General features: G+C 45.6%; 4 protein-coding genes across 5 annotated transcripts; all 4 read left to right on the top strand.

Moving 5' to 3' along the window:
- The first annotated feature begins 276 nt into the window (after nucleotides 1–276).
- Nucleotides 277–5,360, top strand: LOC115409292 (uncharacterized). Of its 2 annotated transcripts, XM_030120401.1 has the most exons (7): nucleotides 280–402; nucleotides 1,642–1,674; nucleotides 2,503–2,570; nucleotides 3,810–3,865; nucleotides 3,964–4,340; nucleotides 4,438–4,567; nucleotides 4,748–5,360. In XM_030120401.1, exons 5-7 carry the CDS (start codon nucleotides 3,993–3,995, stop codon nucleotides 4,771–4,773), a joined length of 504 nt encoding a protein of 167 aa, XP_029976261.1. In that variant the 5' UTR covers nucleotides 280–402; nucleotides 1,642–1,674; nucleotides 2,503–2,570; nucleotides 3,810–3,865; nucleotides 3,964–3,992; the 3' UTR covers nucleotides 4,774–5,360. The 2 variants fall into 2 exon arrangements, with proteins under 2 accessions (XP_029976260.1, XP_029976261.1); XM_030120400.1 differs by lacking the exon at nucleotides 2,503–2,570 and having other exon boundaries at nucleotides 277–402.
- A 1,522-nt stretch (nucleotides 5,361–6,882) lies between these two features.
- Nucleotides 6,883–8,873, top strand: LOC115409546 (uncharacterized). The gene is made up of 5 exons (XM_030120779.1): nucleotides 6,883–6,906; nucleotides 7,083–7,102; nucleotides 7,188–7,302; nucleotides 7,391–7,564; nucleotides 7,736–8,873. The coding sequence occupies exons 1-5, from the start codon at nucleotides 6,904–6,906 to the stop codon at nucleotides 8,402–8,404; spliced, it is 981 nt and encodes a 326-aa protein (XP_029976639.1). The 5' UTR covers nucleotides 6,883–6,903; the 3' UTR covers nucleotides 8,405–8,873.
- Nucleotides 8,874–13,132: 4,259 nt separating this feature from the next.
- LOC115409963 (uncharacterized) lies at nucleotides 13,133–14,783 on the top strand. The gene is made up of 5 exons (XM_030121329.1): nucleotides 13,133–13,160; nucleotides 13,264–13,280; nucleotides 13,353–13,464; nucleotides 13,548–13,718; nucleotides 13,868–14,783. Exons 1-5 carry the CDS (start codon nucleotides 13,158–13,160, stop codon nucleotides 14,495–14,497), a joined length of 933 nt encoding a protein of 310 aa, XP_029977189.1. The 5' UTR covers nucleotides 13,133–13,157; the 3' UTR covers nucleotides 14,498–14,783.
- Nucleotides 14,784–27,249: 12,466 nt separating this feature from the next.
- On the top strand, nucleotides 27,250–32,850 carry LOC115409523 (uncharacterized). The gene is made up of 4 exons (XM_030120746.1): nucleotides 27,250–27,270; nucleotides 27,343–27,454; nucleotides 27,538–27,708; nucleotides 29,465–32,850. Exons 2-4 carry the CDS (start codon nucleotides 27,407–27,409, stop codon nucleotides 30,083–30,085), a joined length of 840 nt encoding a protein of 279 aa, XP_029976606.1. The 5' UTR covers nucleotides 27,250–27,270; nucleotides 27,343–27,406; the 3' UTR covers nucleotides 30,086–32,850.
- Nucleotides 32,851–60,948: the final 28,098 nt, after the last annotated feature.

The following is a 60,948-nucleotide window of genomic DNA, read 5'->3' as shown; positions in this document are numbered from 1 at the left end:
TCTGAAAATAAATAAATTAATAAATTAAATAATTAATACATAAATAAATAAACATGCATTTGCTGATAATTGGTAACTTGTGAGAGTATGAGGAAATAATCTATGCAACTGTTCAATAATCGTCAGAGCTATTTCTTTCTGAAAGGGTTTTCCTGCACAACACTGTTTCTTATTTCATGTGTCCTCTTGTCGATGCCTATTTTGTTCCTGTAAAGCGCTGTTGGACCTACGTGTCCCGACTCGCTGTTCGTAAAGCTGCACTGGAAATATACTGAATGCGTCAGAGGGAGTGGCGCAGCCGGACGGGTCTGGGCGCAGCAGGAAAAAAAAACTCACTATTCGACTGCGGAAGTTCGACTTTGTTCGCAAAGAAGATCTCCGAGGCCGTCGTCCTTGTTTGTGGTAAAGTAATTTTTATTCAACTCTTAATAATGTCAGTAATCGTCAATGTTTGACCCGCTTTGGGTTTGTATATTTTAGATTAGGTTTACTTTTTACCTTGAAGGTTTATTCCACCGTTAATTATGGAAAATAGAAAATGAAAGAGAGCTTCTGAGCCTTTTAAAGGTTTTTATGAACATCTTTGAAAAAAAAATAAACCAAAAAACCTGACTTTTATCGGTATTCAACGTGTTTGTGCGCACGAGGCAGATAAGGACGACGCCTGTGTGACGCAGCGCAAACTGGGTTTTGTTTTTCCACTAAATACTTTCTGTTGCGCAACAGAAACAGTCATCTGATGTATTTGTCTTGTATGTCTCTATAAACACCAGATCCATGACAGAAAATCGTTTATCGTATAAAATTATTTTATACAATATCTGTAATCTATATCTACATCTGTAATGACTGTTTTTCTTGTTAAACTCAGTTTTGAACAGTAAAATACATTTTTTATTCGTCTCTAAAAGCACAGCGATTTGAAAGCGGGAGTTCTCAGTAAAATGCAGTATGATCTATAAAGAGGACAAAGAATAAGCTTTGAATTATTAGACCATGGTGTCGAACAAGTTTAAAAAGTAATACAGTTTTAAGAGGGAAATACTGAATTACTAAGACTGCATAAGGGCTACTGTGGAGTTGTCTGTTACACCACTAGATTTCTGTACAAACATTTGATAAAAATTGTATTATAAACACTTTATTGATTCAAAGGAAAACTTAATAAGAGCACTGCTCAACACAAAAGTGACAACTGACTAAATAGAATGGCATAGAAATAATGCAGTATATACGTGTTAAACCGTGACAGTGAATAAGTACAATATTTACCCATTAAGTGGGTGACGGTTAAAAAAAAAGAAATTACAACAGAGGAGTTGAAGAGCTGCGTACATACCACCTTCAGAAATGAACTGTAGAATTTAAATAAAATGATTTTTTTTCATGTAGTTTTGCTTTTATTGGCAAAAAAAACCCGATTTGTATTGAAGTAAAAGTGTGACACACACTCCAGAAGTAAACTGAGACTGTTTTAATCATTTAGCCCAGTACTTTTTGTCAGTGGTGTATTATATGCGCATTCTCTCAAGTGGAAAATATTATGATTCCATTGTTTCTTTTTAGCATTGGTACTATCTTACTGTAGTTAAGTAGTTATTATATTTTACACCTTTAAATTATAAATATATTGTTTTCCAGGTGCCAGTGAGCAAGAATGGGGAGTGATTCACAGTAAGAACTATTTTTTTTGTTTCAAAGAGATTCAAATGAGTAATGACATGTTGAAAGATTAAAAAACCCTGTTAGTTCTTGTTCTTCCTTAGTTGATATGAGTCATACATATAGTTTGTGGTTTTGAGGTCAGTTAAATATGCAGCAGAATTTGAGAATATCTGGTGGTTTATCTGCTCCCCCAACACACACCTGAAGTGCAAAGGGGACCTGCGCAGAGGAGGTCTATGAAGTGTGGACTGAGGAGGCCAATGGGGAGGCTGCAGGACTGGAGCATGTGACTCTTTTGAGAACGACATCGATGGGCTCACGCACTGCATCATGGACTACATAAACTTCTGTGTGGACAGCACTGTGCCAACCCAGAGGGTAGGGTGTTTCTCCAACAACCACCCATGGGTCACCCCTGAGCGTAAAGTCTTCCTGTACCAAAAGCAAAGGGCTTTCACCTCAGGGGACAGAAAGGAGCAGAGGAGAGTTCAGCAAGAGCTCCAGTGGAGGATCAGGAGGGCTAAGAAGGACTATGCGAGGAAGCTGGAGGAGAAGATGGCCCAGAACAATGCCCGAGATGTGTGGAGAGGACTTAAGAACATCTCTGGATTTGGGCCGAGTGCCAGAGGGCCAGCTGACGGAGACCAGCACTGGACGGATGAATTAAACGGTTATTTCAACTTATTCCATTCTCGCCCCACCCACCCCCTCGCCGCCCTCCCTGCTCCCTCCTCTTCACATGTCTCCAGTTGCTCAAAAATACTTTACCTGGCAAGTGTTACCCCAATACTCAATGCCGCTTGAGGACCGGTTCACTTTTGGATTGTGTTTTTTCAGCCACAGACAGCCCGAGATGAGAGGACCGCTGAATGGTGACTTAAAAGTTCTCCTGCTCATTATGAAAGGTAGGTTCTAAAGGTTCAGTCCTGTGGATCACCTGCCATAGGAGCTGTCTATTAAGGGATCTCTCTAGCTTGATGAATTCCAGGAGGCAAGTGATTGGAACACCACATGATCAGTTTGGTAAAATTAACCTGTCACACGACGGTCTAAACCGAACAATCCAACGCTTGGTGAATTCTACTTCACAATGACAGGAAGAGCCAACATCGAAGGATCAAAAAGCGATGCCATGACTGGACACTTGGTCGCAACAAGCCAGTTACCCCTGTGGTAACTTTTCTGACACCTCATGCTTGAAACACAAGTAGTCAGAAGGATCATGGGGCCCTGCATTCACGATCTGTATTCATACTGGAAATCAAGTCCACAGGCAGCACCTGTTAGAGAGACACAGAGGAAGAGGACATCATAACGGGCTGCTTAAACTCACATCCATTGTGGACAACAGCTCTCACCCACTGCACCGGACGGTAGAGGAGTTTAGCTCAGTGCAGGAAAAAGCGCTATCGCAGGTCCTTCATCCTCACCGGTGTCTGACTGTACGACTCCACTGTGTAGAATATGTACAATAACCCTGGACATTATAATATCCTGCAATCATGGTCACTTTATAACCCCCATAAGCAAACATAAACACTTCATTATACCTCTCATTCTGCTGCACAAAAAAACATATTTGTACATTTTTGTATTACAGTTCCTATTATATTTTTTAAGATTTGTGTTGTATGTAACGTTGGATCTTTTCATATTTTTATTATCATTCTTGTTATGATTTGCACTATTACTTATTCTTACTCTGTATTTGCACCTTTCATCACTTTTTAATAAAGTATATTCTATTCTAAAGCAAGATAAGGAAAGTGGGAGTCCTGTGTTCTTTACCCGGAGATTCTCCTGACATCTGAGGGACCAGCTGGTGAGCTGGTGCCCCGACTGCCATCAGTATAGGCAGAGATGGTCGAGGAGACACTGCTCCCGCTCCTGTGGGGTGATTGAAGTGTGTCCCAGCTGCATGGAATCCTCCACGGGTGGTGGATTTGAGACAGCTGCGTCGGCAGTGAGATCTTTGGTCAGGAGGAACAGAGGGAGGTTATGTAAAGTATGGATGTAGCATTGTAACAGAATTGAGTCAGTTCCACCAATTATTGAGTCAGTTCCACCACATCTTCAAGGTGCCACTGAAAGTATGACCACACGTTGCTTTCGTTTATTCTTACAAGATTTTGTCTTTTTTTCAGGTTAGCAGGACACCTGGGGAGTTGGTCTAAGTTTCACCAGTGCAATGGAAAAACAGGTCTACTACGCACACACCCTTGACTCAAATTTAACAATACCCAATAATAATTGTATTTTGACACTTTATATTTAATGTTCCATGTCCATGTGTTACAGGAAAAGAGTACCAGAATTGGGTATCAAACATGGTTTCCCAATGTAATCGCCTTAGCTTGCCCTTAATGAGTCCAGCCGGTGCCACACTGACAATCGGGGGTGTGGAGGACACCATTTACAGAGACAAACCAGGTGAGGTGAATGGATGGGGGAAGTTCTACCTCGAGGACGAGGTGAACATGCAAGTCATCGGTGTCGTGGAGGGCACCTATTGCCCGTACGACCTGGTTCTGATGACATGTGAGGACAAGAAGATCTACGCTTACGATGGAGAGGAGCTGCACCTGGTGGCACCTGGTCTGAAACAGCTGCGTGACGAGGGAATTGAGTATCCAGCATCCAAGAGCTACTACAACGGAGAGGCCTTCAAAAATATGGTGAGCAGTTACTTCCTTACTGAGAACAAGTTTTGTCCCGTTGAATTACTGTCAGTGTGTATTCAAGTTTGTTTTTGATGTTGTGTGTTGTGTGTAGACAGAGGAGGACTGGGACAAAGTGAGAAAAGGTCCTGTGGGAAGGAGGTTGGACGAGGAGCATCGGAAAGTTGTGACAGCAAATAAATCCCGATTCATACAGAGTCTCAAGAACAGCAGAATGAAGAGACGTAAGCATCTTTATCTGTTGTGCAGCGTTCAAGCTGAGGGCATTGTTCTTGGCATGTGTTATGTATTAAAATCAGTAACGGATGCTCTGTGAAGGCAAGATTGAAATACTGATTCAATCTAATTTAAAGAAGAAAGAACCATAGGAGCTGACTATTTGCCTTCTTTTTTTTTTGTTGCAGGCATGAGGCTTATTGAGGCTTCATGAAGATGGGAATTGTTTAATCATCATCTGGGATGTTACTTGTGATTTTATGCACACAGTGTTTTGTTGTGGGTACTGAACTGAACAGTCCAACATCTGTGGCTGAGCGACAGACACCCGCTGCGTCCACCGTACAGCATCATCTGCAGGAAAAGGATCAGCTTCAGTGAGAGGAGGCTCATTGTCCTGCTCCGCTGACAGACTTGAAATCTTGCTGAGCTTTTATGTGTTGTTTTTTTTTTTTTTCAAAATGTCTCATCACAGGATTGCAAGCAGCCCATGATAGCATAAAGTCTCTTATTAAGTCATTAAGTCTTTTTATTCTAAATTTTCCCCTTGTAGGACTACTAAAGGCCCAAATAATTAATCAATTCATCAATTAAATAATTCATTCATTCATTCATTCATTATGTCATGTCAGTCAAAATGAACTCTACTTGTGACTGCTGAATAGCCATTCTCTATAAGATTAACAGTCGTCATTTCAAGTCCTGTCCAGCAGAGTCCTGCAGAACGTGGATCTGCCACTCGAGAAGATGCTCTTCACACTGCGCTACAACAGATGACATTCGCTGTGAAGTGGATGAAAATATGTCTGAATGTGCATGAAAGATTTGCAATACTGTTCATGTTGAATATTCAATTGCAATATTTATTGCAATATAACGGGCGACAGGAGCTCAGATGGTAGAGCAGGTCGTCTTATAACCTGAAGGTTGGCGGTTCGATCCCCGCTCCCGCAGGCGTAAAACTGTCGTTGTGTCCTTGGGCAAGACACTTCACCCACCTTGCCTAGTATGAAAGTTATGAGAGTGAATGGTTGGTGGTGGTCGGAGGGGCCGATGGCGCAGATTGGCAGCCTCGCTTCTGTCAGTCTGCCCCAGGGCAGCTGTGGCTACAGTGGTAGCTTACCACCACTGAGTATGGTGTGAATGAATAATGCAATGTGAAGTGTCTTTGAGTGTCCTGAAAAGCGCTATATAAAACCAATGCATTATTTATAAATAAGGGTGTGTTTTGTCTTTTGCACAACACACCCGTGAAATAAAACTGTGAAATATACACATTCAGTGTCTTGTGCTCAGTTAAATACAATAATGTGTAACCTTGCTGTCGTCTTCAAATGACTGTGTGAATAGTGTATATGTATAAACACTTCCAGGGTAAACTGTCATCACGAAAACACGACAAGGCCTTTTGAGGATCTTGCTCATAAACAATGGCGTCAGGCCCTTTTCACCTTGAAGACACTTTCATTGACATGAATACTTGCCTATGAGGAATGAACTATCCATTTTGAGCAAGTGACATGGTTTTGCAGGTTGTCACTAGGGTTTGTACTTTGTACAGTTATTTTTAGACATGCATTAACCTTTGTGCAAATGTAAAATGTGATTTGAGAACTGCACTAAAGTGACTGACAAAAACTGAAAACTCTAATATTGATATTACCTACATTTGGCAAATGCCTTTGGTTTTTGTAGATATTGCTGACACAGTCTAGGGGGCTTCTTATCCCACTGAAATTCTGAAATCAAGCTTTCTACACTTTGGAAGAAAGAATGGGGAAGAAGAAAGGTAAGTGTGCATTGGAACAGGGGAGTATATTCATTTAAATACAGTGGATTCGTGCCACCGGCTGCTTTAGTAAAGACAAAAGCTTCTCGAATCTGGCATATTAAAGTGACAAAATTAGCTGTAGGCAAGTTTGGAAACTCGTCTTCAACACCATCCATACCAGAAAGTGTTCTGTAATAAAGCTTGGCGAAGTTGTTTAAACTTTTAGACCTTCAAGTTCTTGAAGTCCTCTGACAGAAAAAACACCAACATCTCTTTCTGCTACGATAATGTCTCAATGTTTCACGGCTGTTATCAACTAACACATTGGAATCCCTAAAAAAGACAACAGTTACTACGAGTAACTTGTATGAGTCTGGTATGTTGTTCTAGCAGCAACACTTTTATTTCCCGTAAGTCACACCCTGGGTTTAAAGGTTCCATTTTGAGACTTCATGCCCTCACAAGAGTTAGTTGCATGACGTAACCGAAAAATGAGGAAGTGCCGTTGACAAAAGGGAGGGACTCTGACATCTCAGTTTGTCAGAGTAAAGTTTCATTTATGTGGAAGCTACGATGGTGAGTCCGTTCTTTTCAGTGGTTGATTACTGTATAAACTATTCTCTCTCTGTACACACACACACACACACACACACACACACACACACACATATATACGTATATACAGAGAGAGAGGGAGATACATGTCTGTTTGTATTAATACTTATTCTTTTCTTATTTCTCTGTTACATCAGGCTGCTAAACCCGACAGACGGTGAGTTAGCCGATGTCCTATCATACAAAAGTTTACTATCACGTTTTGTTAAGAAGTCCAATCTTACTCTTGTTTGCTGTTTTAGTGATGAATGTCTGGAAGACAGAGAGATTTTCAGAAAGAACGCTGCTAAACTAATTGAAGAAATGGTATTTCTGAGTGAAGACACTGAAGAGGATACCACACCATTAGTGGATGAGGTCAGTCTGATGTTAACCACATGAAACAATACTGGAAATGAGTCTTTAATATATGATGCTCATGCAACTTCACAATTTGTATGTTCAGGTTCTTCACAGCATCTTCTTTTTGGGACGAGTCTACGACCCACAGTTTAGTCCTGAGGGTATTGAGATTGATCAAGAGATGCGAGAATTTTTGGAGGACTCCTATCCTGAAGCTTTTCGACTTTATTCATCTCGACTACCCCATCGAGCCCCGTTTTCGTGTGTGCTGGACATGGTGAGACTATAAAAAGAAGAGACAAAGTTTCACCTTGTGGACATTTGCCTACCTGCTTAGTTATTACTGTTAATACTGTGATCAAACAACTGTTTCCTGAAATTAAATATGATGACAGTATGAAAGGAAGGAATATCAGCAGTTTGATGTTGTCTTGTTGGTTGTTTTCAGATTGTGCACATTGCTGGACAAGAGAATGAGGAAGAAGTAAAAAACCAGCTGCAACAGTTTGTTCAGCAGCTAGAGGGGGATCAACCAAAACATTTGTTGTCCACCACCATGTGCATCTCTCAGATCAACAGTCCGGATTCAGGCCGCCACTACGGAGTCTCCATGTCCACCTTCGGACGGGTTGCTGGGAAAATCATGGTTGCTGCCTCCTGCTTACAGACCTGGCATCAGCTCGTAGCTGGGGCAGTGCTGTCCTATGATCAACGCTTCAAAAAGAAAATGCCTCTAAGGTCAAATTTTAATGGAACCATCAGACTTCCCCAGAATATCAGGTGTGAAGCGTACAACATTCGTGATCAAACACTAAAACACCCCTGCTCATCGTGCGGAGATTTGTTTGGTTTGAACAACACTGAAGAGAAGAGATGGCGCTATGGAAACTGTGCTGAAGTTGAGAGTGTGAGTAAACTGCTCAAGACTGAGGCACAAGTTACAGAGCAGGTGGAGTTCCAAGCAGAGTGGACTGCTGAAAGTAGAAAACAAGTTGAAGACGAAGTTCGTAAAGAACTTGAGGGTTGGTTGAGAATGAAAGGCTTTAGGTGGGATGGTCAGTTTTATGTCCCACAAAGTATTCAGCCCCTTGAAGAAAATGATTTTGAATTCAATTGATATCTCAATGAGTTGTTATTTCTGTTGCCCAGTTTCTTCTGTGACGACCCTCCACTTTTTACGCATTACCACCCTGTGTCTGTCTTCGTGTTCAGTCTTACACAGGGTTTAATTGGTGAGGCTACATCAATTAAAAAATTAATCATCCGGTTTTCATATATTCAAATTCAATCTCCTTTAAGTTTAATTATTTATTGCCCTGGGCACCTGTCTGTTTATTTTGTGTGTGTGTTTTTTTATGGGTATATATTTAATAAGTTGTATATTTTGACTTCTTGATTTGATGGTTTATCAACATGACTATCATAAGTTTGTCATAATATTGTTGGGTTGGTTTTAGGGTTTTTTGTGTCTGTTCCCTTTTTTTTCTCTGTGTTTTCTAAATTGGCATTGCATTGCATACTGAGTACTAATGTTTGTAGCCAGTATGTGCCACACAATTTCAAAATAAAGTGGGGAAAAAAATTAATCATCCTCCTGGGTTTTATTCATGTATGGACAAAGTTGTTGATAAGCATCATATTGGTGAACTAAATAGATGAAATGAGTCAAGAGTGTGAAACCTTGGAAAGATGAAAAAGCTCTTTGGCAAAGAAGCAACTTCACCTCTAAAATTCAATGAACTGTTTTTTTCTCTGAACCTATAGTTTGTCTTTATTTTAAATTAAGATTATTTTGTTCATTATCCACACATGCAAGTAAATATTTGAAAGCCGACAATATATTATTCTTGTGAATGGTGTGTCTGAAATGTCCAGTTTCCACTTTATTTACCAAGCTCAGATGCACATCACTGTAGTGAAGATGTCAATGTTAAAATGTATATATGTTTGTATATTTGGAGAAAAATGGTGATATGGCATTAAACCATTGAAAACATTTGGTTGTGACACACTGTCTGTACAATAGGTATCACTGTAGGTCAGGCTTTGAACCTCTGGTCTGTTTGATGGAAAGTCATGAGATTTTAACCTGAAAAAGGCTTTTTATATTTACTCATTTACTTATTTTAGTACCACTGTGGCATCAAAGTGAATATCCACATTTCAATATGTGTTTGTCAGAGTTTAAATAGATTATGGACAGCTATTCATTAATAAGACTTTTCGATGGAGTCCCACTGCTAACAGAAACATATTTGAGTTGAATATACATTTTTGGGCGAATAAAAGGCATAAAGAATGGTCCTCATTTTCATCTTCCAAAGTTCACCTGGAGCTGCAGCACTTCCTCCCTGGTCAGGACAGGAAGACCCATCAGTGGCTCCACCTCGTCAGGAAGCTGAGACCTGCAGGACTGACAGCTCAGCTCAGTCCTCTGCAGGTTCTCCAGCTGAGCTGTGGACAGCGTCCTCTGCTCCTGCATCAAAGCTGCTGGGGAAAAGAAAGCCCTGCAGAGGGCGCTGGAGGTCTGCAAACAGGATGATGGGGAGCAGTCAGCGTCTCACTTTCACAGAGACGTCGGCACTGTTTGAATATTCACTCAGCATTTTGCTGAAAAGTAAGAATTAACTAAATATGCGTTTTAAGAGTGTCTGAGACGACGGTATTTCATGTTTTCATGGGAATTATGAATGGAGAAAGACTCCATCAGTCTGAGCCCAACTACTGTATGAGACGTTTAAAGGCCACCATAAACGTTCGCAAATTCTGTCGGCTTACTTTGTTGTCTTTCTTCCCCCACGCTACGTGTAGGGGAGGCGCTCTTTTCCCCTTTGTTTTGGTTTTTTTTTTTTGCCCCTCACATATTACTTTTCAGTTTCCCAGGGGGTCCTGATTTTAATGAGAATCTTTTCTGGAGCTTTGTAAATGCTTCGATAGGTGAAGGAGTCGATAAATTACTACGTTAATGTGTACGTGAATGCAGCTCAGAGGAGGCGTGGCCAAAGCTTCTACAAAACCCGCTGTTGACGCCGCTAACGTCCAGTGAAGACAGACATCACAGAGGTATATACTAACCGCTCGATTTATTTCATAATATACCTATTTCTATTCTCCTGCCGGTTTGAGGAACAGCTCGGGAAAATGTCACCATGACGGCGTAGTTCCGATTTGTTTCAAACGCTTGTTTTGGTTTCGTTTTCAGAAATCCTATTAAATATACCGTCTTTGTTTCGTACAATACTTTAACTGAGGTTCAGGATAAATGTACGGGTGTAAACACATAAACCTGCATGTTGTGCTATTCCTTCAATGTTAATTTGAAAGTGTTTTGACACTGGATTGACAGATACTTACCGTAAAAGTCAGTTTAATTCCTCTACGGAAAGACACAATTTTAGAACATAACTCAGTACATGGAAGTGTCATCAAAATGTTAAAGATATTTTTCTTTCTCATAGCTGGCACAGAGCCAGGATGGCAGCGACCGTATTTGTGAGGTAACGATTTTCTTTTCTTTCTTTCTTTTTTTTTTGTTGGAGGCAAAATAATTGAAACACTTTGAAAAAAAATGTTCCCCACAGTGTGTTTGGTGGAGAGCAACATCATGTTGTTATTGATGAATAATTACAGCACAGTTTTCATTGTGAGCTTGTGAAAATGTGGTTTTTGCTGCCTCTGCTAATTTGATCTCGTCTTTTCAGAGTTGCTCGGGATTTGGAGCCCTGCAGCAGAGCCATAGGTAAAGCCCACATATATGTTCTTCCTGTTGACCTTTCTGAGAATGATATTCATCTGTTTTCTCATTGGCTTTCAGGTCAGGAGTATTTGGATTGGGTTTACCGTTTTGTAACAAGGTACAGATCTGAGAAGTTACCCTTGAACAAACCAGCCGGCGCCGTCCTGAAGATCTGTGGGCTGGAGGACACCGAGTACAAGGAGAAGCTAGACGAGGTCACCGGCTGGGGAAAGTTCTACCTTCGGGACATTGTGGACATGCGGGTTGTGGGTGTGGTGGAGGGAACCTCCTGCCCTGTCGGTGACTTGGTCCTGTTGACGTGTGAGGACAAAAAGCTGTATGCATATGATGGAGAGGAGCTGCATGTGGTGGCTCCAAATCTCCCCAAGGCCATAAATGACAAGAAAATTGACTATCCTGCATCAGAGAGCTATTACAACGGCGAGGCTTTCAAAGATATGGTGAGGAATGACAATCTGACTGCAAATAAGCTGAACTTCTGATACTGCTAATCACATGAGCTTATTGTTTTTTTCTTTTGTTGTGTCCAGACTGAGAGGGATTGGAAGGGTGTGAAGATGGGACCTGTAGGACAGCGCTTGGAGGAAGAGTACAAACGAATGGTGCAACAAAAGAAGCATTCATTCATGCAGAGCCTGAAGTCACCAGCACACTCATAAGGGGTGTGTGAGTGAATATTGAGAGAAAAGTGGTTCTGCTGTAGGGCTGCACGATACTGGAAAAAAAATGACATTGCAGTTTTTTTCTAACCCTGCGGTATAAAAAAATTCTCAACAGCTGAAGTTAATAGCACTTTGAGTTATGCTGCACTCCTGACATCTCTTTGACAGTTAACCGTTTCATTACTCATTTTTCAGTGTTGTTACCAGCAATTCGCTCCATGTGCAGGGGTGTGGTCAACTTCAATAAAGTGATAAAGAACAAGTTTGATTGGTGGATCGCTGTGCAGTGTGTTTGTCAGGAACATTGAGTTCATTTGAGAGAAGAGAATTATGAGATGAGGAGAACTGGGTATCTGGCTCTTTTTATGTACGACTTGTACGTAATCCTTCTTTTTGCTGACAAAATAAAAAATTCATGAATAACATTTACTTTGTTGTTTGGAATTTATCCTCCACAGCTTGGCACACACACACAATGCATGATCTTGCACTGTGTTACAAACCCTGAGGAAAACCTATGCATACACAGGGAAACTGTGCAAACTCTGGGGTCATCAGATCATTAGAGTGACCCAGCCTCATTATTCATGAGCTGAGAGATCAGGATGGCTCTTTACAACAGAACCGAGATGTATTTCAGACATTGATTGATTGATTGATTTTATTCGTTTCATTCTTTTTAAAAGAAATGAAAAGGAACAGAAAGAAGTGAGACTTATAATGTCTGCCCCTATCAACATACAATAAATGACAATTTGTCAAGATTTGTTAACATATAAAAAAAAAACACATTTACAAAATCATATTACAACCATTTCACTAAATCAGAATACAAATACGACCATTTCACAAAATCAAAATACAAAAAAACCATCATGAAATATTTACAAAATGAAACAATCATTCTAATTTTGACCATTCATAGACATAAACCAGGGGTGTTTGACATAAGGTCCTTGGTTCAAAAGCAGCCTGCAAGAGCCATGAAAGATTTCAAGTTAGCATTCACCTCAAGTGAAAGTGTAGAAAAACCATCAACTTTATGTCCCAATTTTTTCACCGGTCTGGCCCACTCAAGATGAAGTTGGGCTCCGTGTGGCTCCACAGCTAAAATGTGTTTGACACCTCTGACATAAACTTTTTACATTAAAAAATGAGTGTCCTGATGTAAAAAACCAAAAAACAAAAAAAAACCCACTTATCTTTTAACCCTTCATCATAATATGACATTCTTCTGTGGCTTCATGCACACTGAGACTTTATTCTAAAACTATACTTGTCATTGTGATCTGAAATCACGCCTCTTTGCTCCTGGATCACAGTTCATCCTCTGCAGTGCTCACTGACTGAGCATTTCCTGTAAATCACATGAGAGGAGCTGGGTGGGCGTGGTCTGAACAATAAGGCTGAGGCTCACAGAGTGCTTTCTGTTTCATTCTCACAGTGCAGCCATGGTGAGTATCACAGCTCCTTATCCTGTGTAGATAGACATTTTAAACTATTGTGAGGGAAACCTTTTAACTTTCATGCCTTTTTTTGTTTTTCTGACTTAAACAGGCTGACAGGGGCAACAGGTAAGTCAGTAAGAGTCTCTGAAGTGCAGGATGTTGAATCTGCAGTGTCACTGACTGCTCTTCTTTTTTCAGGAGGGACGAGTTTCTGAAACAGCAACAGGCTTACAAAATAAATGCCTTCAACCTCATTTGTAAGATGCTGGAGTGGTGTAGGACAAGGGAAACAAAACTCTTGATGGATGAGGTAGTTGAAGCAGGTTCCAACAGTTTGGTGGTTGTTGTTCATGAATCCATAATACTTTGTGTATTTGTGTTTTGACTCCACAGATGCTTCACAGCATCTTCTTTCTGGCGAAAATCTGCGTTGTCCCCTTTTCTCCAGAAGAAATTATCCCAGATAAAGAGATGCTGCAGAAGTTGTTGGCATCATATCCTGAGCCTGTGAAGCATCTGTCCAAGCTCCCCAGGAGGACTCCATTCTCCTGTGTGCTGGATATGGTAAGACTTCTGCATATCTGCTGCAGTGCGCTGCACGAGAAACAACAGTCTGAAACAGTCGGAACACCCTGGGTTCAAAAAGGTGCAGGCAAAGCTGTTGTAGGTAAATTATAGTTTAGATGAATGTTGAAATCTTGATATTGTTTCAGGTCATTTTGATGGGAAACCGTGAAAATGAAGCCGCGGTGAAGACGAGTCTGCAAGAGATTGCCAGGAGTCTGGATGCAATGTTTCCTGTCTCAACAACTATCTGCATCTCTCAGAATACCAAGAATTCGATGAGACACTATGGAGTGTCCATGTCCACCACTGACCAGAATCAGCGGGCGATCATGATCACTGCCTCCTGCTGCGGCCCCTGGGATGATTATGTATCTGGTGCGGTCATGACCTTCCTGTCAAACAAGAAAAAAAAAAAGGACACCCCGGAATTTAATGGGGCCATTAAACTACCGGCGTACGTCAGATGCCAGGCTTTCGACCTCCGCACCGGTAGCATAAAGCCTGCCTGCCGATCATGTGGGGAAATGTTTGGCCTGCCCACAAATGAAACGCACGGCTGGCATCATGGTAACTGTGCCGAAGCTGAGAGTTTGAGCAACCTGCTTAAACATGACAAAGAGGTGAAAGGAGATGTGAGGATCCCATCTCCCAAAGGCACAGAGGAGATCAGGAAGAGGGTCCAAACAGATGTTTGTCAGAAGCTCAAGGAGATTCTGGCAAATAACCCTTATCGCATGACTTGGAGGGGTGATTTCTACACTGCATCAGCTATGTAACTGTGAAGAGAGACAGAGAGAGATGACTTGGCTCTTATTAAAATATAAATTTTACCTATCTGCTTTGATCTAACCCTTCGTCATGATGTTCACTACTCTGCCTCCTCACAGTCTTTGGGCTCAGCTGCAGTAATGATGACGATGCTTTTATTGCAGCAATAGCAACAAACTCAGAGTGTTTCTTCTAATGTTGCCTGCAGGACCTGTAAGACACAATGTCATCAACTGTACTGTATAAAACTATACTGTTAACCTTACTGTCTAATGTGTGAATAAATGTCATGCAATTAAAGGAGTCAAGTTGTGTTTTTTTTTTTTTTTATCTGTGCACCCATGAAGTTAGTGATTAAAATAAAGATCAGGGATACCACATGAAATTAGAGATGAGGTCTTGAATGATATGTGAGTAAACTAAACATATTTCAACAGCGGTATCTAAGTGTGTGAATACACATTAAAAGATGGAAAATTCAGAATTCATGTATTTCAACTCAATTTTATTTGTCTCACAGGGAAAAAGCCAACATGAACACACACAGGCTGGAAAAAAAAACCCTTTTAACAGGGAGTGACCTTTGCCAAACAGCCATTTTTGTGAAACAGAGTGGTCATTGACTGAAACCACATGAGCAAACCTTCCTATTCTGCTTTCACTTTCAGTCTTAGTACACTGCAACACTTGCCCCCTCTTGTCCTCTACCAGCCTGTGACTGTCTGGACTGCATCAATTAAAACACATGTTTTTCTTTTATTTTGCAGAGCTGACTTAGGTATTTGATACTTTGAAATCTCACCTAAAACCTTTAGACAAACCAGCGTGGCCATGCTCAAAGTGGTTGAATGCCTGACTGTCTAGTAAAATTTCACCTTTACATTTTAGAGCATTAGAAATCAATTAAAAATCTCTATACTTGTTTCATTGTTTGAATTAATTCCCACACACCACATTCAGCTCTCTACATATTTGTTTTGTCATCTGTCAGTCATGAGTGTCTGAAAGGTCCAGTAGCTCCCTCCAGTGGCAGAAAAAGAGAAGCATGTGTTACAGAAAAGTTTTTTTTTATATATATATATTGGCACAAGATTACCACTAGACGTCAGCAAAAACAAACTCTATTTGAATTTGCCTTGAGATTCATATCAATGTCAACTTTGTCTCCATCCATCTTCTTGACCTCTTATCCAGTACAGGGTTGTCGGGTGAAATCCAGAACAACCACACACTCACATTCACACCAAGGGTCACCTCAGGGTCACCCTTGAACCGCACATGCATGTTTGGGACTGTGGAAAGACATTAACTTCCCACAGTTTTCGACCAAAACTTTTTATGGTAAAAAATTGAGTGTCCCGATGAAAAAAAAAAAATTATCTGTAAACCCTTCATCATAATATGACATTCTGCTGCAGCTTCATGCTCACTGAGACTTTATTCTGAAACTCTACTCACTGGTTGAGGTTATTGGTTGTTGGTTAACGGCACAGAGTGACATACAAGCCTCCGTCCCTGCCACCGGCAAAGGTGGCAAAGAGGGAGGAGAGAAGGTTAAACACAGCAGACTGCAAACTTGACCAGTCAAATGAACGCCTCTTCTTGACTTTAAATGCACTGCGGCTGAATAGTTCACCTTGCCAGCACCAGGGGCGAAGAAAGCAGCAGTAGCTGCAGGCAGCCAAACTTCCACAAGGAGAAAACGGTAGTAACCGATATTAAACCCCACAAAATAAAGATGAGCAGTGTGGACAGATCACAACATGAATAAATTGAGTTCTGGCCACGGAATCAGCTGCGCCTCTACTGAAGTGATGCATCCCCGCCTAATCGCCTGAATCCACTTTTGTCTGACCTCTCCGTTCTTTGGAAACGAGTAAAAATTAAGATAAGGCTGCTTCAGCCCATTAGAAAAGCAACCAGGTACTCGACAGCATCGTTTGTTTTTAGCTTGTGGCAGGGCTACCGGAAGCAAAGTTACCCACGGATGGCGTATTTCCGGCTAAAAAACCAGGAAGTGTGAAAAAGGTCTATACAGGTCTTTATTCGAGGATTTACGGAAAAGATAGACTAACTCGCCCGCCTGGAATGCGCGGGGGTACAAACGAGCGCTCCCGCCGGTGCAAACTCCAACACTCCGTCAGTTAATCAGTCAGGAAAAAAGACACTCATTCAAACTACTGAATGACTACACGTGGACAACTTAGCAGCAGCAGGAATGAACAAACATCACTGTAGTAAAGATGTCAAAGTTAAAATGTATATATGTATATATTTGGAGAAAAATGGTGATATGGCATTAAAGAACTAAAAACATTTGGTTGTGACACACTGTACAATAGGTATCACTGTCGGCCAGGCTTTCAACCTCTGATCTGTTTGAAGGAAAGTCGTGTGATCTAAACCTCAGTAAGGATTTTTCTTAGGGCTGTCAAAAATAACGCGTTAATTGCGTTAATTAATATATGTAATTAATGTAATTAATTTTTGTTAATGCAGTTTAACGCATGCGCATCATGACAAGCCTCACCTCTACCAGCGGGTGGCGGTAGTGCACCCGCATGGAATGCAAGCTGCCTGCAAGCTGCCAGCAACCGAAGAAGAAGAAGACTCACCTCAGCCTAGGCTCGTCCGTGCTTCACATGTACGCGTTTCCGCGTCCGCTTTGGAGTGTCCGCGCACCACCGCACCGCAGCCAGTGCAGTGCATACTACAATCTGGCTGCTGCGCGGACGTCCGCGGATCGGTATGGAAAGTCGATCGGGCCACGCGGACCCCAGCGGACAGGAATTCATGACGATTTTTACGTCACGCGGACCAACGCGCACCCACGCGGACATGTGAAGCACGGACGGGCAGCAGACAGGAGGCAGAGGAGGCCTGGCGTCAATTCATCAAAACAGAAGAAGACAGCAATATGGAGGGAATAAGCTGGCTGGCCCCATGGATTCTACTTGTTTGATTGAAAAAATGTTGAAGCAGTTTTCTGTTTTCCACACTAAAAGGAACACTGGCTAAGAATGTCCTGTTAAATTGTGAAAGAAAAAAGTGTGGTATCTATTAGTTTTACTTTTCTTGTGGTACTACATTTGTTACAGACCTAAAAATGTAACTCCTACCAAAAGCCAACTTTAGAGGGACTGGGAGGGAGCACTACACACACAGACAATATGTTATGCTGTGCATGTTTTAGTTCTACTTCGTAAGTGCTTAGCCCGCCGACGGGCTTCGCTAGTGGCACACCTCCAATCTCTGTCCAATCCACTGAGACTATACAAAGCTCGACGCACCAATCCCCCGCACGCGATGGCGCAGCGCCACGCCCCACACCGAGGGTACATAACCTCGGATGGCACTAAGCAAACCCTTCTTCTTTCTCAGCATCTCCATGAGACTTAGAAGCCTCTTTCTACGGATCAAGATTCGACTTGAATGGATTCGCCGGCCCGGGACCAGTCGCCATCGGGCGTCGGGCCGTTCTCCTGCCGCTCCTGCGGCATTCCGCTCATCGTGCAGGACTGTCACGAGCTCTGCTTCCTCTGCCTTGGCTGGCAGCATCACCGCCAGCGGACCTCCTGCCCGGCCTGCCTCGCGCTGCCGCTCGAAGAGAGCCAGCGGCGAGCAGCCTTCATGGGCGCAACCTCCCCGGGCAACCTGACGTTCGCCCTAGCCAATAACATGACCTTCCTCCTGGGCTCTGTGGACAAGATCTGCCACGAGAAGTCCCAGCTTTCCCCCGAAGACATCGTGGAAGTCCAAAATACGGCCGAAGTCCTGATGCGCATGTGCAGAGCCATCGCCGTCAGTGGAGGCCGTGTCATGGCCAACGCACAGCTCGCCATGAGGCACCTGTGGCTTGGTCTGTCTTCTTTATCTGAGCGGGACCAGCGGGGCGTCCTGGGACTCCCCTTGTCCACCTCTTCTCTTTTTGGGCCCGATATACAGGTGATCATCGAGCGCCTGGAGGCAGCAGCACGAGGCTCGCAGCAGCTCGCCCCGCACCTCCAGCCCCGCCGTGAGCCGCCGCCGCAGCGCCGCCGCTCCGCCGCCGCTCCGGCGCCGCTCCGCGGACCAGCGGCGTCCCGCTCCTTGGAGCACCTCAGCACCTGGACAGACCGGACCGTCTTTCCGCCGATCCTCCCGGGGCGCCGATCAGCCCAGACGGTCCCGTGCTCCCTAGACACGGAGCGCCCCGTCCGCTCGACCCGCACCTGCCAGCAAACATGCAAATAAAGGCCGTCAGGCCCGTTACATCTTCCAAAGAGCAGCAGTCCCTCCTCTCCCCCGTGTTAGCATGATCGAAAAGTGCAAAACCCGGCTGGGCCCTTCTCCCTCCCTCCTCCCGCTCCGCGAGAAGGCGGCTGAGGATGGTGAGCGGAATGCGCACGGAACCGCCTCTTCACCGGCGCTTTCTTCGCGCTCTGGCCGCAATGCGGCTGCGGACGCGGGGCATAGCAGCGTGCTGGAGCCGCTAGCTTTCCCACTGTGTGCGTCACGCAAGCGGTGCGCTGCTGATGTCTTTTCAGCGCCCCGCAAACGCTTCAGGCTGCACTCTCCACCGGCTTCGGCTCGAGTGAGCATTTCGAAGCGTCAGAGCGACGGCTCCGGCCCGGCTCGGATCCCCGCCGTGGGGTATCCCGGCCCCGGCCGCACCCATAGCGCTCTCAGCAGCGTTTGTCCGCCGACCTCTGCTCGTGTTAGCATGACGAGGCGTCAGAGCGGCGGTGCCGTTACGCCCCAGGCTGCCGACGTGCAGCGCCCCAGCCCCAGCGCCACTCATGCCGCTCCCAGCAGAGTTTCTCCGCCGAGCGGCGGACTCACGCCGGCCCGGGTGTCCGCCGTAAAGCGCCCCGATCCCGGCCTTATTGGTGTTGCTCCCGGCAGCGCTCCCTCGGCTTCCCCGTGTGTTGTCACAGCGGAGCCTCGGAGCAGCGGAGCTCTGCCGTCCCGGGCTCCCGCTATTGAGCGTCCCGGCTCCGGCCTCAGCATCACGGCCAGCGATCCGGAAGGCTCCGACATCAGCACCGAGGACAGCGACCCGGAAAACTCCGGGATCGCGCTGCCTCTGCTCGGGTTGTCCCCAGCAAAGCGCCGGTCCGCGGCCGCCTGGCGGCCGCCCGCTCTCATTCAGGGAACGCCTGCTCGACAGCCCTTTCGCCGGGGGCCCCCCGTCTCCCGAGGCCGGGAGGACGGGTGGGCCATCCCCACTGGCCGTGGTACAGCCACTCACGCTCCGGTTTCACACGTGGCGTGTTATGTTGGGACCGCTTTCTCCCTGGCTGTCCAGGACGCTGAGAAACGGTTATGCCCTGCAGTTCGCCTGTCGTCCGCCTCTCTTCAACGGCATCCTTCGTACGCGGCTTGCATGCCCTGCGGGGACGGCCGCTCTCGAGGCAGAAGTAGCCTCACTCCTCCGCCGGGGTGCAGTCACGGAGCTGACCGCGACAGAGGCGCACTCGGGTTTTTATTCCCCCTACTTCTTGGTCCCCAAGAAAAGCGGGGGTGTAAGACCCATTCTGGACCTGAGGGTCCTCAACACTCACATAGCCACCAGGAGGTTCCGCATGCTGACGGTCAAACACCTCCTGGAGAGCATTCGACCTGGGGACTGGATGACTTCGATCGACCTGACGGACGCCTACTTCCACATCCCCATTCTCAGAAGGCACAGAGCCTTCCTCCGCTTTGCCGTGGGGACCAGGTATTTTCAATACAACCGGCTCCCCTTCGGCTACTCTCTCGCCCCTCGCACCTTTACCAAGTGTGTCGAAGCAGCGTTGGAGCCCCTCCGTCGTCATGGTCTGAGGATCCTCACTTACATCGACGACTGGCTCATACTGGCGTCCTCTCATCAGGAGGCTGTGCTGCACACGACCCAGGTCCTGCACCACATCGAGCTCCTGGGGTTCATGGTGAACCGACACAAGAGCGCACTCACCCCAGCTCAGAGCATGGCTTATCTGGGGTTGGAGCTGGACTCGCTCTCTCTGACTGCCCGCCTCTCCGAGGAGAGACGGACCTCCCTTCTCTCGACCCTGAGGTCTGCAGTGACCACACCCCTGGTCGGGGTTCGTTTGATCAGGACCGTCCTGGGTTTAATGGCCGCAGCCCACCCAGTGGTCCGGCTGGGCCTTCTACACATGCGCAGGCTGCAACGGTGGTTTGCACGCCTCCGCTGTGTGGGAAAGTGGGACGGATGCAAACGGTTCCCGATCCCGCCCCAAGCACGCCAGGATCTCCTTTATTGGATGGATCCTGCTCTCCTAATGCAAGGAGTTCCCCTGGGCTGCGTGTCGCATCACGTCGAAGTGTTCACCGATGCGTCTCTCGCACCTAGACCACCACGCGGTGGGCGGTGCTTGGGATTTGACTCCCACTCACATCAATGTGCTGGAAATGACGGCGGTGCAGAGGGTCCTGCTCCATTTCCAAGCCAGGCTGAAGGACAGCCATGTGCTCATCAGGACGGACAACACTACGGTGGTCGCGTACCTGAACAGGCAGGGGGGGACCCGGTCTCCCCCTCTTCATCGCATAGCGGCGGAGATCCTCCGGTGGGCGGACCGGCACCTCGCGTCTCTCAGGGCGCGTCACGTGCCCGGAGTCCTCAACGTCGGTGCAGACAGAATGTCCCGGGGAGGCCCACTCCACGACGAGTGGGGCCTGTCCCCATGGGTCGCAGCCCGACTCTGGCGCAGGTTCGGATGCCCAGTGGCAGACCTTTTCGCCAGTGCAGAGAACGCACAGTGCCCACTCTGGTTCTCGCTCAGGTTGTCAGACGCCCCCCCTCTAGGGGTAGACGCCTTCGCACACAGGAGCTGGCCGTCGGGCATCCTGTACGCGTTCCCTCCAGTCCACCTCTTGACCCCGCTGCTGCGCAGGGTGAGGTTGCACAATCTTCACGTGATCGTGGTGGCTCCGGACACCCCGAGTGCGCGGTGGTTCCCGGACCTGGTTCAGTTGGCAGTCGGGGACCCGTGGCCGATTCCCGACGGGCCCGACGCACTGCAGCAGGCAGGAGGCGCCCTTCGGTCCCGCCCCTTCCTGGGCGGGAGGCTCCTGGCTTGGAGGCTGAGCGGGTGAGGCTGGTGGAACTAGACCTCCCCCCAGCGGTGGTGTCCACCATCCAGAGTGCCAGGGCCCCCTCTACTGTCAAGGCCTACAGGTCTCGGTGGAAGCTCTTCACATCATGGTGCTCGGAGAGGGGCTTGGACCCGGTCTCCTGCACCGTTGGTGGAGTTTTGGAGTTCCTCCAGGCCCTGCTGGACAGCGGTCGCGCTGCATCCACCCTGGCGGTGTTTGCATCGGCCATCACAGCGGGCCACGGCGGTTTCGGCCGCTTTTCTGCACGCAGCCACCCGCTTGTGAAGCGGTTTCTGCGCGGGGCGTGTCGGTTGCGACCGCCCCCCAGGCATGTGGTCTCTCCATGGGACCTCTATGTGGTGTTGGAGGGCCTTAAGGGACCTCCTTTCGAGCCTTTGGAGCAGGCGGAGGACCGCTTTCTCTCCTTTAAGGCCGCCATCTTGTTGGCGCTAGCATCCGCCAAGAGAGTTGGGGATCTCTGCGCATTGTCAGTCCACCCATCCTGCATGGTGTTCAGCCAGGATGGGGGACTCGTGCACCTCTGGCCTAACCCGGCCTTTCATCCCAAGGTGATCACTTCGGACTTCCGGTCGCGAGTGATCCGGGTCAGGACGTTTGACTCAATGGTCGTCTGGGGACGACCCACGCCTGCGGTCACTGTGCCCGGTCAGGGCTCTGCGTCTTTATGTCCAGCCCACAGCTGGCTTTCGCACCACGGACCAGCTGTTTGTGAGGTTTGGAGCCCGGGGGCGTGGTTCCCCGCTGACCTCTCAGCGTCTCGCCCACTGGGTGGGGGGCGCTATTGCAGCTGCCTACGAGGCACAGAATCTCTCGCCACCAGCAGTGATTCGTGCTCATTCCACACGACGTGTGGCTGCCTCTGCGGCCCTGTGCAGAGGGGTCACGGTGAGTGACATCTGCCAGGCTGCCTCCTGGGCCTCTGCGTCCACCTTCGTGCGTTCGTATCTGTTGGATATGTGCACTGACTCTGTGGCCATGTCGGTTTTCGGCGAGAACAGGAGTTCAGTCGTCTAACCGTTTCGGTCCTTCTGGCCTGGCTGCTGCATCCCGGGTGGGCTCGCGGACCAGGGGTTCCCCACCTGCCACTCGGCTCTGCCGCGGTCTGCGGATGTTGTTTACGGTGTTGCAGGGGCAGGAGTTCTGCCGCTTGCTGTTTTTGGGTTCGCTGCCGCTCCCCGTGCGTGGAACGCGGGCCAGGGGTCCCCCCCTTCACCGCCTGCCGCTGTGGTTTCCCGGCCGGCGTGTGTGTGTGTCGCTGTGGCGATGCTTTGTACGTCGTGGGCCGCGCTACATCGCTAGGTGCCCGCCTCGTCCTTCGGGAGTTCTACGGCCGTTCTGGACGTACGGTTTGTTTACTTCCGTCTTACGCACCAATCCCGTCAGCAGGCCAGCTGGGAGTACATTCATCGACCTACGGCCTTCGCCTTGGTGAGTACCACTAGCGAAGCCCGTAGGCGGGCTAAGCACTTACGAAGTAGAATTAGTAGTTACTGGATGTAACTCCAGTTCTACGAGTAAGTGCGTGCCCGCCTACCTGCTGGCCCAGCTGTCTGCTTCCCTTGTTTTTCTACGTCAGAAGAAGGGTTTGCTTAGCGCCATCCGAGGTTATGTACCCTCGGTGTGGGGCGTGGCGCTGCGCCATCGCGTGCGGGGGATTGGTGCGTCGAGCTTTGTATAGTCTCAGTGGATTGGACAGAGATTGGAGGTGTGCCACTAGCGAAGCCCGTAGGCGGGCACGCACTTACTCGTAGAACTGGAGTTACATCCAGTAACTACTAATTTTTTGAATATTTATTTTATTTGGAGCCTTAAATATAAAACACATCACGTATTAAATATATATATAATCATGTCCTGTCGTTTTTTTGTTAATGCAATACAGGAAAAAAGGGCATATTTCAGACATAGTTGGAAATTGCGATTATTTGTGATTAATCATGATTAATTAATTTGTAAACTGTGATTAATCTGATTAAAATTTTTAATCATTTGACAGCCCTACTTTTTATATTTACTAATTTACTTATTTCAGTACCACTGTGGCTTAAAAGTGAATATCCACATTTCAAGATTTGTTTTGGCAGGGTTTAAGCAGATTATGGACAGCATTTTACGAATAAGACTTTTTGTTTTTCCAGATGGAGTTGAGTTTGATATACATGTTTTGGGCTATTAACAGGGCATAAAGAAGTCCTCATTTTCATCTTCCAAAGTTCACCTGGGGCTGCAGCACTTCCTCCCTGGTCAGGACAGGAAGACCCATCAGTGGCTCCACCTCGTCAGGAAGCTGAGACCTGCTGGACTGACAGCTCAGCTCAGTCCTCTGCAGGTTCTCCAGCTGAGCTGTGGACAGTGTGCTCTGCTCCTGCATCAAGGCTGCTGAGGAAAAGAAAGCCCTGCAGAGGGCGCTGTAGGTCTGCAAACAGGATGATGGGGCGCAGTCAGCGTCTCACTTTCACAGAGACGTCGGCACTGTTTGAATATTCACTCAGCATTTTGCTTAAATGTAAGAGTTAACTGAATATGCTTTTTAGTAGTGTCTGAGACGACACTGTTTCACGTTTTCATGGGAATTATTAATGGGGAAAGACTCCATCAGTCTTAGCTGAAGTACTATGTGAGGCGTTTAAAGTCTACCATCAACGTTTGCAATTTCTGTAGACTACGTGAAGGGGAGGCGCTCATTTTTCAATTATTTTGTTTTTTGCCCCTCACATATTACTTTTCAGTTTCCCAGAGTGTCCTGATTTTAAAGAGAATCTTTTCTGGAGCTTTTTAAGTGCTTCGCAAACAGATATGTGAAGGGGTTGATAAATTACTACGTTAATGTGTACGTGAATGCAGCACAGAGGAGGCGTGGCCAAAGCTTCAATAAAACCCGCTGTTGACGCCGCTAATGTCCGGTGAAGACAGACATCACAGAGGTAAACATTACCAGCTGAATTTATTTCATAATATAACTATTTCTAATCTCCTGCCGGTTTGAGGAACAGCTCGGGTAAATGTCACCATGATAGCGCAGTTCCGATTTGTTTCAAACGCTTGTTTTGGTTTCGTTTTCAGAAATCCCATTAAATATACAGTCTTTGTTTCGTACAATACTTTAACTGAGGTTCAGGATGAATCTGCTTTAGTCAACACATGAACCTGCATGTTGTGCTATTCCGACAATGTTAATTTGAAAGTGTTTTGACGCTCGATGGACAGATACTTACCGTAAAAGTCAGTTTAATTCCTCTACTGAAAGACACATTTTAAGAACATAACTCAGTACATGAAGTGTTGTCAAGATGTTTAAGATATTTTTATTTCTCATAGCTGGCACAGAGCCAGGATGGCAGCGACCGTATTTGTGAGGTAACGATTTTCTTTTCTTTTCTTTTTTTTTTTTTTTTCGTTTTTTGTTGGAGGCAAAATAATTGAAACACTGTTTGAAAAAAGTTCCCCACAGTGTGTTTGGTGATGAGCAACATCATGTTGTTATTGATGAATAATTACAGCACAGTTTTCATTGTGAGCTTGTGAAAATGTGGTTTTTGCTGCTTCTGCTAATTTAATCTCGTCTTTTCAGAGTTGCTCGGGATTTGGAGCCCTGCAGCAGAGCCATAGGTAAAGCCCACATATATGTTCTTCCTGTTGACCTTTCTGAGAATGATATTCATCTGTTTTCACATTGGGTTGCAGGTCAGGAGTATTTGGATTGGGTTTACCGTTTTGTAACAAGGTACAGATCTGAGAAGTTACCCTTGAACAAACCAGCCGGCGCCGTCCTGAAGATCTGTGGGCTGGAGGACACCGAGTACAAGGAGAAGCTAGACGAGGTCACCGGCTGGGGAAAGTTCTACCTTCGGGACATTGTGGACATGCGGGTTGTGGGTGTGGTGGAGGGAACCTCCTGCCCTGTCGGTGACTTGGTCCTGTTGACGTGTGAGGACAAAAAGCTGTATGGATACGATGGAGAGGAGCTGCATGTGGTGGCTCCAAATCTCCCCAAGGCCATAAATGACAAGAAAATCGACTATCCTGCATCCGAGAGCTATTACAACGGCGAGGCTTTCAAAGATATGGTGAGAAATCAGTCTGACTGGGAATAAGCTGAACTTCTAATACTGCTAATCACATATGCTTACTGTTTTTGTTTTTTTTTTTCAATTGTTGTGTCCAGACTGAGAGGGACTGGAAGGGTGTGAAGATGGGACCTGTAGGACAACGCTTGGAGGAAGAGTACAAACGAATGGTGCAACAAAAGAAGCATTCATTCATGCAGAGCCTGAAGTCACCAGCACACTCATAAGGGGTGTGTGAGTGAATATTGAGAGAAAAGTGGTTCTGCTGTAGGGCTGCACGATACTGGAAAAAAAATGACTTTGCAGTTTTTTTTCTAACCCTGCAGCATAAAAAAATTCTCAACAAATGAAGTTAATAGCACTTTGAGTTATGCTGCACTCCTGACATCTCTTTGACAGTTAACCTTTTCATTACTCATTTTTCAGTGTTGTTACCAGCAACTCACTCCATGTGCAGGGGTGTGGTCGACTTCAATAAAGTGATAAAGAACGAGTTTGATTAGTGGATCGCTGTGCAGTGTGTTTGTCAGGAACGTTGAGTTCATTTCAGTGAAGAGTCGAAATTATGAGATGAGGAAAGCTGGCTATCTGGCTCTTTTCATGTACGTAATCCTTCTTTTTGCTGACAAAATAAAGTATTCCTGAATAAAATTTACTTTGTTTGGAATTTATCCTCCACAGTTTGACGCACAAACACAATGCATGATGCAAACTTTGGGATCTTCAGGTCATTAGAGTGACCCAGCCTCATTATTCATGAGCTGAGAGATCAGGATGGCTCGTAACAACAAAACCGAGATGGATTTCAGCCATAAACCAGAGGTGTCTGACATAAAGGCTGTGGTTTAAAATCAGCCGACAAGAGCCATGAAAGATTTCAAGTTGGCATTCAACTCAAAGTAATGTCGTTTTAAAAACGTGCATTTTGCAGCAGCATGAGGTTTTTTTTTTTTGAATATTTAAAAGTGGCTTTATGTTGATATCGTCAGTTTTGTAAGCAATTGCTTAGTTTTGAGCATTTTCACCAAGTGTTCTCTGCACTAAAGCAAAGAAAAACAGTCAAATTTACATCACAATTTTTTTCACCGGTCTGGCCCACTCAAGATGAAATTGGGCAGCGTGTGGCTCCACAGCTAAAATGTGTTCGACACCTCTGACATAAACCTTCTACATTAAAACATGAGTGTCCTGATTTATATATATATACGTATAAACACTTATCTTTTAATCCTTCATCATAATATGACATTCTTCTGCGGCTTCATGCTCATGAGTAGACTTTATTCTAAAACTTCACTAATTGTCATTGTGAGCTGAAATCACGCCTCTTTGCCCCTGGATCACAGTTCATCCTCTGCAGTGCTCACTGACTGAGCATTTCCAGTAAATCACATGAGAGGAGCTGGGTGGGCGTCGTCTGAACAATAAGGCTGAGGCTCATAGAGTGCTTTCTGTTTCATTCTCACAGTGCAGCCATGGTGAGTATCACAGCTCCTTATCCTGTGTAGTACAGCACATTTTAAACTATTGTGAGGGAAACCTTTTAACTTTCATGTCTTTTTTTTGTTTTCTTGACTTAAACAGGCTGACAGGGGCAACAGAGACAACAGGTAAGTCAGTGAGAGTCTCTGAAGTGCAGGATGTTGAATCTGCAGTGTCACTTACTGCTCTTCTTTTTTCAGCGAGGAAGAGAAGCTGAAACAGCAACATCCTTTCAGAATAAATGCCTTCAACCTCATTTGTAAGATGCTGGAGTGGTGTAGGACAAGGGAAACAAAACTCTTGATGGATGAGGTAGTTGAAGCAGGTTCCAGCAGTTTGGTGGTTGTTGTTTATAAATCCATAATACTTTGTGTGTTTGTGTTTTGACTCCACAGATGTTTCACAGCATCTTCTTTCTGGCGAAAATCAACATACCCCCCTTTTCTCCAGAAGAAATTATCCCAGATAAAGAGATGCTGCAGGCCTTGTTGGAATCATATCCCAAGCCTGTGAAGCATCTGTCCCAGCTCCCCAGGAGGAGTCCATTCTCCTGTGTGCTGGATATGGTAAGACTTCTGCATATCTGCTACAGTGTGCCGCACTAGAACCAACAGTCCGAACCACTTAATCATTTTGCTGTCTCTGTATGGGACAAGTTGGAGTCAGTTGTTCACACCTTTAATCACTCACTTTCTTTATCACAATTTTTGGTAGCTATATTTTTGTGGAATTATGTGTGTTTCAGTGACAGACAGTGAAGCAAATCCAAATGTTTACATACAGATGAGGGTCGGATCCCCAGCACCTGATTGAAAATAAAAATGATGAAATCTTTTCTGGAAAAATGTTTTACGATCCAACAAGAATTAAGTTGAGTGATGGGAAAGCAATTGTTACACTTGAGTTCAGAGGTATGCTCTCAAAAAAATGAATGCTGATTCTGTCAGATTAAAATAACACAACAAGATATGTTTTAAGATCAGACTGAGATTATGATAAAGTTTTGTGTTTAACAAAGAGCAGTCAAAGCTGAGTCCGTTTGGAAGAAATTAATGTGAGTCAATGTAATGTCATTTTTAGGAATCAAAATGTACGTTTGTGTGTGTGTGTGTGTGTGTGTGTCTATACGTAGTCATTTCTCTCACAGGAAAAACCCAGCATGAGCAGACACAGGGTGGAAAGAAAAAAATAACGTCGAACAGGAAGAAGTCTTTGCTGAACAGTCATTCTGTGTGAAACAGAGAGGGCGTAAACCACATAACTTTGGTAGACTAGGCACAAAGCATTTAGCAACGTGGGTGAACGCCACAGAGTGGCATCCACGCCTCCATCCCCCCCACCGGTGAAGGTGGCAAACAGGAAGGAGAGAAGGTTAAACACAGCAGACTAATCTTGACCAATCAAATGAATGCCTCTCCTCGACTGTAAATGCACTGCGGGCGAATATTTCACCTCACCAGCAACATGGGCGAAGAAAGCAGCAGCAGCTGCAGGCAGCCAAACTTCCACAAGGAGGAAACTGTAGTAACCGATATTTAAACCCCACAAAATAAAGATGAGCAGTGTGTACAGATCACAACATTAATAAATTGAGTTCTGGCAACGAAATCAGCAGCACCTCTGCTTAAGTGATGCATTTTCATTGTTTGCTTGTGAAATGAACGTGTTTTACCCATTTAAATCATGATCATCTTGGCTTGTAACTCCTAATGACACAAAACCAAAGAGGAGAATAGGATCGATTAACTTTTTATTTGCAACACAACCAGCGTCTTTGTCCAGTCTCAAATGAGAGCAGGAGGAGGGGGGTTTGGCGACCCTGTGGACCGAGGAGGTGGGAGGGACGGGCCCACGTGACAGAGCCAGGACTGGCTCGTTTTTGACATCCACTGGGGGGGCTTCGAGATGCTCTGGAGGCAGCTGGAAACTCTGAATGCCCAGCTCGAGGGCATAGAGACACGACCCCATCTCTCCTCTACTGATAACAAAAAAATACCAATTTGGCTTGGCATAATGTCACTCCTGTCAAAATCACCCCTGCATGGCCTGCACTGCCCTTTGCCTTCCTGCGCTCTGCTGCTAATATAGAACCCTGAGTCCACTGCAACATTTTCACCCCCTCTCGACCTCCATCAAACACTCATGTTTTCCTTTTGCAGTGCTCAGATAAAGTTCTGTATACTTTTAAATCCCAGCTAAAACCTTTAAACATCCATGGTCATTCTCAAGTGGTCGAATTTAAATTAGAAATCTTTTGATTAGTGCAGTGAAAGAGATGGACAGCAGCAGTTTGATCTTGTTTGTCTTGTTGGTTGTTTTCAGGTTGTGCTCGTCACTGGACAACAGAATGAGGACCAAATAAAGAACCAGCTGCAACAGTTTGTTCAGCAGCTCGGCGGTGATACATCAAAAGCTTTCTTGTCCACCACCATGTGCGTCTCTCAGATCAAGGGTAAAGATTCAGTCCGGCACTACGGAGTCTCCATGTCCACCTCTGGTCCGGTTGCTGGGAGAATCATGGTTGCTACCTCCTGCTTACAGACCTGGCATAAGGACGTAGCTGGGGCAGTGCTGTCCTATGATCAACGCTCCAAGGAAATGCCTCTAAGGTCATATTTTAATGGAACCATCAGACTTCCCCAGAATATCAGGTGTGAAGCGTACAACATTCGTGATAAAAAACCAAAACCCCCGTGCAAATCGTGTGGAAATTTGTTTGGTTTTACCAACTCTGAAGGAAAGCAATGGCCCTATGGAAACTGTGCTGAAGTTGAGAGTTTGAGTAAACTGCTCACAACTGAGGCAGTGCAGGTGCAGTTCCAAAAAGATAATCCAGGAGATAGAGAGAAGGCTGTAGAAGAAGTTCGTACAGAACTTAAGAATTTGTTGAGCATGATACACCATAAGTGGGACGGTAAGTTTTATGTCCCACAAAGTATTTAGCCCATTGGAGAAAACTATATCAAAACCAACGGATATCCCATTGCCTTGCTACTTCTGGGGCTCAGTTTCTTCTCCCAAGTCTTCAGGGTGGTGAGCTGTATTGATATCCTCTCTTTAAACCTCTGTGAGTTTCGCTGTGTGGGGAGTTACTATTGATCTGATGGGTGATGTATCAGCAGAGGTTATTGAATTTAAATATGTACACAAGCTTATAAAGTACACTTCTGAAAGAAAATGAAACACTGGAACTCAATTGAAATTAAAAAAAAAGTTTAAAGAACTTATCAAGTCCACTCTTTAGGAGTCAAAGTAAATTATATTCGTACATCGCAATTCTACTTCAGCATTATATCAACAAGATATCTGCTTATCGGCAATCAACACAGACAGGACACCGTTTGTCCATTCCCATATACCATAGTTATAATTTTAATTCATTCCATTTTTACCAGTTTCTGATCTACATTATAAGAAAATATAGAAACTTAGGTCTTGGCATATAGGGTTTGCTGTTCAGTGTATTTGTGTAGCAATTGTGTTTTTATTTTCTTTTTAAAACATCTGGACTGTTTGATTCTTGTATGTTCCTATCCTTTCTCGTGTTGAATTCATGAGTTGAAGAGGTCCCTGGAATGAGGTGACAGAGTCGTCGATTTAGTTTATCTTACATTATACAAGCATTTTGGGAACTGTTGCACTCAGTGAGCTTCAGAATCTTAAATCTATGAGAAAGGGGATCAGAGGGAGCATTCAAACCTGCCCATGATATCACACGTATGACTGTCTTCTGTAAAGTTTGTAATTTCTCCAAATAACTGCAATACGTGTTGCACCATATGATGTTACAGTAATTTAAATGTGGCTCAAATAATGGTCGATATAGACGAAGAAGCGACTAACTGAGTGCATTTCCTCCGATACCATCATGTTGCAATTTTCAAATTAGAATTTCAAGGTCTGTTGTATGAAAAGCTTTTGAAAAGTCAAGGAACACTCCCATTCCAGACTCACCTTTATTTATAGTATCATTAATTTTTTCAATGAGGTCAAGAATTGGTGGTGCTCTTCTTTCTAAAATCGTCTTGCAAGAGGATGAGTATATTAAGTTTATCCAAATAATCACTTAGTTTATTGTACACAGTTCTCTCAAGTACCTTTGAAAAGGTTGGTAGGATCGATATACTGTAGGTCGATAATTCTGTAGGTCTTTTTTATCACCAAATTTAAATACTGGTATAAATTTAGAAATCGTCATCAATGTAGGAGAGGTTTATACAACAAGCAGGCAGCTCAACAATTTCATTAATAATACATTCGATAATTTTACTATATATTGCAGTGTGAGAGCTTTCTATTTTCATGATGATCTTGATGATTTCTAATTTATTTGTAGGTTTTAGAAAGATCTTATATTTAAATAAGATAAGATAAGATATTTAAATAAGATAAGATAAGATATTTAAATAATCAGCCATTCAATACGACATGGCTCCCCCAGGTGGATTCACATTTTGGAGAGAGTGTCACCTATGGAGTTGAAGTAATTTTTGGAAAGATTTGCAAGATGACGATCATTGAGGACAGTTTTGTTGACTTTTAGTGTCAGGAAGGACAGATGTTATTTTGACCCCAGTCAAGCACATTGTTCATCACTGTCCAGCATTGCGTCTGATCACCATGAGAAGCCTTAATAAGTTCAGTATAACGATTTCGCTTACTTTCTTGTATTACATTTGTCAGTTTGCTCTGCTATTTAGTGTGTCTTTATTTTTGTCAGTTGGACTGTTGGCATAATGTTTGTATAGGTTGTTTTTCTTATTGATTGATTTCAAGATATCTTTCTTAGGCCATTTATTTTGCTCCCCACCATGTCTTTTGATTGTCTTTTCTGATATAATGCTTATGCCATCAGCTATTCTTTGATAAAAAAACATTATATACTTCATCTGGTGTTTTACATCTGTACACACTATGTTTTGTACTCAGGCTTTCCAGATAATTTGTTTAGGTTTTTGCTTGTCAGTACTTTCATTTTCTGTTTGGATAGTAGTTTATTGAGTTTTTCCTTTCCTGTAATAAGATTTACAAAAAGTTCAGTTGAATTGATCCAAAACATCAGCTACTATGACACCAGAATAAAAGAGAGTATTTCCAATATTTGTTATGATTTTATCAATTAAGGTTTTAGTATTTTTGGTTTCTCAAGTGCACACATTTACTGTGGGGGAAAAAAGGATGAAGAATAGAGGGAACTTAGAAAGTTATCTTTTATGCTTTTGTCATTGGCGGAATTAATGTTAAAGTCACCAAGAGTAAACATTTTTTTGTTTGTATTATGTATGCAGTTTAGTCATATTTCTAATTTGGTCAAAAAATTGTTCAAATGGGAATCTGGGGGTCAGTAAATTACTCCTACAAGACAAGGCCAGTAAATTACTCCTACAAATACATACATTATTCCTACAAGTATAGTTTTGTTGTGATATCATTTGTTCTTGATCTCTCTCTGTTATTGTGCTGTAATTTTTTTTTAATCTAAAGAGTTCATTGCTTTTTCTTTTTCATAAATAGTTTGAGTGACAGTTATTACATTCAGTCTTACTCGGGGTTTAGTTAATGAAGTTAGATTCATTCAAAAATTAATCAGCCTCCATTGTTTTGTTCATGGATGGACAAAGTTGTTTATAAGTACCATATCGGTGATGAAATGAGTCAGAGTGTGAAACCATGAAAAGATGAAAAAGCTGCTTGACAAAGAAGGAATTTTTCCTCTAAAATTCAATAAACTGTTTTTTCTCTGAACTGGAAGTTTGCCTTTATTTCAAATTAAGATTATTTTGTTCATTTTCCACACAAGCAAGTAGATATTTGAAAGCCAGCAGTATATCGTTATTGTGAATGATGTTTCTGAAATGTCCAGTTTCCACTTTATTTTCCAAACTCAGATGATCATCCCCTCACATATTACCGTATTGGCCCGAATATAAGACGACTCCGATTATAACACGACCCCTATTTTTCAAAGATCATTTTGTGAAAAAAAAAAAAATGCTGAAGACAATAAGGTCACTCATAAAACAACTTATTATACAATTATTATAAACTCAAAAACTCACAACTGAGATAACATTTCACGAGATATAAAATGAAAAAATATTACTACAGTATTGAATAAAAAATATATTCTCTTTCTCAAAATAAGCAACAAATAAGAACCTCAAGGGGTCAAAACTGCATAAATGATGTAGATAACTTTGCAGTGCCTTTAGCTGAATCAGGCTCTGGTGGTGGGCATTCCGTCTTTCCGTTTTTCAGAGTATTCACTCCTCTCTGAAGCGTCGCTCTTCGGACCACGGAAAGCTTTTCTCATCGTGTTAGCATTCTGTAGGCGTTTTTTCTGTGCTTTCCAACATCAGACGAGGCTCTGCTCCACCAGATCTCCTGGCGGCTTGGCAGTTGTTCGATGACTCTGCTGCGTTGATCACCATCAGTTTAAAGTTGGTATCATAACTTCTCCTCTGTTGTTTGCTCAGTTGTCCAGCGTTCAGCCCCTTTGTCCCAGATGATCCGCCATTTTTCATGAGATCATTTGATCTCATTTCATCGCTCCACTCGCTCTCTGCTCAGTGATACTTTGGCGCCATCTAGCGGCGCGGATGCGTATTGACCATCTACCGTAAGTCCGCGATTATAACACGACCCCACTTTTTAGGATGCAATTTCTGGAAAAAAACATCGTCTTATATTCGGGCCAATACGGTACTTTTCAGTTTCCCAGGGGGTCCAATTTCAAAGGACAATCTTTTCTGGAGCTTTGTAAATGCTTCGCAAACAGATATGTAGAGGAGTTGATAAATTACTACCTTAATGTGTCCGTGAATGCAGCACAGAGAAGGCGTTAAAGGGATACTTCAACATTTTGGCAAATTGACCCATTTAGCGCAATTCCTCAGTCATTCTGAACAGCATACTTACTGTGCGGATTATAACGTGTCCACCAAAGTGTTTTGGGGTTGTTGGATTGTGCATTTGATGAGTTTGATGAGGGGAACCAAAAATACCATTCACTTCCATTGTGTCCGTCCCGAAAACCTTCCCCTACTCACCTCTGAATAAACAATAGCTCGCCCTCACAAAAAAGGAAGTATGCTGTTCGAAATGACTAAGGAATTGCGCTAAATGGGCCAATTTGCCAAAATGTTGAAGTATCCCTTTAGCTTGATGCCGATACGTCCAATGAAGACATCACAGAGGTAAACACTACCAGCTCAATTTATTATCTCCGCCAGGAGGTTATGTAATCATGTCGGTTTGTTGGTTTATTGGTTGGTTGGTTGGTTTGTTAGCAAGATCCCGGAAAAAGTAATTGACGGATTGCAATGAAACTTTGTGGAAAGGTGGGTCGTGGGCTAACTTAGAATTCATTAAATTTTGGTGATGATCCGGATTACTGTCTGGATCCAGGAATTTTTTAAAGCATTCTTCATCATTGAGAGATAGGAAGTCTTTCACATGGTTGGGCAGGCCCGCGGACAGGGGGCGACAAATGCCTGGTTCACACAGGATGCACCGCTTCCGACGCAGAAGTGGGAAGCGCCGCGCACCGACTGTCAGATCGGCGCCCCTGTTAACCTATCTGACGGGTCTAGGAGGCGCGGGGCACTGCCGTGTGCGTAGTGGCTCGCGCCGTGGACCGCGGCCGCTCCGCTCCTCTCGCAAGCTGCGCGCCGTGCACCGCCAGTTGTAAAGCTGGACAGAGCAGATCGCACCACACAGGAAGTCGGGAAAGGAAAATACGACAGAATCCGGTCAATTTTCAAATTAAAATGAAGTAAAATAACAAATTATGTTGCTTTTCGGTTTTCCTTTTCAGATAAACACACACACACACACACATTTGTACTTATATCGTTGCGAGGACACTCATTGACATAATGCATTTCCTAGCCCCTTACCCTAACCCTAACCTATGCCCTAAACCTAACCTAAACCCATTTGTAACCCTAAATCAAAAACCAAGTGTTAACCCTCAAAAAGGCCAAAAAAGGCCTTTTGAAAAGTGAGGACTGGCAAAAATGCCCTCACTCTGTTGGTGAAATACGAATTTTGGGTGCACACACACACACGCACACACACACACACACACACACACACACACACACACACACACACACACACGGAGAGAGGGCGACAGGGTGACAGAGAGAGGCGCCGCACCCTGCAGCGCTCCGATCACAATGTTGTGTGATTATATATGGTGTTCTTATGGTTGTTGGTGACTGATTTGAGCCGGGGTCGGAGGTCTGCGCTCTCTGAGTGCCAATTTCTAGTTTTAAATTAAGATTATTCTGTTCATTTTCCACACATGCAAGTAAATATTTGAAAGCCAAAAATATATTGTTCTTGTAAATGGTGTGTCTGAAATTTCCAATTTCCACTTTATTTATCAAACTCAGATGAACATCACTGTAGTAAAGATGTCAAAGTTAATATGTGTGCATATGTTTGTATTTCTGGAGAAAAATGGTGATATGGCATTAAACAACTGAAAACATTTGGTTGCGGCTTTCAGTTTCAAGCCTTGTAGCCGCCGAGAGTGTGAGGTCGGGTCCTTGGGCCGTAGATTTGAGACGCGCAAATTGTTTGACTGGTGTAAAAAATATGCTCTGATCCAAAGATAAGTTTGGTGCATTTATTGCGGAGCAAACAGACAGAGCTATCAGGGCGCAGCAATGGGATGATAATGACATGAAACCAGAAGTTGAACTGGAACAAAGGATGTGGAAAAATTAGTAGTTACTGGATGTAACTCCAGTTCTACGAGTAAGTGCGTGCCCGCCTACGGGCTTCGCTAGTGGCACACCTCCAATCTCTGTCCAATCCACTGAGACTATACAAAACTCGACGCACCAATCCCCCGCACGCGATGGCGCAGCGCCACGCCCCACACCGAGGGTACATAACCTCGGATGGCGCTAAGCAAACCCTTCTTCTGACGTAGCAAAAACAAGGGAAGCAGACAGCTGGGCCAGCAGGTAGGCGGGCACGCACTTACTCGTAGAACTGGAGTTACATCCAGTAACTACTAATTCTACTTCGTAAGTGCTTAGCCCGCCTACGGGCTTCGCTAGTGGTACTCACCAAGGCGAAGGCCGTAGGTCGATGAATGTACTCCCAGCTGGCCTGCTGACGGGATTGGTGCGTAAGACGGAAGTAAACAAACCGTACGTCCAGAACGGCCGTAGAACTCCCGAAGGACGAGGCGGGCACCTAGCGACGTAGCGCGGCCCACGACGTACAAAGCATCGCCACAGCGACACACACACACGCCGGCCGGGAAACCACAGCGGCAGGCGGTGAAGGGGGGGACCCCTGGCCCGCGTTCCACGCACGGGGAGCGGCAGCGAACCCAAAAACAGCAAGCGGCAGAACTCCTGCCCCTGCAACACCGTAAACAACATCCGCAGACCGCGGCAGAGCCGAGCGGCAGGCGGGGAACCCCTGGTCCGCGAGCCCACCCGGGACGCGGCAGGCAGGCCAGAAGGACCGAAACGGTTAGACGACTGAACTCCTGTTCTCGCCGAAAACCGACATGGCCACAGAGTCAGTGCACATATCCAACAGACACGAACGCACGAAGGTGGACGCAGAGGCCCAGGAGGCAGCCTGGCAGATGTCACTCACCGTGACCCCTCTGCACAGGGCCGCAGAGGCAGCCACACGTCGTGTGGAATGAGCACGAATCACTGCTGGTGGCGAGAGATTCTGTGCCTCGTAGGCAGCTGCAATAGCGCCCCCCACCCAGTGGGCGAGACGCTGAGAGGTCAGCGGGGAACCACGCCCCCGGGCTCCAAACCTCACAAACAGCTGGTCCGTGGTGCGAAAGCCAGCTGTGCGCTGGACATAAAGACGCAGAGCCCTGACCGGGCACAGTGACCGCAGGCGTGGGTCGTCCCCAGACGAACCAGGCATGGAGTCAAACGTCCTGATCCGGATCACTCGCGACCGGAAGTCCGAAGTGATCACCTTGGGATGAAAGGCCGGGTTAGGCCAGAGGTGCACGAGTCCCCCATCCTGGCTGAACACCATGCAGGATGGGTGGACTGACAATGCGCAGAGATCCCCAACTCTCTTGGCGGATGCTAGCGCCAACAAGATGGTGGCCTTAAAGGAGAGAAAGCGGTCCTCCGCCTGCTCCAAAGGCTCGAAAGGAGGTCCCTTAAGGCCCTCCAACACCACATGGAGGTCCCATGGAGAGACCACATGCCTGGGGGGCGGTCGCAACCGACATGCCCCGCGCAGAAACCGCTTCACAAGCGGGTGGCTGCGTGCAGAAAAGCGGCCGAAACCGCCGTGGCCCGCTGTGATGGCCGATGCAAACACCGCCAGGGTGGATGCAGCGCGACCGCTGTCCAGCAGGGCCTGGAGGAACTCCAAAACTCCACCAACGGTGCAGGAGACCGGGTCCAAGCCCCTCTCCGAGCACCATGATGTGAAGAGCTTCCACCGAGACCTGTAGGCCTTGACAGTAGAGGGGGCCCTGGCACTCTGGATGGTGGACACCACCGCTGGGGGGAGGTCTAGTTCCACCAGCCTCTCCCGCTCAGCCTCCAAGCCAGGAGCCTCCCGCCCAGGAAGGGGCGGGACCGAAGGGCGCCTCCTGCCTGCTGCAGTGCGTCGGGCCCGTCGGGAATCGGCCACGGGTCCCCGACTGCCAACTGAACCAGGTCCGGGAACCACCGCGCACTCGGGGTGTCCGGAGCCACCACGATCACGTGAAGATTGTGCAACCTCACCCTGCGCAGCAGCGGGGTCAAGAGGTGGACTGGAGGGAACGCGTACAGGATGCCCGACGGCCAGCTCCTGTGTGCGAAGGCGTCTACCCCTAGAGGGGGGGCGTCTGACAACCTGAGCGAGAACCAGAGTGGGCACTGTGCGTTCTCTGCACTGGCGAAAAGGTCTGCCACTGGGCATCCGAACCTGCGCCAGAGTCGGGCTGCGACCCACGGGGACAGGCCCCACTCGTCGTGGAGTGGGCCTCCCCGGGACATTCTGTCTGCACCGACGTTGAGAACTCCGGGCACGTGACGCGCCCTGAGAGACGCGAGGTGCCGGTCCGCCCACCGGAGGATCTCCGCCGCTATGCGATGAAGAGGGGGAGACCGGGTCCCCCCCTGCCTGTTCAGGTACGCGACCACCGTAGTGTTGTCCGTCCTGATGAGCACATGGCTGTCCTTCAGCCTGGCTTGGAAATGGAGCAGGACCCTCTGCACCGCCGTCATTTCCAGCACATTGATGTGAGTGGGAGTCAAATCCCAAGCACCGCCCACCGCGTGGTGGTCTAGGGTGCCTCCTCATCCCGCGAGAGACGCATCGGTGAACACTTCGACGTGATGCGACACGCAGCCCAGGGGAACTCCTTGCATTAGGAGAGCAGGATCCATCCAATAAAGGAGATCCTGGCGTGCTTGGGGCGGGATCGGGAACCATTTGCATCCGTCCCACTTTCCCACGCAGCGGAGGCGTGCAAACCACCGTTGCAGCCTGCGCATGTGTAGAAGGCCCAGCCGGACCACTGGGTGGGCCGCGGCCATTAAACCCAGGACGGTCCTGACCAAACGAACCCCGACCAGGGGTGTGGTCACTGCAGACCTCAGGGTCAAGAGAAGGGAGGTCCGTCTCTCCTCGGAGAGGCGGGCAGTCATAGAGAGCAAGTCCAGCTCCAACCCCAGATAAGCCATGCTCTGAGCTGGGGTGAGTGCGCTCTTGTGTCGGTTCACCATGAACCCCAGGAGCTCGATGTGGTGCAGGACCTGGGTCGTGTGCAGCACAGCCTCCTGATGAGAGGACGCCAGTACGAGCCAGTCGTCGATGTAAGTGAGGATCCTCAGACCATGACGACGGAGGGGCTCCAACGCTGCTTCGACACACTTGGTAAAGGTGCGAGGGGCGAGAGAGTAGCCGAAGGGGAGCCGGTTGTATTGAAAATACCTGGTCCCCACGGCAAAGCGGAGGAAGGCTCTGTGCCTTCTGAGAATGGGGATGTGGAAGTAGGCGTCCGTCAGGTCGATCGAAGTCATCCAGTCCCCAGGTCGAATGCTCTCCAGGAGGTGTTTGACCGTCAGCATGCGGAACCTCCTGGTGGCTATGTGAGTGTTGAGGACCCTCAGGTCCAGAATGGGTCTTACACCCCCGCTTTTCTTGGGGACCAAGAAGTAGGGGGAATAAAAACCCGAGTGCGCCTCTGTCGCGGTCAGCTCCGTGACTGCACCCCGGCGGAGGAGTGAGGCTACTTCTGCCTCGAGAGCGGCCGTCCCCGCAGGGCATGCGAGCCGCGTACGAAGGATGCCGTTGAAGAGAGGCGGACGACAGGCGAACTGCAGAGCATAACCGTTTCTCAGCGTCCTGGACAGCCAGGGAGAAAGCGGTCCCAACATAACACGCCACGTGTGAAACCGGAGCGTGAGTGGCTGTACCACGGCCAGCGGGGACGGCCCACCCGTCCTCCCGGCCTCGGGAGACGGGGGGCCCCCGGCGAAAGGGCTGTGGAGCAGGCGTCCCCTGAATGAGAGCGGGCGGCCGCCAGGCGGCCGCGGACCGGCGCTTTGCTGGGGACGACCCGAGCAGAGGCAGCGCGATCCCGGAGTTTTCCGGGTCGCTGTCCTCGGTGCTGATGTCGGAGCCTTCCGGATCGCTGGCCGTGATGCTGAAGCCGGAGCCGGGACGCTCAATAGCGGGAGCCCGGGACGGCAGAGCTCCGCTGCTCCGAGGCTCCGCTGTGACAACACACGGGGAAGCCGAGGGAGCGCTGCCGGGAGCAACACCAATAAGGCCGGGATTGGGGCGCTTTACGGCGGACACCCGGGCCGGCGTGAGTCCGCCGCTCGGCGGAGAAACTCCGCTGGGAGCGGCATGAGTGGCGCCGGGGCTGGGGCGCTGCACGTTGGCAGCCCGGGGCTCCACGGCACCGCCGCTCTGACGCCTCGTCATGCTAACACGAGCGGAGGTCGGCGGACAAACGCTGCTGAGAGCGCTATGGGTGCGGCCGGGGCCGGGATACCCCACGGCGGGGATCCGGGCCGGGCCGGAGCCGTCGCTCTGACGCTTCGAAATGCTCACTCTAGCCGAAGCCGGTGGAGAGTGCAGCCTGAAGCGTTTGCGGGGCGCTGAAAAGACATCAGCAGCGCACCGCTTGCGTGACGCACACAGCGGGAAAGCTAGCGGCTCCAGCGCGCTGCTATGCCCCGCGTCCGCAGCCGCATTGCGGCCAGAGCGCGAAGAAAGCGCCGATGAAGAGGCGGTTCCGTGCGCATTCCGCTCACCATCCTCAGCCGCCTTATCGCGGAGCGGGAGGAGGGAGGGAGAAGGGCCCAGCCGGGTTTTGCACTTTTCGATCATGCTAACACGGGGGAGAGGAGGGACTGCTGCTCTTTGGAAGATGTAACGGGCCTGACGGCCTTTATTTGCATGTTTGCTGGCAGGTGCGGGTCGAGCGGACGGGGCGCTCCGTGTCTCGGGAGCGCGGGACCGTCTGGGCTGATCGGCGCCCCGGGAGGATCGGCGGAAAGACGGTCCGGTCTGTCCAGGTGCCGAGGTGCTCCAAGGAGCGGGGCGCCGCTGGTCCGCGGAGCGGCGGCGCTGCAGCGGCGGCTCACGGCGGGGCTGGAGGTGCGGGGCGAGCTGCTGCGAGCCTCGTGCTGCTGCCTCCAGGCGCTCGATGATCACCTGTATATCGGGCCCAAAAAGAGAAGAGGTGGACAGGGGGAGTCCCAGGACGCCCCGCTGGTCCCGCTCAGATAAAGAAGACAGACCAAGCCACAGGTGCCTCATGGCGAGCTGTGCGTTGGCCATGACGCGGCCTCCACTGACGGCGATGGCTCTGCACATGCGCATCAGGACTTCGGCCGTATTTTGGACTTCCACGATGTCTTCGGGGGAAAGCTGGGACTTCTCGTGGCAGATCTTGTCCACAGAGCCCAGGAGGAAGGTCATGTTATTGGCTAGGGCGAACGTCAGGTTGCCGCTAGCGTAGCCACGATCCAGGAAGCTCGCCATGCGCCTGTCCCTTTCCGACGGCAGCACGGGCTTTCCGCCGGGCCAGGCGGAGGATCGGGGGAGGAGGCACAGCCGAACGGAGTCCTCAATGGCAGGCACTCCGGAGACCGGTGGCCAGCCCTCCACACAAGAATACTCCCGGTAGCCCTTCACCGTACCCTTGGCGGTAAGTGGCGTACCCCAGTCCCGCTGCACGTGAGCTTGAAATGACGGCACGGCGGGACATAGGACCGCAGTCCGGGACCGAGCCCGTGACTGGGTTGCCAGCCCGAGTGCAAAATCACGCTGCACCGGCTCCGGAGGCTGCGGCGGCAGCGCGAGGCCGGTGCGCTCGGCGGCTGAAGTGAAGAGCCCCGCGAGGTGCTCCACAGGCTCACGGGGGAGACGGGACGCGGTGGAGGTGGAGTCGAACCGAGTCGAACTCCGTGACACAGACACGCTGCTGCTGCTGCTGCTGCTGACGCTGCCGCGGATCTCGGCCCAGTCGTAGGCGGCGGGGGCAGCGGTCTCCTCGGCGTCGTCCTCACCGGCAGGAGCCGCGGAGGTTGCGCCCATAAAGGCTGCTCGCCGCTGGCTCTCTTCGAGCGGCAGCGCGAGGCAGGCCGGGCAGGAGGTCTGCTGGCGGTGATGCTGCCAGCCAAGGCAGAGGAAGCAGAGCTCGTGACAGTCCTGCACGATGAGCGGAATGCCGCAGGAGCGGCAGGAGAACGGCCCGACGCCCGATGGCGACTGGTCCCGGGCCGGCGAATCCATTTAAGTCGAATCTTGATCCGTAGAAAGAGGCTTCTAAGTCTCATGGAGATGCTGAGAAAGAAGAAGGGTTGCTTAGCGCCATCCGAGGTTATGTACCCTCGGTGTGGGGCGTGGCGCTGCGCCATCGCGTGCGGGGGATTGGTGCGTCGAGTTTTGTATAGTCTCAGTGGATTGGACAGAGATTGGAGGTGTGCCACTAGCGAAGCCCGTAGGCGGGCTAAGCACTTACGAAGTAGAACTGAGTGCGGTCAACAAAAAATACGGCTACGGGGCTTCCGGTGGCGTCATGTTGTAGAAGGTAGCAGGAGAAGTAGCTCAGAATAAAACCACTTAAAACTAGCTCTCAACTAAAGCAAAAACGACCGAAAATACGGAAATCTGAAAAATAAGTTGACGAACAAAGTATATGGATAATATGGTCAAGATAGGAAAGCCTGGAAAGGAAGACGGTGCGAAAGAAAGTTGTACCGAGTCAGCGGCAGGAGCGACCCCGGAGATGGAGCGGCTGGAGCCGGCTCGCAGTGATCATGACTCCGTCATATTGACGGAGCTGCGCAAATTAAGACAGGAACACACCGAAGCAGCAAGTGACAACAAGAGAGGAATGGAGAGACTCGAAACGACCATTAAAGAACTTATGGAAAGAACGGCATCCCTGGAGCAAAGAACGGGGCACATGGAGGAAAGAGTTAGAAATACGGAGGAAAGGGCGACGTGGCTGGAGCGCTCGGCCGCCTTCCTACTCCAGCAAACGGCCAAACTGTCAGTGAAGTGCGATGACATGGAGTCCAGAATGAGACGCAACCATATCAGGATCCACGGCGTCCCTGAGGGTGCAGAGAAAAACGATACCATCGACTTCATAACGGGACTTAAGTCCAAAATCCAAATCGCAGATGACATGGAAATACGCATCGAGAGAGCGCACCGGTCCCTGGTCGCTAAACCCAGGGACAGCGGGGCCCCGCCAAGGGCGATCATCGTGCAGTTTTTGGATTATGGAGTTAAGGAGCATGTGATACGCAAGCCTGGAAACAGAAGATTACATATGAGGGGACAAACCATCTACTTCAACCAAGATTACACGACGGAGGTTCAAAAGAAGAGGAAACAGGTGAGGGATGTCATCAAAAAGCTGAAGGAGAAAAATGTGAAGGCACAATCCCCGTATCCAGCCCAGCTTAAATTGTTTTTGGACTCTGGGGCAAAGACATTTGCCACACCGACGGAAGCGGCACCTGTCTTAAAGGACATGGGGATTATTGTGGAGGAAGGCAGGACGGAGAAGCTGCAGAGAATGATGACGCAGAGCGGCTGGACCACGGCGACAGGTCAGAGGAGGAGGAGGAGGAGATGGCCCCACATCACGGAAGAAGACGTGCAGGCAAGCATGGATTAAAATCAACACTTACCACTTCTATTGAAATCGTAAGTGCATAAAACAAATAGAAAAATAAACAATTGAAAGGAAGGTGTAATATGAAAATTATAGTTACAAATACGGAGTCGTCATATTTACCCTCACTGTAAGACTCAGCGAATATGAGAGAAGCTAGATTAAACACTACTTGTTAAAGTGACAGAAATAGTGGTTTTATGAAGAGAGAATTTAAAACTTTAGAGTTTTTAACAACCTTAGGTTGTGGTTGCACATAGTGCTTTTTTTTCCCCAGAGAGGAAACGCCACCACTCTCTGAAGATGGGACTCTTGGAAGACATTTGTTCATGTTCCTGTTTTATAGTTCTGGTTCTGATGAAGATGTACCTTTTCTGCTTTCTTGACTATGTGAATTTTTGCTTGTTTTCTTTCTTGTGTTTGAGGTGTGGAAGTCACTGGTGGTATTGGGAAATAATATGAATAAGTTTAATCTAGTCTCTTACAATGTGCATGGTCTGAATCATCCTATTAAGAGGAAGAAGATACCGAGTCAACTGAAAAAATTGCAATGTTCCATAGCTTTACTACAAGAGACACATCTAACTGACACTGAACATATGAAACTAAAAAGGGAATGGGCGAACCAAGTTTTTTATGCTTCATACGGCAAAAGGAGAGGGGTTGCTATTTTAGTTGGTAAGGGTTCATTAATTAAGGTTGAAAAAGAGATCAAAGATGACACTGGACGATATGTAATGATTGTGGGATCTATAGGAGAAATGACTGTTTCAGTGCTAAACGTATATGCCCCAAATGAGGAGAAAGAAACTTTCTTTAAACAGATAGCTAAAGTAATAACCAGTGAAGCCAAGGGGATGTTGATGATGGGGGGTGATTTTAATACAATACAAAATGGCAGATTAGATCAATTTCCTCCAGATCATGGACCGAGCACAAAAAAATCTACAGTACTGAATAACATGACTAAAGAGCTTGGTCTCATTGATCCATGGAGGGATAATAATCCAAAGAGGAGAGATTATACATTTTATTCAAATCCGCATGGAAGCTAATCAAGAATAGATTTTTTTTTTTAGATCTCACAACAACATCTACACAAAGTATTGAAATGTGGAATTGAAAGTATAAGTGATCATGCACCTGTTACCCTAACCATAGATCTGAGCAATGAACACTCTTTCAGATATTGGAGGATGAATGTTTCTATTCTGGCAAATGAAATCTAGTAAAAGAAATAAAGCAAAATGTAAAAGAATACTTCCAATAAATGATAATGGTGAGGTAACACCATCGATATTATGGGAAGCAGGGAAAGCAGTGATATGAGGGAAAATAATAGAAATTTCATTCCGACTGAAGAAAGCTAGACTACAAAAACAAACAGAATTGGAAAACAAGATTAAAGAGTTGGAGACAGAACATAAAAAAAACATCAGATGAATCTATACTTAGGGATCTAAAAACACTCAGAGGCAAACTAGATGGACACTTAACATTTAAAAGGAACCCCGACTATAATGATAAATTTGCTCTATGTGGTTCAGCTTGCTGTCAGTAACATATCTATGAATAATTTAAAAAATATATATATATTCAGTTAACTATATTTTAACAAAGTTTATTTCGCATGGAGGCCGCCATTGTTGTGCACGTTGCAAAGCATTCTGGGTAGTGACGTCACAAAGTTGTTTCACCTCTCAGCAGTGTTTTTAGGAGTGATCTGTTCACAGCTTTATAAGCATGAGTGTTCAACCCTTTCAATTCGAACCAACACGAAACCAAATACAGAGCGAGGACGAAAATGAAAGTAACAGAGGAGATGACGATAAAAATGGTAGCTATCAAGAGGAAGAGAGAGTCGGTCACAGCCGCTGGTGCCTTTGTGGATGCTGCCTCTCAGTGGCGACCGAGAGAGAGCGTCTGCTGCAAAGAGCTCAATTTTCTTTCTGTCGCTGTTCATGGTACTTATTTACTTTACATCGTCACGATTAACATAATTAACACAAAAATGACAAACGGAGATGGTTGCTCTCTCTACTTTACCATAGATCTCCCCTGTATCACAGCGCATCCAAACTTTCAGGCTGTCTGCATAAACCCGGACGTCTTGTGGGCCCCGGCCAGCAGGGCCGGGGTGGTATGGAAAGCCAAAGGAGTCACAATTCGCCACTAATCCAACGCGTCTGATCCTTAAGACGCCGTAAAAAACGCCCGTTTTTAAATAAAACGCCGTAAAAAACGCGCGTTTAGACAAATGAAACGCGCGTATTTTACGCCGCTCTTACCGAAGGCTGTAGAACACCGTAAAAAACGCCCGTTTTTAAATAGAACGCCGTAAAAAACGCCCGTTTTAAACAAGCAAAACGCGCGTTTTTTACGGCGTTTTATAAGATGTTAATGAGCTCTGCCCTCTGAAAAACACAGCCAATAAGTTTAATCTTTCTGAAGCCAATCAGCAGAGAGCACAGCGAGGCCACAGCAATGGATCCAAGAGACTTGTCCGCTCTTCTGCTAGAGGAAATGACTGAAATTCAGAGGATTAAAATGTCGATCTGCACGAATTAAAACATCTGTTTTGAGATGTTTTCGTTACACTGATGATATGATATGATATGATATCGTTACACTTTCTCCCATGTCCACCAGTACTTAATCAGCATCACCGTCTCTACTGTAATCAGAGGATTAAAATATCGATCTGCACGGATTAAGTATAATCACCGTGGCCGAATACACTATGCTGAAAACATGTAGGTGGTATATAAAATAAACAAACAAAACCTTGATCATCGCATTTTCAAAATGTATCAAGTCCAAATATATTTGCTTTTTATTTATTTGCGTTTTGTTGTTGTGTTATGTCATAACTACGCGAACAATCTCTTGCTAAAACACTTAATTTGAGATGCTAATCGTTACACTTTCTCTCATGTCCACCAATAGTCAGTATCACCGTCTCTAATGTAATAATTGCAGGTTTAGCGCATACAGTCTATGGTTTAGCGGCCACATCTGATCTGCCAACAGGTCGTGCTCATAAGGTGATGTTACGCATTTTAACCACAGGGTGGCAGTAGTGGTTTAAACAACTGTTTTAGCTCGGTTCAGCGTTATGTGGATTTTTCCAGCTGTGCCGACATGGTTTTCTTGTTTTTCAGTGCAGGATTATGGGGCAGGCTATCAACAGTTCAGTCAATTCTGGATTTTCCTTTACAACTGTGATTTTGTTGGTGCAATGACATCACCAGAATCATTAATGCAGCACACAGAAGATAAACAAAAAAAAAAAAAGACAACAGTGAAAAACAGAACTTTAGACACAAGAATTTGTTTTTATTGTCAATAAAAACACTTTTTTCCCTCTTCCGCTGAAAATAAATACACCACAGCTACAATGCAAATCAAGCACTATAAACAATAACAGAGATACAGTAAAGTAAAACAACCTATTTACAGTGGCGGTAGTGGCCATCGCAGGGTGAGGTGTTTCTATGCTGTGTTTCTGCTCCTCTATGGAGGACCAAAAATGACATGAGTATAATTAAATACATAATTAAATGTTTAAATAATTAAATTCTTGAGGAAATGAAAAACCAATGGCATTTTGGTAATTAAAAAAGGCCATTTTGGCATTTTCCCATTTTTATATATGTACATTCATTTCCACATTTATTCCTTTATTATCTCGAGTATATGTAAATAAATAAATGGAAAAGTGCAGAAATAGCCTTTTTTATTGCCAGAATGCCCTTAGTCTTTCATTTACTCGTGTATTTAGTTATTTATTTATGCATTTATTTATTTACACTTATGTCACTTTTGGTCCTCCACACTCAGCGTAAATGCAGAGAAATAATTTTGCACTACTAGCTGTACATGTGACAAATAAAGTACCTTTAATATATATATACATATATATGGTAGACGGTGGGTTGAATGAGTGTATGTTTGTTTGTCTGTCTGTCCATAAACTGTCAGGCTATATTCTAAACAGTCACCGAGTCTATGAATGACACGACAGCACGGAGTGTTTCGATTCCCAGATCTGCTCTCCGCCCTGCCAGTGGATCCCATCTGGTGCGGAGTTCCTGAAGGTGTGCATCAGTCAAAATGAACTGGTTTGGAGGAACGGTGACTCTCTCTGGCCAGTCCAACCTTCTGGCACCAGTTCCTTGTCCTTGAGCAGGTACCTCTTGTCGTTCTCCAAACACACTCTGCATGGCAGTAGTGGTCTGGCCCTGCCGTTCCAGGCAACCTTGAACGAAGATCTGCAGAGGAGTAGCGTGGTGCTCTGTCCTCAACCCATGGTTGTTCCACTGATCCACGAAGCTTGCGAGGTCCCTGTTCAGTCTTGGGAGGTACACATAGTGGAGAGCAAACATGTGTCCTTCATTGTCTATGTCAATTATACCCTCGCTCTCCAGGAAGCTGAAGAGGTCATGGTACACGTAGCTGAGTCCTCTCCACAGGTCACCCCACAGCCGCTCTATCCTCTGATTATGGGTGCTCCTTCCACGGAGAGCACTGCCTCTGTGAAAGCCTCTGAAGATGTTCATCATTAAGCAGACAGCGTTATTTTCTCCCCCGTGGTCAGTTCGGACCCTTGATGGCACGCCGTATTTGGACACGGCACCTAGGAAGCTGTCCATCACAGTGGCGCTCCTGTTGTTGTCGGAGGCCTTGAGGAAGACGATCAGGCGGCTAAAACCATCTATACCTCCATGGATGACAATCCTCCACCTGGAACACAAATAATGAGAAAGCATAAGAGAGGTTCTATATCACATTAACTGACGTTAATGTTAAGCACATGCATAAAAATCAATTGTGTCTTGACAACATATTCCAATGTCTGGCGGGCCACCTATTATATCTATCTACCTTATTAATTTGTGGTTCCCGTCCAGGTGCCACAAGGAGTTTGGTCCGGCCACCCTGTATGCTCTCCTGTGCAGTGTCTGGGACATCGACCTTGCAGCAGCAGCCCCGGGGTCTATTCGCAGCATGCTTTCCCTTACTCTGCGGCGCTGCACGTAGATTTGCTGGGCCCGCAGTTGTGCCCTCACAGACTCTGGGCCAATCTGCTGATTTCCAGCCACTGTCTCCCTGATGACACCATCGAGTTCCTCATCTGAGATGGCGGCATATGTTCCCGCCCTTTTCAAATCGAACTTTCTGAAAGATTAACACATAGATTAGATGTACTGTATTTAGCTTTACTTCACACACTGCATTGTTGCCTCCAAAACACCACCCAGAAGAATTCTTGGCAGCATACCACCAACAACACTGAAAAACTGCTTCATACCTGAGACGTCGTCGCACTGTGGACACAGAGACTTTCAAGATCTGTGCCATCTGTGATGCTGTAAAGCCACAGCTCCTCAGAAATTTCAGCTGTTCTCTTGACATCTCATATTGAGGGGGACCGCGGCCACCCGTCAAAATAAGTGGAGCCTGATAGCCTGAATCACCTGCAGCAAAATCAAAAGTAAAAAAATTGTATTAGATTATAAGGTTTATGCCATTGCATGTAGTTAGTTAAAATCTTTCCATCATCTTTGTTTTACTCCAAAAAGCAACATGTAGTTGGGCTGAAATTTCAGATGACTGGGTTGTAGTGGGCTCCACCAAATTGTGATCAGTTGATGTATTACTGATTCCTTCCACTTCAACTCCCATCAATGATTCAGAAGGACTTTTCAAAATTGCTTCTCTCAAATAACAGCTAATAAAGAATAAACAACAACAAACAATAACTTTGAGAGGCTATCCTTGCAAGATGAATAATACTTGGTAGTTGCTACATGCTGTCCCCACCTTGTTGTGAAGATGTGGAGGTCAAAGATCTCTGTGCTTCAGCAATGTATTCACGGAGATTCTGAATGAGTTCATCTGCTGTAGAAGCATCAATCAGCCTGTCTCGTGCCCAATCAAGGTTCCTCTCCATGGTTTCCAGCCTGCAGGTAAACAGTTGTGTGAAATTTGTAGCTGAAGCTAACTAGTCAAAGTGATATGGGAGGGCTTGTACAACGTCCATGCAACCTCTGTGAAAAATAATAACATCATTAACAAAATAAGGCTAGTGGGCCTCATTGCATTTGACACCAACACCAAAAGTCTTGTTGTTTTAATATGAATAATTAATGTCATTCTTGTTACCCAAAATTGAGTTTTTCCAAAGTTTTTCATGGTTTCGGGGTGTCGACAAGTGCAATCACACAATCACACAGCCAGCACAGTCTTCTTGACTAATAAGTTATAAACCCAGAGTTCACTGTGCACATATACATACGTGAATAAATATACTGTAGGTTTTAACAACACCATTTGTGACCAGAGGGAACGTGTTGTTTTCCTCGATCATCTCTTCATGCTGTTACTACTTTATACCACCCAAAGTTTGAGTTGGACACGATCCAAGATGGCTGCCACAAACAACAGGGCAAAGATATGTTATTTACTACAAGGCAGAAGTTAGTACCGTTAGGGAAAGTAAAGTATATTAACCTCCGCTGATGCTACATTTAACGACAACATAAAATAAAATAACATAAACGGCTCTTGTTAAGACTCGGATGTTCCTTCGTTCTTCCGCCTACACTACAGAAATTATCAATGACGTAAGGCACACAAATCGCACTTCTGTTTATCGTCAGCTAGCAATGTTAGCCGAGACCCTTACCTCCTAATTGCTGACTGAGCCACAGCGGGATCAGCATCACCATTTTCCAGCAACCTTGCGCAGTCGTTTAGAGTCCTTTTGCACCGGGATATGAACATCCTAGCAGCCATTGTGTTACTTCCGGGACCTTTTTCACTTTTCCTCGTTTTATAGCCGGAAATCACGGAGGAACTCTACTTCCTGTACCAATGCTACAAGCTAAAAACATCGTTTGCATGTTTTTAATCAGGTGAAAGTTCAATAAATACTACTTTGTTGGCACGTCGCCTAATACTTTTGAAGTCGAAGGACGCAGCTCCGCCCACTGTGTCACATTGGATCAAAGATGTGTTATTCATCTTAAATTGGAGAAAATTTGATTTGTTTTGAGGGGTTTTGAAAGAGAATTTTAAAAAGTATGGAAGCCTTTCTTAACTTTTTTTTGATCAATCATCAACACAAATCCAGGATGAAGTTATTTTTCTTAATTTTTTATTATTATTATTTTTACTGAGTTGCTTGCTTAATTTTGGTCTGATATACTCTGGCTGACTCAATTTTAAAGGTCGTGAATTTGTATTGGTCTGATATATAATTCTGTTTGACAGTGAATGGGATGTTGATTGTTCGGGTTTGTTTTTAATTTTAAATATTTTTGTATTGTATTTTTGTGCGAAAAATTAATAAATACGAACACGAAAATTCAATAAATCAAAGGAGTGTGAAAAGACATCATTTTGGAGTGTAAGTTGCCTGCAAAAGGAGTTCAACATCTAACAGGAGTTATGGGTTTGTCTGGAGCAAGTATGGAGAAATGACCAAGTCTAGAGTCTGACACCTTGATATATAACCAATCAGGACATTTCCAGCAGTGACAGCAAAGGCAGGAAGCTGCAGTGGTTGTTTCATATTGAGGAACATGACCGGTCCAAAGTTTAGACACACTGTTTCTTTCAATGTTTTTTTTTTCTTTTCTTTATTTTCATGACTGTTTGCATGATAGATGTTCAGTGAAAGTATCAAAACTCTTAAATAATACATATGGGGTGTATATTTTGTTTTTTCTGAAAGTTTTCACCATTTGCTTTGCTGACAGCACTGCAAACAACCGGCCTTTTCTTAGTTTCAGCTTGGTTCAAAGAGACAGTGTGACCTGGTCAGGATTTGAGGACCTGCTCATCTAGGTTGGGTTCATGGTTGGTTTTGGTCTTTGGTCACATGGGGTCTCTGACTTATTAATTTCTAAGCAAAAATACTGGTAGTCTGGGTTAACATGACTGTATATTGTAAAACCTCTGTGGCATCTATCAGTAAAATTGGACTGCTGGCTGTCCCCTCCCCTCCCTCATATTGACTGTACCTGGTGCCTCAGCAGAACTCAGAACCTCATCAAGGACAGATCCCATCAAGTTCTCAGCTTGTTGATCAGTTACCTTCTGAGAGGTTTTAGAGAAATATAAAAGTGAGGACAAACAGACTGTAAACCTGCTTCTTTCCAAGAGCCATCACCATCCTAAACTCTCACATGAAGCAACTGCCCAACAATATAATGCAGCTGTGTCTCTGCTGCTGTTCAGTAAGTTATATCCATTCAACACCTGCAATACTCTTTAAAATTCTTTCACATATTAACAAAATATTCAACCTTTGTGATATTTATATTGTATATTTGTTATATTTGTTGTGCCTGCACTGGAAAAGAGACACTCTCCAACTGTATAGCAACAATAAGACCATTCTGACTGTCATGGTTCCAGTTTCAGAGTTCATGTCATATGTGGAAATGAATTATGATGCTTCTCTGTCAGAAGTACCATTTGAAATGTGTATTGAAGCAAGCTGTTGTCGTGTTTTTTTTATATTTACATGGTAAAAACATGAAGATAATAATATGACAATAATCTGCTTAACTCCATTGTGTTACTCCACTGATCATAGATGAAGAGGCTGCAGTCCAGTGAGGGCTGGATTAATTAGAAATAAACACAGGAGATGTTTTAATTTTTCAGCATATCAACATATCTATTGATTATTTAAGACATTAAATCCCCTGAAGCTGGGAAGAGTCCCACAGCTGTGGAAGACGTCCTGCTTGGTACCTGTACCCAAAACATCTCACCCCAAGGACTTCAACAGCTACAAGCCAGAGGCACTGATGTCCCATCTGATGAAGACTCTGGAGAGGCTGGTCCTTCATCTGATGAAGACTCTGGAGAGGCTGGTCCTTCATCTGATGAAGACTCTGGAGAGGCTGGTCCTTCATCTGATGAAGACTCTGGAGAGGCTGGTCCTTCATCTGATGAAGACTCTGGAGAGGCTGGTCCTTCATCTGATGAAGACTCTGGAGAGGCTGGTCCTTCATCTGATGAAGACTCTGGAGAGGCTGGTCCTTCATCTGATGAAGACTCTGGAGAGGCTGGTCCTCGCTCATCTCCGCCCTCTAGTGAGGTCATCGATGGACCCGCTGCAGTTCGCCTACCAGCCTGGCATCGGGGTGGACGATGCTGTGGTCTTCCTCCTGGTCCCAGCTGGAGCAGCCTGACAGCACTGTGAGGATCATGTTCTTTGATTTCTCCAGCGCTTTCAACATGATCCAGTCGACTCTCCTGAGGGGCAAGCTGGAGGTCACAGGGGTGGACCACCACCTCTTGGGCTAGATCCTGGACTACCTCACAAACAGAGCACAGTTTGTGAGGGCACAGGACTATGAGTCTGACATGGTGGTCTGCAGCACAGGAGGCCCACACCTTTCCTGTTCACCCTGTACACTGTGGACTTCATGATCAACTCAGCCAGCTGTCACCTGCAGAAGTTCTCTGATGACTCTGCGATCGTTGGTCTCATCTCAAATGATGATGATCGGGAGTACAGAGGACTGATCCAGAACTTTGTGGACTGGTGCCTGCAGAACTGCCTCCAAATTGACTCTGGAAAGACCAAAGAGTTGGTGGTGGATTTCCGTAGGTGTCATTACAAACCCCCAAGACCGGTGAACATCAAGGGCAGGGATATTGAGAGAGTGGACTCAAACAAATTCCTGGGTGTTCACCTCAACAATTAACTGGACTGGTCAGACCACAGCAACGCGGTCTACAGAAAGGCCCAGAGCAGACTCTATCTGCTCAGAAGGCTGAGGTCTTTTGGGGTGCAGGGGCCACTCCTGAAGACCTTCTATGGCTCAGTGGTGGCATCAGCGATTTTCTATGGAGTGGTCTGCTGGGGCAGCAGCATCTCAGCTGCTGACAGGAGGAAGCTGGATCGGGTGATCAAGAAGGCCAGCTCTGTCCTGGGGTGTCCACTGGACCCAGTGGGGGTGGTGGGAGAAAGGAGGGTGTTAGCAAAGCTGACATCCATACTGGACAGGGTCTCCCACCCCATACAGGACACCCTGAGGGCCCTGGAGAGATCTGTGAGTGACAGGCTGCGTCACCCCAGGTGTGTGAGGGAGCGTTACTGCAGATCCTCCATCTTTGCTGCCATCAGACTTTACAACCAGCACTGCTCCAACTACACTGATGTGTGTTACATCACACACACTCGAATATGTCAGGATAATCTGCACCTTAATTTTATCATGTGCAATCATCACCCACCCACTGTCTGTCTTTAATGTATATTTAAATTAAATCTAACTTATATCTGTTATTACTGTACATATGTTTATATTTAATTTATATCTGTCAGTTTATATCTATTACTTAATTATATCTGTCTTAAATTTGTATTTAATTTATATTTAATATTTAGTTGTGTCGGTCAGTATATTTCTGTTATTTAATTATATCTATCCTAATTTTACATACAAATTATATTTAACTTTTCTGTGTATGGTTGGGCTTTGTATTTTTCTACATTTCTTTCTATGTTTTTTGCTGCTGCAACCCTGCAAATTCCCCATGCGGGACAATTTAATAGAGGACTTTAAATTCCATTCAATTCAAGCGTATACATTCGGAGTGATGAGGAGATCACTACAATGCGACCTCTGCAGGTCATTTTTTGTAACTGCTTTCATGGAGTCGTGAATCGAAAAAATGCATTTGTTTGTCCGACAATTAGAACCAAAGAGCAGTAAAGCACAGAGTAATCATGTGTATGTAGTATTAATATTACTATATGAGATATTTACAGTCCAACAGGAGGCTGGAGCAGCAGTCCGACATTTACCACTGCGTTGAGAACACTTTGACGAGAGCGGCGTAAGCCCCGCCCACCTGTCAAACAGGAAGTAATGAGTTGAAAATCCCTTTTGTCAGTCAGACTGGAAAGACCAAAAAACGAGTTTAATTCTCTTTTTTTCGTTTTTCCCCCCAAAACAAAGATACGACTAAATGACCTGTTTTATGGAATCCGATGCTGTCAATTTGACAGGACATCAAACTAACAATAACAAAAACTACCTTGTCCATTATGTCGCTAAGTCGGCACAGAGCGGAAGTCGTCTTATTTTGAAATGCGATGCTATAAATAATTCAAACGTTTGCCCGCCTAATCATATTTGAGCGGCAGAATGAGGAGATTACAAGAATTACGAGACCGGCTGAACGCAAGTTTTGACCGAGTTCTGAACACGGAGATGGAGGAGGAAAGAACTGGAGGACTAGTCGAAAGGTAAGTTTATTGCCATTTCATATATTACTGTAAATTGGAATGGATAACTCACTTCTGTATATTCACCAATTAATGTGCATCTTCTAGGTTAGGCCTATATGTTAAAACCAAACCACGTTTACTCAATATTACAGCCTAATAGTTAATAAAACAATGGTTTTACTTTCAGGTTTGAGATGTTTCGGCAGGAGCAAGGTGGGGGGCGCCCCACAAGAAACAGAAGGGCGGGAAGGACGAGGGGGCAGGTGACCATCAAGGTGTCTGTCTTAAAGCGGCACCAAAACTCCTTTCGGTCTCACTTGGGTAAGTATTTGTGAATAAACCTTTTAACCATAACATTGCTTGAGCATTATTAACAGGGGACCACATGATACTTTTGTCTTGTTCTCAGGGGAGAACCTTGGGATGTTGCTTGGTCCTCACATAATTAAATACAATTTTTCCCGCCTACCTACAGGAAGAACAAAATAGAGGGATGCGTGGACAATGTTAAATAGCCTGCTTTAATTTCAACTGGAAATGAAGAGAAGCAGTGCAACATGTCTGAAACCTTGTAACTTTCACAAAATTTAATGGTGTTTAAAGCTCTGAAAAATAAGTGTTCATACAGTATCTGCTTTTTATCACTAAAGCAACGGCTCATTGGCCTATCTAACACAAATGTGAACCTTGCTGTCCCCAAATCTTCGCAAATGAGCGTTTCAATGTTTAAATGTTTAATCAGGCGCGCGCTTTTTTTTTAATTTGGTAGTGCATGCGCACCAGCGCACCCCTTAAAGTCTGTATAAAGTGAATTCAGCTATTTTCTTCTAAACACTTATCGGACACGCCCCCAGCGTCCTCAGTCAGAGAGGACTGCGTATTTATTCGGGATTTTGAAAGCTTCATTTAAATATTTTGCGAAGTTGTTGGTGATTAAAGTTTGGTTTAGTGTTTGATAACATATCTCTCTGTGGTATGATGAAGCCATTTCACATTTTCAATATCACTTTACAGTGACTTTAAAAGTGTTGCAGGCTGCATTTCATTCTGACATCGGAGCTGAAGACCAGTATCTGCATGTTTTATGACATTACATAGACTGTAGTAGCCTATCATATTATAAATGTATTTGCTATGCCAAGTGTAGCGTGGCACAAGGTGAAGTTGTTCTCCACTACACATTTAATTTGAATGTCTTTTGTTTTGGTTCTCTAAAGAGCACCGATATGTATTTTAACACCACAGTTCTTGACATATACATTCAGTCACAGTGTGTTCTTGTTCTCGAATGTAATGACAATATCCCGATCCCGAACACACCGTGTGGCGAACACGCCCTCTACTGGTCAGAGTTAGACACTGCGTTATAAAACAACAGTTCTTAATTGGATCTAAATGCCACACATGCACATCTGTAATGATATCATACATAAAAAAAAACAATGACTTTTTGATGTAATAATTTTTATTTTGTCTTTTGTCAGATATAGAATCAACAACAACCCTTGTTGTTCCTAAGGGTCTGGAGCCGGAACAGTTCCTTCAGACCCTCAGGGATAGGTTGCCCAACATCCCTGAGGAGTTTGAACTGTGCCGTCTCATTGGCCAGCTGAGACAATTTGTGAGACTGGAGGACTTCTGCCCAAGACACATCCGTGAAGGAAATGTCTTGGGTAGATCAAACCTGTACATCCGTCCTAAGGTAGGCAAATGTTATCATTTTTCATTTAATTAAAAATGTGGTCTGTTACACATTGAGCACTGCATATTCACGTATTTCACAACTGTTTACAGGCGGTGGGTGGTGCCAGTGCTGATCCAGCTGCTGGAGGGTGTGCTGGTGGCCTTCCAGCTGCAGTTGTTGCTGCTCCCTCTGCTCCTCCTGATGCGGTTGCTGCTCCTCCCCTGCGTCCTGCCTCAGCTGCTAATTCTCCTGGCCCTGATCCAGTTCCTGGCACATCAGAGGTAGAGGTTTTTCTTTTTCTCTTTTTATATTGGAGGAAAGATCAAAGTCAGTGCTCTGAGAAGTCTAACAAATAGAGTCAGTTAGATTGACTTTGGCATCACATAGATCAATACCAGGGTTCCCCAACTGCGAGGGCCACTGCCTTGCATGTTTAGAAATTTCCTGTTACAACACACCTGATTGAAATGAGTAGCTCGTTATGAGGCCACTGCAGTGCTTGATGACGAGCTGATCATTTGAATCAGGTGTGTTGTAGCAGGAAGATTCTAAAAGGCAGTGGCCCTGGAGGACCAGAGTAGGGGAACCCTGATCTATACAATTAAAGAATGCTAAATGTATTTATTTATTTTCAGGAAACACTTCCTTTTGTGTCCAGTCTCCAACAGCCACCGATCAATGTGTAAGTATTGAGTGAATCGCTGTAACTTCATAACAGAATTTCCTTTTTACTGATATTACCTCCACACTCAGGAGGAGTGTAGGACCATTTTTTGTTGCAGAACCACTTCAACTCAGCCATCGACTGTCTGTTGTGAATGGACAAATCTAAACTTCAAAATAAATTTGGAACAGTGGTCCCAAAAAAAGGTTGGCGTTTGAGATAACACCTGACATCATAAGAATACGGCTCAAACGAAGCAGTTCTGTGTAAGATGGTCTACAACTGCTCCTGAGTGTCATGCAGGTGTGATGACTGGATAACTGAATGGTGTAGTTTAATTTATTGCTGCAGAAGGAGGTTCGACCGGTCAATGAATCCAAGGTTTTTCCATCAGTCCTGTAAATGTTTCATCAATTATGTTTCAAAAAGTCAGGAAATATTACAAAGGTCTGTGTGATTTTAGATGAAGCACATAGTGTTTGAGATTTGGGACTTATATGAAGATCACATGACATTTAATCAACAGTCAATGTAGAAAAGTAGGAAGTTCATTAGGGTTGACGCACTTTTCATTTACACTGTGGTATGTCAGGAGATTTGTTGTTATTTTGCCGTAGTGATATGACTATTGTAACGGACATGTTGCACTGTAAAACAGTAAGACTGCATTATATAAACAGTGTCCTTTTTCACATTTGTTTAGACATCTGTTCACGTAAATGTTTATTAGGGTAGATAGCTATGGAGTACGGCTCCCCATCCTCAAATACAGATATTCCACAGCTGCAGATTACTTGGAAATTATGTACATTAAATATGTATTTAAAGAAAAAACAAACCTTTCATTGTGTACATCAATTTTTTTGTTCATCTTTTTTATAATACACTGTATGTGTTTTAGAGATGACTTCCACGTGGCCTCTGACAGTGAGTCAGACATTGAAGATATCCCCCTGCCATCCCCTGACAGAGGTGATTTTGAGGTATGAAATTAAAACAATACATAAATGCTGAACATGTCACGTCTGTCAAAGTCTGCATCCCATCTTATTGTGAAAGTCACCGTGTCTTGTCTTGGTGTCACTTCCTTTATGTACTTTAAGTTTTTTTCTGTTTTTTTTTTTTTTTTAAGTTCCCGTTATCCCTTTTGTGATGTGTCTCACCTGGGTTGGTTGCACCACCTCATGTTTATTCATCTCATGTTTATTTAACCTCAGTCTTCCACTTTTTCTATGTCAAATGATCTGTGTTTGTACCCCGTTTTCCTGTTCCTTGAGTGTCATCAGTAGGTCTAATTAAAACATTTAGTTCCACCACATCCGCTTTTCCAAGTCTGCATTTTGCTCCAGTCCTGCACACACCCTGACAACGTCCTCTTTGCAGCTTGCATCATACACTTATGTGTTCAACTTTGTTACAGAATGAAGTTCCACTCGAGGAGGTTTTGGAGACATTTCGGAGGGATTGGCTGGATGAAAACAGTACCATTACTGTTATCGCCAGACGGAGGCATGTGCTTCAGAGCGCCTGCATGGCTCTGTCTCGCAGCTATTTCTCATGGCACAAATGCCCAAACATCGAATTCGTGTCTGAAATGGCTGAGGACTACGGGGGCCCACGAAGAGAATTTTTTCGGTAACTAAATGACACGTTCTTACCTGTGACTTATGACATACTGTGAATCCTTTGTCTTTTCTTTAATTCTGTGGCATTCAACTAATTATATTGCTTTTGCATTACATTCCAGCTTGCTGATGGTGGGTCTGCAAACCACATATGGCGTTTTTGTTGGGACGACGGGAAACCTAATTTTCTCCTACGACCAGCGGGCACTGTCGGCAAACAAGTACTACACCGCTGGAAAGTTGGTGGCCTGGTCCATTATGCACAATGGACCAGGCCCCAAATGCCTCAACACACAGTTGTATGAGCTGATGTGTGGTCGGGATTCAGACCTGGCATCAGTTGATACAACTGTGTTCTGCGATGAAGAAATCACTAGCAACCTGGCAAAGGTAATATATGAAATATTGAGAAAATATTGCTTTCTAGAACAGCAATTGGTGTATTTTTTTTTTTTCTAACATTTTCTGCTCACCTTGAAAGGTTGCTAGGTGCAGCAGTGAGGAGGAGCTGTCCAACCTCCAGACCCAGCTGGGGGACTGGATCGCTGGCTGTGGAGTTCCAGGCATTTACAGTGCCACGCTGGAAAGCCTTCCACAGATCCAGCAGCAAATTGTGGCCCATTTCCTGTACCATCGGTAAGAAACAAACATCAAAGTAACTGTGATGTACAAGACCCCTACAGCTAATATTTAGTACACATTTATTTGAACAATCTATGATATAAGTATAATTACCTCTAGTGTTTTAAAGCCAATAAGACGATGACAATAGCATTTTATTTGGTTGGAATATGTAGCACAACAGTAAACATACTTTTTGCACTCTCGTACCAACAGAACTGCAAGCATGAGCCAGCAATTTATCACGGGCATGGAAGCCTGTGGTAACTTGTGGTCATTGGTGAAGGCATCCTGGAGGCAGTTCCTGCCTGTCTTCACCAATGTCGGAGCGAAACTCACAAGGACCTGCATGCAAGAGCTCTTCACCGTGTCCTGGAGCCCAGAAGGGACAAACAGAAGGGAGCAGGAGGAAGCCACGGTCTACCAATGGGAATGGTGGCTCATGGCCATTCAAGGTTGGTACTCAGTACTCAGGAGTACATTTTATAAAATATATGTAGTATTTGTTTATTTAAAATTTTACAAATTAACTGTGCTGAAAACACTTCTGATTCTGTTGACAGAAAAGGAGGTGGACATTTCTTTTGAAGACGTCCTGGCCTTCACCACAGGAGCAGACGCCATCCCCCCCCTGGGCTTTCAGAGGCCATGCTCCATTGACTTCTATGATCAAGAACCCGGAACTCGCCGCATCCCTTTCTCCTCCACCTGCGCACTTACACTGTCCATTCCAAGAGGGGTCCAGGAGGAGGACACTTTCAGAGACCTAATGTCTATGGCAATTAGGGGTTCCCTGGGTTTTGGGAAAGTTTAGGTTTGGAGTGTTTTAGGTTTGGGATGTTTTGTATATAGTTTGTGTTTTTGTTATGTTTTTTTTTTTTTTAATGTTCAATGTTCTGTGGCATCTGGACCAAACTCACCCTTTTGGCAGCAGCTGGTTGTTCACTTATTACATGGTGTGGCATCGTTCAGCATTTCATGTGTTTAGTCTCTTCAGCAACCATCTGCTAGATTCTGGACTGTTTTTTTTTTTTTTTTTTTTTTTTTTGCAATATAGACAATAACCGTTCAAGTAGTTTCCTTTTTTTTTTAAATGGGGCTGATTTCAGAGGTGATTAACTAATCCAAAGGAACACAATACAAGTGAATAAAATACATGTTTTAGAAACCTATGTGTTTCCCTTTTTCCCCCCTTCTTCTCTTCCCCTTCTTATTAGCACTTGTCATGTTATTTTAGAGTTTGTGTCTTATTGTCATAGTATTTAAATGCCCAGGTGACAGTGAGGGCAACGTGCTACTGATCACAGAGGAAAAGCGAGGAGCCTCATAAAGTAGAGGTTTGACCATAGAGAGCATAAATTCCATGCTGTTGCAGGATTTCTCCTCGCTGCTGTTGCAGCTTTCTCTGATGTGCTGTCCACCCTTGCCTGTAGGTTCTGATATAATGTGTTGCCTTTCTACCCAGAAAATTGAAATTGTAGCAGGGGAGTTTAGGAGAACACTTTGCCAGGCTTTGAGGAGTTGCTCATTAGAGTTGTGGTTGGAGACAGCACTCGGGCCTCTGATTTGATCCTCCAGACTGCTTACAAAGGCTCTGAGAATGTAAAGGTCGCAGACTATGATTCCCCCAGTGTCATCAGCTGATAAAGTTGCTTCCATTGAACTTAGGAAGCTGAAATGTTAGTATGTTGTTTGTCTTCCCTCAGGATCACATCTGTGGTGGTCTGACTTCACTCAGTCCTTTCTGCTGCCCGTACAGGGCGCTGCAGTGTCCAGTTAAAAGAATCAATGAAGCACCATCATTT

The sequence above is a fragment of the Salarias fasciatus genome, chromosome 22 (genome assembly GCF_902148845.1).
Source record: "Salarias fasciatus chromosome 22, fSalaFa1.1, whole genome shotgun sequence".
Taxonomy (NCBI): Eukaryota; Metazoa; Chordata; class Actinopteri; order Blenniiformes; family Blenniidae; genus Salarias; species Salarias fasciatus.
This window is presented reverse-complemented; position numbering and strand designations above follow the sequence as displayed.

Bases quoted from the DNA above. Each gene is read 5' to 3' on its own strand.
- LOC115409292 (XM_030120400.1), top strand. The intron at 4,341-4,437 runs GTGAGCAGTTAC...TGTTGTGTGTAG, and splicing joins GAGAGGCCTTCAAAAATATG to ACAGAGGAGGACTGGGACAA. The intron at 4,568-4,747 runs GTAAGCATCTTT...TTTTTGTTGCAG, and splicing joins GAACAGCAGAATGAAGAGAC to GCATGAGGCTTATTGAGGCT.
- LOC115409546 (XM_030120779.1), top strand. The intron at 7,303-7,390 runs GTCAGTCTGATG...TTGTATGTTCAG, and splicing joins CCACACCATTAGTGGATGAG to GTTCTTCACAGCATCTTCTT. The intron at 7,565-7,735 runs GTGAGACTATAA...GGTTGTTTTCAG, and splicing joins TTTCGTGTGTGCTGGACATG to ATTGTGCACATTGCTGGACA.
- LOC115409963 (XM_030121329.1), top strand. The intron at 13,465-13,547 runs GTAGTTGAAGCA...TTGACTCCACAG, and splicing joins CAAAACTCTTGATGGATGAG to ATGCTTCACAGCATCTTCTT. The intron at 13,719-13,867 runs GTAAGACTTCTG...ATATTGTTTCAG, and splicing joins TCTCCTGTGTGCTGGATATG to GTCATTTTGATGGGAAACCG.
- LOC115409523 (XM_030120746.1), top strand. From the start codon at position 27,407: ATGCTGGAGTGGTGTAGGACAAGGGAAACAAAACTCTTGATGGATGAG. The intron at 27,455-27,537 runs GTAGTTGAAGCA...TTGACTCCACAG, and splicing joins CAAAACTCTTGATGGATGAG to ATGTTTCACAGCATCTTCTT. The intron at 27,709-29,464 runs GTAAGACTTCTG...GGTTGTTTTCAG, and splicing joins TCTCCTGTGTGCTGGATATG to GTTGTGCTCGTCACTGGACA.